The 70,116-nt window shown below is 41.6% G+C and overlaps 1 protein-coding gene across 1 annotated transcript; it reads left to right on the top strand.

Moving 5' to 3' along the window:
• The first annotated feature begins 9,421 nt into the window (after positions 1-9,421).
• Positions 9,422-41,882, top strand: NKAIN1 (sodium/potassium transporting ATPase interacting 1). Its single transcript, XM_056557312.1, has 7 exons — positions 9,422-9,776; positions 26,144-26,281; positions 33,275-33,355; positions 34,490-34,687; positions 36,034-36,094; positions 36,578-36,659; positions 39,011-41,882. The coding sequence occupies exons 1-7, from the start codon at positions 9,723-9,725 to the stop codon at positions 39,018-39,020; spliced, it is 624 nt and encodes a 207-aa protein (XP_056413287.1). The 5' UTR covers positions 9,422-9,722; the 3' UTR covers positions 39,021-41,882.
• Positions 41,883-70,116: the final 28,234 nt, after the last annotated feature.

Raw genomic sequence — 70,116 nt, 5'->3', positions numbered from 1 at the left:
GTACTGTTACGCCTAGCGCTCCGGGTCCCCGCTCCTCCCCGGAGCGCTCACGGCGTCTTTCTCCCTGCAGCTTCCCGGTCAGTCCCGCTGACCGGGAGCGCTGCTCTGTCATGGCCGTTGGGGATGCGATTCGCACAGCGGGACGCGCCCGCTCGCGAATCGCATCCCAGGTCACTTACCCGTTCCCGTCTCCTGCGGTCATGTGCTGGCGCGCGCGGCTCCGCTCTCTAGGGCGCGCGCGCGCCAGCTCCCTGAGACTTAAAGGGCCAGTGCACCAATGATTGGTGCCTGGCCCAATTAGCTTAATTGGTTCCCACCTGTTCCCTGGCTATATCTAGTCTCCTCCCTTGCACTCCCTTGCCGGATCTTGTTGCCCTTGAGCCTAGTGAAAGCGTTTTGTGTGTTTATACCCTGTGTACCAGAACTTCTGCTATCTCCCCTGACTACGAACCTTGCCGCCTGCCCCCGACCTTCTGCTACGTCCGACTTTGCTTCTGCCTACTCCCTTGTACCGCGCCTATCTTCAGCAGCCAGAGAGGTGAGCCGTTGCTAGTGGATACGACCTGGTCACTACCGCCGCAGCAAGACCATCCCGCTTTGCGGCGGGCTCTGGTGAAAACCAGTAGTGGCTTAGAACCGGTCCACTAGCACGGTCCACGCCAATCCCTCTCTGGCACAGAGGATCCACTACCTGCCAGCCGGCATCGTGACAACTCTCTGGCCACAAGAGCACCCTGTGCACGATGGACAGGAAAATAATAGACATTAAACATTTAAGACTTTTGATGACTATTGTGGACTGGATATATAAACTGCTTAGCTACAGTTCTGACTAGACATGTGACTATTTATATACATAAGATGCAATGTACATCACTGACTAACTGTACATGAAATGATATTAGAAGCAATTATTCTATACTAACTAGACATTAGTATACTTATTGACTGGATAACTTTTATATACACAGGTATGTTTATTCTCTATACCTTGCTGGTATTTGCATGGCAGTGAGGTAAGTAGATACGCTTCTCCTGACAAAGTCAGGATACCTCCTATGCAATTGCCATGGGTAGAAAGGGCATTAAACACTTTTGGCATTTTTGTATAAACACTTTATATACACTTACATTGTGACCCAAACAATATAGTTTCACGACAATAATGATAATTGCATTCACCTGTACAAAAGATTAAACAATGCATTACTCTGTAAGTAGTTTTAGAGTACCGCTCCACAGTTCTGGTACAGAAGAGTTTGTAGTAAAGGATCTCGGCTATAAGCTGGGCACATGAACTTACGCAAAATGGTTGCAAAGGGTTCTTGGTTAGTCCACCAGGCATTTTTCTTAAAAGTTGCATAACCTGAAAAACGACATGATGCTTCTACCGAAACAAAGTTAGTCTCACGAATCAATAGTAGACAGAAAAGTTATCACTCATAAGCTGTTCAGCCTGGGAATTTTCCATCCTAGCCTCACCTATCAGACTGCTTTCTAGGCTGTGACATATAATGGGGACCATGGGACTGTGCCCACTCCAAAGGACTAACTCGAGTGTTCCAATTCACTCTGGACAGGGTAGACTCAGTTATGGTGGGACTAATGGTAACCACCATTTGGACAACTTTTCAATATAATCAGACCACAGGTGTGCACAAAATGGGTGGCTTCCCTATGTCTATCCCAGGGCTCCGTATCCTGAGTGCAGTAAACCGTATATATAGAAACAGATATACAACTGGGAATTGCACTTAAAAAGTTCTTTATGTCGAAATTAATCCATGTACAAACCTGAAATGAGATATACAGAACATAATCACCCGGTGCTTCATGAACTGCTCAGAGGTAATTCCACTCGGTGTCCTCAGAACCTTCCATCACAGACTTGCTGCTTGTTGGAGGGTGTGTTCCTGGCCATGTGAACGCTAATTCTGAGGGGGTGTGGAAAGGCTCGCTGGCATGCGAGCTGCTGGACGTTTCAGGAGTCTCCTCCCTTTCTCAACATGTTGAGAAAGGGAGGAGACTCCTGAAACGTCCAGCAGCTCGCATGCCAGCAGGTACAGCCAGCAGTTTGTTACACAGCATAACTTCAGCCCATATTTTACACATAGCGGGCACAACTTTTCTACTGTTCACAATGGCAGATAGCAGACTTTTCTTCACCTCCCCCTCTATTTCGCCTCGCAATAAACAGATTTCGCTGACAAAGTCCTGTACACTTTCTGGCGCAATTTGTGTTGTGTGTTTTACTCTGCAATACTGGACACAGTTCAGACTGGTGGGGGGGGGGTACTTTTTGCATTCGGCGCACACCCGTATCCTCTTTGTGACACCAAAAGTTGTGGTGAGGGTGTGATGAGGGCATATGGCATTAACCCCTTGTATTCATGATGTCAGGGCGTGGTTTAACCGCTTCATCACCAGAAGGTATACCCCTGGGCTAGGTCTAGGCACGGGGCAAATAATGACTCCGCGCCGAGTTACGGAACATCTGCAGCTTTACTGAGGGAGACAGGTGTAATAGTCTTCACAACTCAGTTAGTTCCAAGAAGGTGACCATTGACTTCAGAGACCTTAGGGCCCGCTGGGACTAGTAGTGAATTTGGACAATTTGCTGCAGGCCCACGCTGACTGTATACAGACTAATCTTGAGTGACTTGACTAGACTGACTTCACCCCGTATGTAGCTTACCAGGTTTTGACATTCACCTGTGGGGTACTGTATTTGTGGAAGCGTGGCTGCGGGGTAGGCTTTAGGCCTCCTCCGGACACCAGACACTCTCTCAGGACTTGACCTTACTGTTCCTCAGCAGCAACTACACAAGAGACAAGAGACTGAACTAGCTCCTCCCAGGGTTTATATGGTGGAGATTCTGTAGGGGTCCCATAGGTCACCTTATAAGTCACGTGATCACTGGTACCTTCCTTGACTGTAGAGACCCATTTAGCTCTTACCTGTAAAGCACCCTCCCCTGTTACCCCACCTTACCTAAATAAATAACTGAAACCACAACAATATTTAACTTTGTGTGGGTGAGGATCGGCAACAGCTTTTATTTATAAATATATAAATAACATAATAAATAACGGTAAACTGGAAACATCAAACTGGAAACAAAGGCATGTTGGCTTCTTGCCAACCCAGGAGGTACTGCCACACCGACCTGTGTGGAGGTCTACCCCGGGTTGACTCCGCTCTCTCCAACTTCTTCCGCCAAGCTGTGACTTCACAAACAGACAAACAAAGGGAGGGAGGGCAAAACTCTGGGTCCGAGGGCAGCAAAGTGGGGGAATTTAGGGAAACCTAACATTATATACCCCAGAGGAGGAGCTACAAAACCCGGGAAAAACTCTCTCAATGATAGGATGCTCCTTTTCTCTAGCCCCCACCCTTGGAACCTACCATCCCCAGTTGCTGGGCAGACTAAACAGCAAGGGGGAGGGTGACTACTGACCTAAATTAACCCCTACCGCTCTCCAGTCAGAGGGCAATGCTGTTATTCACAGCTTGCCCCACCAGACTGTAGAGACCCATTTAGCTCTTACCTGTAAAGCACCCTCCCCTGTTACCCCACCTTACCTAAATAAATAACTGAAACCACAACATTATTTAACTTTGTGTGGGTGAGGATCGGCCACAGCTTTTATTTATAAATATATAAATAACATAATAAATAACGGTAAACTGTAAACCTCAAACAGGAAACAAAGGCACATTGGCTTCTTGTCAACCCAGGAGGTACTGCCACACCGACCTGTGTGGAGGTCTACCCCGGGTTGACTCCGCTCTCTCCAACTTCTTCCGCCACGGAGGAGACCAGTTATACCTACACTGGGCTCTGACCCCCACCCAACGCAATGTATAATCAACCATTTGTATGACATACATTAAAGAGGGACTCAGGGGACACTGAAATAGAGTCTGCCTGACAGGACAGCAAGCGTACAGGGGTGCAACTCCTGTACTGGGCCACAACATATAGGAGTACAAATGTGGTGTTTTACAGGTCAAACGGCCTACATCCCTATACTATTCTTCTTCCCTATAGATGTGATCATTTCCTGGTTACCTCTCTGAACTGTGACCCTTTTGTTGCCAAGCAACAGAGCACAGACTTTCCTACAATCGCCCTTGCTTGCATGCACAAAAGAGTTTAAGCGTGGCCATACATTTTTAATAACTGTCGGTCAAACGTTTATCTCTCTCGGCTTTCCTATACACATGAACGTTTGACACTGTTGCACCCGACATTTGTGTAGAGCATCGGTTGCAGCGCCAGAGGCTCGTGACTTCACGGCCATGCCCCTCAAAGCAAGTCTATGGGAAGAGGGCGTGACAACCCGCATCGCCAGTCATCTGGCACAGAGCGAAGTTCGCTCCGTGCACTGGATATCTGGGGTGCCACAGCCGAGATCGCGGGGGTCCCCAGCAGCGGGATAGGGGATGATGTCTAGAGCCTGAGTACCCCTTTAAGCCTCATAAAACAAGAGAGTTAGGAGCTAAAAATCCAGCACGCCTGACCCTTCTCTACACCAACATCATCTTAAGTCAGTGGATAGTCAGGAGGCAGCCATCCACTTTATTATAAGGTGCATGGCCACTTTAATGAGCAATATGCAGTTGAACTAAGCATATCAGACCATTTGAGTGGATGCCCTAAGACAGATGTAACAAAGCAGGTATGTGGGAAATTAGTAATATATATATATATATATATATACATATATATATATATATATATATATATATATATATATATATATATATGAACAAAGATGAGGTCCGGCACCAGGATGGTTGCAGGTAAAAGCTTGCGTTACTTTATTGAAGATATCGCAGTACAAGGCAGGACATCTAACGCGTTTCGCACATGAATGTGCTTAATCGTAGACATATATATCTCAAACAGTACATTTTCAGAAATACTAGTACATTAGAAATATGTTTATTTTCACATAATACATCAGTTTACACCTACTTGCTAGATGTTATTTACTGTGAAAAAAAACCTGAACAAGTTCCTCCAGCTTCACAATAATCATGAATGTTTTAGTCCTTCCAAACTTTTCTCAGCAGGGATGTTCAATCCGGACTTGACTGCTGGTATTCAAAATTGTAATAAAACAAAGAGAATATCATGCATGTACAGTCTTAATATTTTAGCTAAATATTATATATTAATATTAAAAAAAGGCATAGTAACCATTACATGTGAATTAGTTCATGCAGCATTAGAGGAGGAGAGAGAGAATCATGCCAGTGCAGCCTATGTGTAGTGACTATTACAGCACCTTGCCAGTAGATTGGGGCAAATTTATGAAGCTGTTTAAAAGAAAGAAAGACTTTCTCTGTTGCCCATAGCAACCAATCACAGAACATAATTTTGGGGGATGTTCTGCAACAGATTTTCTGCTGTGGATTATCTGCAACCGAAAATCTGCTGTACCTCTAGCAAAGTACGCACGTGTGAACATACTCTAAGGGTCTATTCACATATACAGTATCCTGTGTGTGGTGGCCCAGTACGGGAGTTGTGCCCCTGTACCCTTACTGCCCTGTCAGGCAGCCTCCTTACAGTGTCCCCTGGTCCCCCTTACACCTGTCCCCTTATGTATATATTGTTTGCCATGTGTTATACTGTATAATGCATATGGAAAGTGTTATTACTTTAAGAGAGAATAACATGTTATCACCGGTTGTCATGTGAGTGTAACCCAGGAGATATCAGTGACCATGTGACTTAAAGGAGTACTCCGCCCCTAGAGAACTTATCCAAAGGATAGGGGATAAGATGTCTGATCACGGGGGTCCTGCTGCTGGGGACCCCCGGGATCTCAGCTGCAGCACCCCGCTGTCATTACTGCACAGAGCAAACTCGCTTTGTGCGTAAAGACGGGTGATACAGGGGCTGGAGCATCGTGACGTCACGGCCGCCCCTTTAATGCAAGTCTATGGGAGGGGGCGTGATGGCCACCACGCCCCTCCCATAGACTTGTATCGAGGGGGCAGACCGTGACGTCACGAGGGGCAGAGCCAGTGTAGCAGCCACAATTCTACAAGTAAGCTTCAACCACAGCATTGTCAGTCTCAAGTCAAGTCAGTCACAGTCATCTATTGTCAAGTCAGAGTGACCTGCACTAAAATTGTTCCAAATCTACTGCAAGTCCCAGCAAGCCCTTAAGGTCTCTGACGTCACTGGTCACCTCCGTGGGCCTGGCTAAACTGTATAGACTGTACCATCTGTCACTCAATAAAGCTATCGTTGTCCGTAATTTGGAGTCGGAGTCATTATTGCCCCCCGTGTCTAGCCCAGGATCCAGTGTTATACCTTCGGGTAGTATGGAGGATAAACCACGCCCTGGTGTCACGAATATAAGGGGTTAATACCATCTGCCCCTAGGGTAATTCCATCTGCCCTGCATCACACCCTCTACCACATTTGCATATTTGATGCACAGAATTTGAAGCCGCAGATTTGATCCTGTGTTCAGTCATTTAGTTTACATTGAACTCTGCAGCTTCAAATATGTGCATTATACTGTATGTGTGAATACAACCAAAGGGGATGGTCACATGTGCCGTATTATGCTGCATATTTTCTGCAACCATTGACTTGAATGGGTAGGAAAATACGCAGCAGCAAAATACGGCACCCTAAACCCTAAACTAAGGGTACATGTCCATAAGCAAGAAAAAACGATGGCACTCACCAGGTACAGTGTGACTTCTTTAATTCTTATTGATGAACAGACAGGTAAAAAGTGGCAGCATGCCGCAGCATGTGTAAGACGCCAGTGCGCACAAATAGGTTACAGCTGTTTCTTTCCTTGCGGAACTTCAACAGACCAGATGGTCTGTTGAAGTTCCGCAAGGAAAGAAACAGCTGTAACCTATTTGAGCGCATTGTCGTCCTACACTCGCTGCGGCATGCTGCCACTTTTTACCTGTCTGTTCATCAATAAGAATTAAAGAAGTCACACTGTACCTGGTGAGTGCCATTGTTTTTTCTTTCTTATGGACATGTACACATTGCTGTTTTCTCTACGATAGAGCACCACTAAATTCGTACTTTGTGCATTGAAGTTTTCCGTTTTGACGTGTCTGCTTGCCCTTCAGTGACTGTCTTTGGTACAATAGCAGTGCCTGTGCTTTCTGTTCTACCTTGTTTGGATATTTCTAAACTAAGGGTACGTTTACATTTGCATATATTGCAGCAGATCTTCTGCAGATGTTGTTGCTATATATTGTTTTAAATGAGTAGCAAAATCCACAGCAAAGGGGTTTCAGGCTTTCCACAGTGAAAAATTCAGATTGCATGTTTTTTGATGTGGAATTCTGCAGCAGAAATATCTGCAAGCAGAATTTCCACTGCAGAAAACCCACAGCGGATTATGTACATATGAATGTACCCTTAAGAGCAAGAAAGAAAGCAGCACTGTGATTGGTTACCATGGGCAACAGAAAAAGTGTTTTTCATAAATCTTTCCATTTTACGAAGTTTACACACCGTTAAATCTACTGAGGTATTTTAGTTTCAGCATATTTTCATCAGTAATTGACAAAGAAAAGGGCTGCATATGCTTGTGCCTCATCCTTCTGTACCTCGTCTTGCCCAGTTACCTGTGTGGTCGAGTCGTATCGGTGGTAGCGACCTGGGTTTCGCTTGCGGCGGGCTCTGGTGAAGACCAGCGGCACCTTAGACTCTGCTTCCCGATACGGCCCGTGTCATCTGCCACACAGGTTGGAGGATCCACATCCAGCAACGCTACTTCTACTACCGTGAGCGTTACACTTTAAGGGTGTATGAATGTAGGCTTACTTCACATTTGCGTTGGTGCTCCATTCGGGGACCTGCGTTGCAGTTTTTTTTTTGTCCAGTCAAATCCTGCTAAATAAATAGACAACAGACGGAAACCCACTGACACTATTCAAGTCAATGGTAACTCTTAGGCTGGGTTCACAGAAAACTTCCATCCTGAGCTTCCAAGCGGATCAACGAATCAGTCGGCGCTAGGAGTGTGCCGTCCCCATCGACACCAATGTCTTTGGAGTGGAATTCACCTGAATATTGAGCAGGTTCAATGTTCTGGCAGAATTTTTAGAGTTGATTTTCCAGGTGGACTCTGGGACTCTTCTGCGCCGGAATTTATAAACGGAATTCCACACGGAAATTCTGTAGTGTGAACCCAGCCTCCATTGTGCAACAGACTGTCTGGCTCCATTTTGTGATGTTGAATGGAGTGTAGACTAACCTTTTAAAGCTACAGTCCATGCACTCACTGTAAGAATGAGGACAAAGGATTTTTCCATCTAAAACTTACATCACTTATCTGCATCAGAATTTGAGGGCATTTTTAACATGGATTTTCACTCTGTATGTTGTGGACATGGATTAACCCTGTACAATGGGGCTAAACTGTTCTCTGGCAACCCAATGCAGTGTCCATGCTGATTCCACATGATAACTGGGTGGAAATGCATCAGTTAGAGTCTATACACATGGCAGGAATTCAGAAGTGTGAATGGGAGTGTGGAATCCCATAGAAGTCTATGGGCTTTAATTTGAGGTGGAATTCCGCAAGCGGAAATTCTGCCGTGTGAATAGACCCTTTCTGACATGTCACTTATTTCTGTTTTACACATAAGGAATTTCAAACCACCTAGGAGAAATGTGCGCTATTAAACTACAACACATATTTGCATTGAAGATAATGGGACATAGTATTCAAGTGCCATTCATGTGGATTTCCCTTTGATCCCTTATATATATTATTGCATCTTAGGAGAAATTCAGTAGGGCATATAGGGGATATCTCCCTCTATACACAGCAGATGTGTATAAGAACTGGTTAAGGTCTGCAGCAGACACAGGGCTGGTAAAGGTGAAAAGGGCTACCAGAAAAGTCTCGGCTGGTTGTCTGGAAATAACTGTCCCTCCTTTGTGATATAAACCGAGGAAGGAGAATAATAGACTAAAGTGACCTTAATACATTACAGAAAGGCCTTGTGAAAAAAAAGGTCAGGGGTGACTGAGCCCCTTGTATTGTATAGAACAAAGCAATTCATGGATACATCATATGCTTAGAGCTCAGCGTATCAGATGTGATGCTGATGTGAATTTGGGATAGAGGAGAGGGGTGAAGGACCAACACTCATCTTCTGTATAACGCTGCACTCAATGCACTGAATGAATCTGCTTTTCTTCTGCAATATAACAAAAGAGCTTTTGCAGCTGGCACTCGTTCTCTGATGGGTATTAAAAAGGGAGGGTGGCAAATGGTGTTTTCTGGTGTGCGCCCCCCTCTCTGGCTGTCGTTTACCTCCTCCTCCTCTCTCCACACCCAGGGACTGGCCAGGAAGGAGTGAATAGCATGCTCCCTACTATCCAAGAGGAGGGGAGGGTGAATCCTTATAGGGTGGGTGGGTGTGTGGCTTGTCCTCTCTGCCTGCCACGCCTATCCTCCCCCCTCTTATACACAAAACACACAATAGACCAACACAAAGAGGACATAAGGTTGATTGCTCCTCCTCTCCTATATAGCATGTAGATTTCTAGGGTGGCATTGCTAAACATGGTCCTGTGAGCCATCAGGCCTTTTCTTTACAGGGAAAATGCAGAATATCCTAGGCTGATGAGCTGACATTTGTAGGATTACCTTATCAGATCAGGATTGTCTACACCAAAGCCTGCTGTTGGTAGGATCACAAGCTGTCCACTATGGGCAAATGCACTGGGAGATGTACCTTGGTTGGGATCTGCAGCCTGCAGCTGGTGAGTTAAAACAATAACTGGTTTGATGGGATTCTGGGAAGCATTAACAAGATTAACACATCATTCCTGAAGGATGCTATCCAAATGACTTCACCTCATCCCATTAGAGCCATATTCCCATTGTAAGACTTTTAATAATCCTGTACAGGCAAGGTCTCTCCGTCATACACATTTGCATTATAGACACCCAGACACTTATTAATATTGAGATGATTTTAAACATGTTGCAAAAATACTTATGTTCTGAATGCATATGAATTCCATTGTCACGTGTAATGCGATGCATCTGTAAATACAATATGTATGCCATAATATGCAAAGCTTCAGCATTGAACTGTAATTATTGTATACAATGAGATGTTTATATAAATATATGTAAGAAAGTCTTTGTATGTTACAATATGTGTATATATATTATATCAAAATAAGGATTACAGACTCCTTCTAATATTCGACCTCCAATATGGTAAATTTGGATAGTTATTCAGATTGTTGTAGACGGAGACATGAGTCATAAAGAAGAACCCCCTTTATTAATGGACACTGTACATACTGTAGATTATTTGTCTTATTACCCTGTATAAGGATGGATCTGCAGGTTAGAGATTTGAATCTTGAGAGATCTCCTGTTGACAGATAAGGGCAGACAATTTGGTTCTAGAGTTTAAATGGGATGCACGGAGTTTAGAACTTTATAATCCATGTGAGACGACCTACCTTGTTTTATCTACTAGTAGCCAAGTTTAGAACATCAGAGTCCGTCCCAAGTCAAGCTTTTGTCTGGGTCAGCCATTTACATATGAATAATATGTTCGCGTGTGAACAAAGTTATAAAAAGTTCTTCCACATGTAGAAAAATAAAACTCTTCTGCTGAGATTATGGTGACCAATAGCCATAGCAGATAAGATCTTCAAATGTGTTTTCGTGAATTAGGCATATTTTTATGAATTTATGAGATTTAAGCCACAGTTAAGCACATCAGGGGTTTGGAGATGCCCCCATGTATGGGACATGTTGATTAAAGTTAGTTCAGCTTCATAGATACATGCATTAAGTATTATATAAATGAGCCCCAGCACTAAATAATGGCTTTTGTGGAGCACAGACCTGCACATAAGTTAAGGTGGAGTCCACCCCTAAATGTTGTCACCATCGCTATATATATATATATATATATATATATATATATATATATATATATATGGAACTGTTTGAACTAGAATAGTTGCCTTAAAATGTTTGGCCAATGTATTCTTGGACCTAGCATCTCCATTAGTTGAGTATGTAATATTTCCTAGGGAAAATGAAGATGGTTCGACTAGAACCTCTAGTGCCTCCTTATAGAAAAAAAGGGAGGAGCATTCTGTTAGTTGACAATGGCAGGTTATGATATTGCACACCCTTGAAATGTAGCAAACCCTAAGAAATATCAGGACCCATCACCATCCATTAAATGTGTATAGATAGTTTTAATCCCAAAAACTTTGTGAGAATTTATTAAGACCAGCGTCTCACTCGCAGGTCTATTGTAAGCAAAAAAACTGGTGTAAAATGTGCCAAATGTATTCAGAGGCATTGCTTCTTAGTAAATTTGGCACATCTCTTGTACTTACCTAGCACTAAACTTAAAGGGGTTATCCACCAGAAGTTGATTTTGGTAAGTATCTGGCAGTCTTAGGGCTAAATGGCTATGTTGTGAGATTACCATAATACTGTGAACTGGTATTTCCTGCTTGAGTTTTCTTTTTTTTTACTACAAATCCCATAATTCCATTTTCCTCCCTCCCACACATCAGCCACCCTACCCATTGAAACATAAATGAGCTGCATCCATTCAGAAGACCTGTGGTTTTCAATCAGGGTGCCTACAGCTGTTAACGAAGAAAGCAGAAGCTGATCCAGCACTTGGGTAAAAAGTTGCAGCTTTATTTAGGTCCGAATCCGACATACAAACTTCACATGGTAAAACCGACACCCTCCCTTGTCATACGCGTTTCAAGCGCATGCGCGCTCTGCCTCAGTGACGTCACTGAGGAAGAGCGCGCATGCGCTTGAAACGCGTATGGCAAGGGAGGGTGTCGGTTTTACCGTGTGAAGTTTGTATGTCGGATTCGGACCTAAATAAAGCTGCAACTTTTTACCCAAGTGCTGGATCAGCTTCTGATTTCTTCGTTGACTATTACAGCACTGAGCCAAGTGCGGACCCGTGCACGGGAAGACTCGGAGGTGAGCTGTAAAATACATTTACTCTGCCTACAGCTGTTGCATTAGTTGTAGATTGATCTCTCTCCCACCAAGCGATCCCTCCACCCATTGAAGCAGACAGGCTCCCTGTCATCAGCTGACTTGTGAGTCAGGTCTCGGCCTCATTGCAAGCTGGGAAAAATCTGAGGCAACAGTTATTTTGTATGCTGGTAAAAATAAATATTGGAGTGAAATTCACAGAAGAATTGTGAGAAAACCATCACACTCAGGTACAGACACTATATAATGAACTACACTAACTTTACACCCCCTGTAACATAGTCAAATAAAAAAATTCCTGGAATACTCTTTTAAGGCTCCTTTAACACTACTGCCCGTCAGTAGCGGGTCCTTTATGCCTTCCGTTGGGCTCCATCACACTAATGGCAGTTAAAGCCCCCCAAAAAACAGAGCCTAAACCGCCATTTTTGGTGGGAACCCAGCGACAACGTGAAAGTAGCCTAATATGTATTCATGGTATGAGCTGGAGAAGATTTCTGGCAAAACATACAGCAGGGCACAGAGGCCAGGCTTCTTTCAGCTGAGCAGCACCTACTTTTATGAAAAGTATTGCAGACAGTGTACAAAGCTAAAAATTTACTAAAAACTTCTTGCATTATGTAGTCCATAGAAGGATAAAGTGTGGCGGCACAGAAATGTGGAGGTAAACTGTCCAGCTAATATGCATAATTTTGGATAGTTGTATTCACAGTTTTATGACGTAATTTGTCCTAATGTTGAATAGAAAAATGTAGTCAGGGCTTTTTAAAACAATGGCTGACGTACTCATCAATGGCTGACATACTGATGTTTGTATTCTTCCTCAGTACAGATAAATGTGTACGACAGATAGCAAAGCAGACAATTTTCACTTCAACAAATAAAATCAGATTGATCATATGGAATGAAACTTCAGGATATTTGTTTACCTTTTATTGGATCCTCCCAAACACGTTTTGCATACATTTGCATTGATTTTGCATATTAGATATATATTTTTAATGGTATATACCTGGAAAAAAACATAAATATCCTAATTTTTATTTTTATCATGTACATCTATGGTGGGAGATGTTAGTGCAGAGATCTCTATGATCACAGTGTTACGCCGAGCGCTCCGGGTCCCCGCTCCTCCCCGGAGCGCTCACAGCGTTCTCCTGTTCGCAGCGCCCTGGTCAGACCCGCTGACCGGGTGCACTGCGATAATGTCCCTAGCCGGGATGCGATGCGGGACGCACCCGCTCGCGGTGCGCATCCCGACCCGCTTACCAGACTCGCTTCCCGTCTGTGCTGCCCCGACGTGCGTGGCCCCGCTCCCTAGGGCGCGCGCGCGCCGGGTCTTTGCGATTTAAAGGGCCGGTGCGCCACTGATTGGCGCATGGGTTTTAATTAGTGTCTTCACCTGTGCACTTCCCTATATTACCTCACTTCCCCTGCACTTCCTTGCCAGATCTTGTTGCCATTGTGCCAGTGAAAGCGTTCCTTGTGTGTTCCTAGCCTGTGTTCCAGACCTCTTGCCGTTGCCCCTGACTACGATCCTTGCTGCCTGCCCTGACCTTCTGCTACGTCCGACCCTGCTCTTGTCTAATCCCTTGTACCGCGCCTATCTCAGCAGTCAGAGAGGTTGAGCCGTTGCCGGTGGATACGACCTGGTTGCTACCGCCGCTGCAAGTCCATCCCACTTTGCGGCGGGCTCTGGTGAAAACCAGTAGCAACTTAGAACCGGTCCACCGACACGGTCCACGCCAATCCCTCTCTGACACAGAGGATCCACCTCCAGCCTGCCGAATCCTGACACGACACACAGCTTAGCTGTTTGTCAGGAAATGCTGAGGTGCCAAGACACTTGCGTCTCATTAGCATATGGTGTGTGAGCCATTGAGACGTTTTTCAGCTACAATAGATGTATGATCAGTAAATTAGATATGTTTACATTTGTCTTTTCTTCACCTATATAGTGTTGGTTAGTAGTTTGGGGAGGGGGGGGGACAAAACGGTGGGATATTCACTTAAGCGAGGACATGAGTACAACCCTAAAAAAATATGAGATTTTAGTATCATTAAATAGCTGAGGGTACCAAGTTGCAGACCCTATTACCGCTTCTTAAAATGCCTCTCATTTCCCAGGATATGTGGATTTATGCTTTGCCTGATCATTAAGGGAATGGTCAGATGGGCATGAACTTAATTTTAATAATAGAAGTGAATATCAAGTGATGGGAGGAATTATACAGTCAGGTGTAGTGAATGTTTTTCATTGAGGGGCATGTTTTACGCATTTACACTACCTGACTGTATAATCCCATCCATCACCTGATATATACACAATTATTAAAATTCAAATAGAGTAAACAGACATGGTCACACATCCACAACACGCACAATGAGCTAATGCTTCTCAGAAACATTTATTAAACTAACAGGTCGTTAGTGTACTTTATGATCATGAAGTGCAAGCCCACTAGCCACATCATGGCCACCTGTAAGTAGTGAGTCCCTAGCATAAAATGGTGTAGCACCGGGAAGCGACCACCACCGCTGCAAAAGCAGTGCCAGCAGGGGGAACGACCCACTGGCAGAGCAGCCCCAATGCCACTCAAACTAGTCCCAGGGCCGCGCCTCCCCATAGACACGGTGCCACGGCAGCAATGGCAGCCGCACAGCACCACACCAATGTGAACAAGGTGTAAAAGCTCACTTACCATGTGCTCCCAGTGAGACTGGAAGGCTGCCAGAAAGGAAGGGGCCCTGTGTAGCTACCTGCTACTTTATATAGGGTTGGGCTGAGGGTAGGGGCAGAGTGCAGACCAAGTAAAAACAACAATAAAAAGAGAGGGGGATAGAAAACACAATGTGAATTCAAATGGAGAAAACAAACATGGTCGCACATCTACAACATGCACAATGATCTATTGCTTCCCAGCAACATTTATTAAACTAACAGGTTGTTAGTGTACTTTATGATCATGAAGTGCAAGCCCACTAGCCATGTCACGGCCACCTGTTAGTAGTGGGTCCCTAACGTCCCTAGAATAAAATGGCGTAGCAGTGGGCGGCGACCACCACCGCCGCAACACCAGCGCCCACAGGGTGAACGACCCACTGGCAGAGCGGCCCCAATGCCACTCAAACCAGTCCCAGAGCCGCGCCTTCCCATAGACATGGTGCCACGGCAGCAATGGACGCCGCACAGCACCACACTAGTGTAAACAAGGTGTAAAAGCTCACTTATCATGTACTCCCAGTCAGACTGAGAAGCTGCCAGAAAGGAAGGATTATTGCATTTAAGTTCACGACCATCTGACCATTCTCTGTACCGTGATAAGACAATAAACCCAATATCTTGGGAAAAGTAGGACAGATCAAGAAACTGTACCCTAAGCTATTTAATGATATAAAATCTCATTTTGGGGGGTTGGCCCAGGTCTTCTTTAAACAACTGGTCTTTTTCATGTAATTAGTACAGGGATTACACCTGTTATTTTCCAAGCTATTTTTGGAAGATAAATTTCAGAACTGGGTGTAACCAGATTAGTAATTCCCACTGTCAACCAAATTTATAAAAGGGGTTTTCCTGAACTTTTCCATTGATGGCGTGTCCTCAGGATAGGCTATAAATATCTTTTTGGTGGGATACTGATACCTGTGCCCTGAAAGGAGCCAAGAGTTATGGCTCGGCTCATCTTCGGGTACAGTGGTCTGGCCATACTGATAATATATTAATTCTGGCATATATTCAACTGTTCCTAAAGTGGCTAACGCCCCCCCCCCCCCCCCAAAAAAAAAAAAAAAATCAGATGTCACTAGATATCTGGAGGGCTAATAGTTAATCTGACAATTCAGGGAATCAGTCAGATGAGCGTGAATTTTATTTTAATAATGGGAGTAAATATAAGGGCATGTGTATTCATACTCTCTGACTGCATAATCCCCGCGCCCGCCCCTGCTTACCAGTATAAACTGCTGTTGAATTCTCAGCTTGCCCAGAACTAGTAAAAATGTCAACATGGGCTTGCTGGATTTATGTAGAGGCTTGATAAATGCCCCCCCCCCCCCCCCCCCCAAACGTTTTCGGCCATGCCTCCATTGTAAGCCACTTTACAACTTTCACTTCGATCCATGCATCGTATCATATTTGGAAATTGATATTCCTTTTCCACAGAAACAATCATCCTGATATTTGTAGAACTCTTTCAATGTGTATTTCTCTAAATATTAACATTACTTCAGCTACAAATATTGCAGCAGCAATCTTTAAACATGGCGACAACTTGACCTATGTCAAGATAAATGACAGCCAAACCTGCAGATTTCCATGGGATTATCTGACAAGTTAATGTGTCTGGGGGCAGACCCTTGGCATGTGAAAAAGAGAATGGGCATGTTAGAGATCACCATGTTCAAAGCTTTGTTCCTCTCAAAGATGACAGAGGTTTCTGACAGGGGCTCATCCTTTTGCTCCCTGATAAAATAAAAATGAATGCTAGGCCAATTCAAGTGCCCATAAGGCCTGTTATAGAGGTGTAGAAGAAGGATGACATGTGGCCTTCTTTATATTGTAGTGAGAAAATGCCCCACCTTGCCCGGTAATACTTACAAGTAGTAAGACACAATTACGAGGTTTATGCCTCTATTCTAAAGCAATTGCTATTTTCTGGCTTTATAACGCTGTGGTTTCATACTCTGTGGTTACTGCACTGGAAGTGTATGCTCTGCACCATATTATATTTATGGCCTTAATTTTATCTCAGGCTGAGTCTAGAAGAAATCTTTGTCCAGTAACACAGCTGTAGAAATGACACCCATATACGTCTGCAACCATCTGTAACCATACTACCCATCTAGATGAAAAAACATTTGTACATAGCCATTGACACTGATGACAGTGATATCCAGATGCACCACAATGCAATGTCTATAATTTGATAGAGGAGCCTTTAGACCCCCTCATAGGGTCAAATAATGTCCCTGTAGCCCGCTGCACCCCTGCCAAAAACATAACTAGATTACCGTATATACTCGAGTATAAGCCGAGTTTTTCAGCACGAAAAATCGTGCTGAAAACTCGGCTTATACTCGAGTATATATGGGGGTCTGGATGATTTTGATGACGAAGGCCGCAGTGGTCTTCAACCAGCGGACCTCCAGAGGTTTCAAAACTACAACTCCCAGCATGCCCGGACAGCCGATGGCTGTCCGGGCATGCTGGGAGTTGTAGTTTTGAAACATCTGGAGGTCTGCAGGTTGAAGACCACTGATGAAGGGATTGACAGTCGGTGATGATGAAGAGGGGGGGATGATGACGGGAGTCTGGATGATAACATGGGGGGATGATGTATTTCCCACCCTAGGCTTATAGTCGAGTCAATAACTTTTCCTGGGTTTTTGGGGTGAAATTAGGGGCCTCGGCTTATATTCGGGTCGGCTTATACTCGAGTATATACGGTAATCAAAGCTTGGCATTCAGTACCTAATTATTAACTATATATCTGTATAGCCCGAACATCATACATGAGATTGCAAATGATGTACAGATTATTAAGCATTATATTATAATAATGCTAAATACCTAAATACTTACAATGGACTCTTTAGTATCCCTGATGGATATGATAGTCATGCTTCACTGGATACTTATAAATAGTATCTTACATTTTTTGGTATCTGACAAGTGTTTTTGCAGACCTCCCCTTTTGACACCTATTAAAGTATGCAACCATCTGTAACCATACCACCCATCTAGATAAAAAAAAAAAGCATTTGTACATAGTCATAGATACTAATGATAGTGGTATCCAGATGGACCAAAATCTATAATTTGATAGAAGAGAATTTGGACTTCCTCAAAAGGTCAAATACTGTCCCTGTATCTTACATTTTTTTCAATTATTTTTGCAGACCTCCCCTTTAACAATTAGAAAAAAAAAGTATGAAATATTCATTGTTCAGGGTTGGTTGACTCATTCTGGGAATTCTCATGCTACTATATGTAATACTGACATCCCCAATCTGTCTCTGACCTTTAGCCTTTGCACTCTATTAAATTCCTTATCCATTGTTTGACTATAGAGAAAGGCAGTGGTCCTCACTTTATGCTAATTCAGCTTTCTCATATAAGTGAAGCCTACCCCCTTCTTGTAGACCCTGCTTTTAATAACCCATTATTCCTTTACAAACATTTACCCTCATGTAATATGGAGCCGCATGTGCGTAATGAGCTCCTCGCCATAATGCTCAGGCTTTGCAAGGAATTCCCAAGTCCTGAATAAAGGAGCAGCTGGCAGTTAACTCATGGATAGATGTACTGCTGAGTAAACCCCCCCATATTTGTTTACAGAAAGGTCTACGTCATCATAGGATGGTTCAATTTCAGAGTGAATGCCTTGTCCAATATCTAGTGAGTATTTCAAAGGATATATACAAACATCTGATCTCAACAAAATTTTATTTAAGGTCTTAAGTAATAATACATATGGACAGTAGCTAAATGTAAACAGTGGAATCAAAATACCACGTAAACAAAATTATCATGAAAAGGAAATATAGTGTGCATAATATAGAGATATAGGCCGACGTTTATCATTGTCTTTAGACAGTTTTTTGTGTCTTGAAAAGGCGCACACAGGGTTAATTTGCACCTTTTTTGCACCTTTTGGTTTTTGCTGATTTTAGTTGCAATACATATGATATGGAAGGGATTTATGAACTGCGCATTTCTGTGAAAAGGCGCAAAAAAGGCGCAAAGCCACTGAAATTTCTCTAAAACTACAACAGCCCAGACTTAGCTTTTTGGTGTATGTGAAGAGAGAAATTTCAGAAAATGTGACCTGTACAAAATGTATCAAATGCCCTGTGACCAGTTAATAAATTTGGTGCTCCTACACATTATCAGCACACAAAAAAAGGTGTAGAAAATGCATCACTTACACCTACAATGATAAATGCCGGCCATAGAGTGCAATCTCAAACAAAGTAAAATATAAAGCACTATATATGGCAACCACAAAGCAGTCAAAACCCCAACACATACTCCCAGCACCCTCTATAGCATGTATAAGCTCCAATCTCTGAAGTTATGTATATTTAGAAAGGAACCTCAAAAAAGAAGAGAGAGAGAGAGGGGGGCTAATCAAGCTGACAGACAACACACAAGAGGGAAGACAAGACAGACTGGGTAGAGCAATTCAAACACAATACAGATATTTAGCCACCCATGTTCTCATATTGTGTTATACATATAAGGCTGTATTCACATCACGTTTTTACGGGACCGCATACGGCTGGGGGGGAGCTAAAACCGGCTGCTCCCGTATCCCTGCCGTATGCCGCCCGTATGAAATCCATTTCAATGAGCCAGCCGAAGTGAAACACTGACTCCGGTCGGCTCATTTTTGCCCCGCATGAGGTTTTCCCACCACACCTAAAAACGTAGTCGACCACGATTTGAGGTGCGGTGGAAAACCACATATGGGGCAAAAATGAGCCGACCGGCGTCAGCGTTTCACTCCGGCCATTGAAATGAATTACATACGGGTGGCATATGGCAGGGATACGGGAACACAAGGTTTTAGCTCCCCCCTCAAACTGCAACTGGGATTTTTTTGCAATACTGGTCAATAACTATAATCTAGTAGTAAACTAATAGTTCATTTTATTAAGAACCAAAAGTGTGAATAGACTGCATCTTCAAGTGCCTATCAATGGCAGCTAAAAAGAAGTAAAGAAATTTCCCCATACTCTTCTGCACATGTGGGACAGGGCCGTTTAACAAAGCTTGTTCAGGGCACTTTTTCATATTGGCCATTGTCACAGACTAGATAAAGTAGTAGATTCTAATCTAGAATCGGGGAAAATGTGGCAATTCCCACCAATTGTGAAACACAGTACCCCTACCACCATACTTACGAAAGCAGGACTGCAAAGTTGAAGAAAACATTTTAGACAGCCTGTCCCATACCAATGGAGTAGTACTTTTTATCCGGCTTCACCAATGCAATATTGATCAAAAACTTATTGGTGGTTTCCACCATTTTAGCCATTCAGATAGCTTCAAAGACCACCCAAGTCCTGCTCCCATTTAGACATGTAAACTAGCTTTCCCGGCTTATACATCAGCTCTGTATAGATCCATGAAATAAAGCTTTTCCATCCCAAAGACACAATTAGTATTCTTAGTCTTATATTTAATTAACATCCCTTTGTTTTAGGGATCTACAGTACCACATCACATGTTATTGCTGTAAAAAATGTATCTACTCTCAACATACATCCAGCTTAAACTGTGATATTGTGTTCCTGGAGTCCACCTCAGCCCGGGAACACTCACTGACTGATATCAGCGTCTCAAATGCTACTTGTCCCTTGCTAACATGGGAGATCTAGCAAGCGGTTCTTTGTTAGTTGCTAAAAAAAGACAATGTATCCAGTCAGCTTTTGCAGTAGAAACAAACTATGTTGATTTTTATTCTTTGGCTATAATGGAAAGAACCAGGAAGTTCCAGGAAAACCTTGTCCTGGAGGACATTCTATATCAAATATAATCTGTCATATGCTTGTTTGAGTTTATTATTGGCTGAGATTATTAAAATATAACAGGTTAAAATATAGCAGGTTATAAAGTACAGTATAGGTTATCTTGCTAGTTAGTATGTGGATAAGCAAGTGGATAATATTTAAACGTGGGAAGGGCCAGAGCTGCCCGATTCTGCTCAGAAAGCCAAACATGGTGTGTAAAAATTTAAAGAAAATCCTATAGACTTCCTATATATCTTTACTCCACTCACTCGGCTCTACAAGCAGAATTGTGTAGTGCCAAGCTGAAACAAAGTACTCACCTAAGTGTTCCTTCCCATTTGTTCTTGGAATCCTGTGGATCTTTTTGTACCAAGTCTTACCATCAGCATACATGACTGGCTGCCGTGGACACAGATGATTGAAAAAGGAGTATAGGCCATTGGTGAAAAAGTCTGGAAATTCATGAATAGAAATCCCTTAATACGATTCAAAAATTCACAACATTTTTTATTTAGTTGTCATTGGTCCAATAACAAAATATTGTCTGATGGGTAAACATGTGTGGTAAAGATGTGGAAAGCTTTAGTATTGTAGCTATAGCTGTTACAAGGGTAACAATTGCACGTGGAGCCAGGAACTTTGGGCCAATAGTCTGCAGGATTTAAACAAGAGAATGCAATTACTTTTTCTCTGAGTGGACAATAATGTTATCATGTAAGACATAGACATTTCAGGATAGATAGATATAGCTATGTATTTTATATTGTTTATAGATATAAGTTATAGATTGGGGGAAGGCAGAATCGCCTTTGTGTGGCAGGGCAGACAGCCCAGGAAGTGCAATGAATAAATTATGTTAACAGGACCAGATCCACTGTGAGAGCAGACAGTGTGGCCCACCGGGAATCTGCCTGGCATATCAGCTTTCCAGTTTGGGCCTTAGCGGGCCCCTCTCCCACCCCGGGACCCTGTGCAGCTGAACTGGCCATACCGGCAATACCTCCCTCCCTGATTCTGTTCCCTGTGTGTAGATCTTGTGTGGAAGAGTCCATGTAGTTTGATTATACAGGAACTGAAGTGTTGACCCAAATGAGAGTATTTTCCAGGGGGTGACCATGAGATAAAATGACCCAACTGAAGAAGAGGATTTCAGGACTTTTGGAAAGATAAATAAGGCAATACTCACAGGGCAACCGTCATTAACGCCAATAGGAGTTACACAAATTGCTCAACTTCACCTGTTTGGCTGTTTCTGGCTTAAGACCACCTCCAGCGGCCACAGACAGTCAGGAGCTGCCCAGAAAACTGAAACACGTGGGACAACCCCTTTTATCTGTTTAGGGCAGTTGCTATGCAACTGTCTCATAGCTTATCCATTGCTATTGATCAGTTAATAATAATTGTCACAGTTACCCCAGTCGGTTCTTGGTTTTCTCTTCTGTAGAGTTCTTTAGTATTTTAGGTTGTTATTATAAAACTCAGCCTGTTTGTTTAGTTATTGTGATTTAGTTTCTGCCCTTCCTTACTTTTGTCTCTTGGTCATAATGCCTGCTTGTAGTTTTTACAAGGTAAATTAGTAAATATTTTCCATATGGATAATTGCAGGAATACCTCCCAACTTTTGTTGAAAGCAAAGAGGGACAAACCACGCCCCTATCAACACCTCAGTCACGCCCCCTAGCCATGCCCCAGCCACATCATAACCACACCCAACCTTCTTCTTCAATATTATTCCACTGCGGTATATAACACACCGCACATACGAAATGGGAATTACTCTCTAACAGCAATAATGTTATCAGTCTGTCACCTGAGTTTAGGAGGATCTCTGCTAACCACCATTATTATTATGACAGGCCATAAAAGTGAGTACATACAGTTACATCTGGTGACTCACAGGTGATGTCTTTTCTGATCGCAGTCATTCATTTTTTTTCTTATCCATCCTTGCTCAGACAGTCATGGCAATTTCTTCCAGACATGACTTGTGTCTGCAGAACCCGAGGGAAAAAGCATATAAGGCTTTGCACTTTTCCAAGACCCAAAGTGCCACAAACAGTAATTTATGCAACCCTTGGTGTCCCACACAGTAGAGTTGGTAGATAAGTGGATTGAGGAAAAGTAGGTAGGTACCCCCATTAGATAGGTTGCTCCAGTAGGTAGTACAGTCCCTTCCTGTAGTTTTCCCCAAGAATCAAACATTTGCCAAGAAGTTTACACTCCCAGAAAACCCACACAGTCGTATAAATTATAACTTGTCCCAGAGACCATACACTGACCAAGGAACACACAAGGTCCCAAAACACCACTGGTGTCCCCTGGTCCCGTCCAGTTTGCCGGCAAATCCTATCAGCTTTATAGAGCTCTGCCGCATGTGCCCAATTCACAAAACTCAAAGTCAGTATGTTGTTTCTTATTTCTTTTTTCTTTAAGCTAACACCTGACTGCAGTGTTTTTGGCCCAAAAAACGCCATGCACTGAGTATGGTGTTCTTTTTTTCTGACATTTTCTTTTCTCTCTCTCTCAGTAATTTTCAGCTTTGTCCATTTTTCAGTTCAGTGAGTCTTTTACTCTTTTCCCAAGAACTACTTGTCTGCAATTTACAGCAAGGAGAACAGCAAGGAGATTGGAGAGTATGGAAGGGTCAGTGCTAAGATTGTAAAACCCTCAAGAATAAATTGCATATGCTTTTCTGTTAACAGAGTCAATGTGGATTACTCATTGTGAATGTTATTCAGGCTGATGCATTTCTGTTTTGTAACTCTTAGGTGACCCTATTCCTACTATGGTAGGTGTCCAACAGGGCCTGCCACCTTCCTTACACACAGTAGGTAGAAATATAGCTTCAAGCAGCAATACAGGTGGCCATGCAGCAGAGCCTGGTTATAGCACACAATTGCTTTGATCCCATATGGTGGAGAAAGTTATCGTGAACATGTGTGCTAACTTTCATATTGTTACGACCAGCAATTTTACAGGAAACTATGTATACAGAATATTGCGCAATCCATTACGGCTGCCAAACTATGTGATCAATTGTGGTACAGAAAGTGATCATGGACATGTGTGCTAATTTTCACATTGTTCCAACAAGCATGTATGCAGAATATTGCTGCCAAATATGGCTGCCAAACCATGTGATAATTTTACTCCTTAAAAAACAAAGTCTGAGTCAGCAGCATCTCATTGTAGACCTCTACAGCTGCAACTGATTTAAAGAATATTTGAAATTCAAAATTACCACTGACCTCCATGACATTTGCTAACGAATCTGGTTTAAACATACATTGTTGGTTTAGAGAAGAAGATATTTGTAGAATATTGTGCAATCCAGTATGGCAAATAAATAATGTGGACCATAGACTTGAAATGAACAAATAATAATCTTGATCATAGTGTAACCACATATAACAATTTATACATTACGCAAATGAAACAGCTTTAACAATCATAGACAAGCGTGCCAAATTGTGAATTATTCTAACAGTTTCAGAGAAGAGGATGTTTTTGGAATATTGTGTAATCCAATAAAGCTGCCGAAAAAGTGGTCAATAGACTTGTAATGAACAAAGATTTATCAAAACATGTGTAGAGGAAGAGTGGTGCAGTTGCCCATATCAACCAATCAGATCTCACGTCTTTTTTATGAGTTTTGGAAGTATATAGAGTATATACAAGCACTTGTTTAGCGGAATAAAAATTATAATAATAATCTGAACAAAAACATTAAAAGTATTTTGTAACTTTGTTGTCTGACCACCTTCTTATAACTACTAAGTCTAGGAGATGCATCTCTAATACACTATATGGGCTAAAAGTATTGGGGCGCTGTTCTTAGTCATTGAAATCAGTTATTTAATTTAGTCCCATCGCCACAGGTGTAAAATCCCAGCCCCTACCTACCAGTACAATCTGCCTTTCAAAACATTTGTGAAAGAATTGATCATTTTGAGGCTATGTTCAGACGTCAGAAATTCCGCATTGATGTGGAATTCCACATCCGGATCCGCATCTTTCCACTTCTATGCGGAATTTCTGTGTACTGTGTGCAAAATTCATGCAGAACTTCCACATGAATCCACAGTACACTGAAAAAATTGTGCTGTTTTTCCATTACAAGAGTAACATTTTGCACAGAATCCATGTGTTCCATACAAATTCTGCACGTAATTTGCACAATATCTTCATTTAGCGGAGAAAAGAAAGTCCCATTGACTTAAATGGGCTTCCGCAGCAAGAATTCTGCAAAAATTTAAGACATGACTTCAGCCACTTTTTTACATTTCTTCCCTCCTTGATCTTACCAGATTAGCTGTAAGAAGGGTTTAGAAACCACAGCACAGCCATAAGGTACATAAGGCATTAAAATCAGGACAAAAACTGTGTGCTGGGTGTTTCTAGGCATGGGTTTCTATGTCCAATCATCTGCATGAAAGCGCAATGCCAATGATAACTGCAGATGGGACCAACTCCATCAACGGTTGTGGACTCCGGGTAGGCTTGATATGTAAGTGTTGCAGTACTTTTATTCTTATAGTGTATGTGCAGTGGGATCCTTATGTCTGCAACTACTAGTTTCTGTTTTCTTGTAAACATCTGAATGGGGCTATTTATGCAGCATAGGCAAGATTTTTGCATGTGTGAAACGGTAACAGAACTTGATCAGCGGTTATTTCCATGGATAACTGCAAGCAACTATATAATATCATGCAGTACTCGGCTGAATTAAATCCTCCAGGCACCCTTCAGATGCGTGTTTGGTTTTGTCCATAAATGCCATGGACGATGCTTCAGTGCCAGCCCTTTTCTTCCTATTTGAGATGGCCACCAAAGCCTGGCAATGGGACACAAGAGGGTCCTCACTTAGCAGATAGGTATGGTAGATCCTGTGTGTATGCCACACATGTCTTTAGTTGGGATACCCTTTAGAAACAGAACTCCGACCATAACAACCATTTTTAAAGTCTATTGACCTTGATAGTATTTAGGAATTCAGAAAATACCGTAACATTATTGAGATATCAGAGTTCTGAGACCTGGAAGCTCTGAAAAGCAACCTATATTATCTACTGACAAGTCAAATTACAATCTTTTATTTTTCAACATGTTTTGTTTCCAATGTTATAACAATATTTCATAATGTATGATCATTGAGTAAAAGGAGAGAATGAAAGAATGACAAGGGTATGAATACTCTTAAAGTGCCCTGTATTCAGTTGGTCTGTGTGCAAATCTAAGAGTGCATTCTGCTGCGTGAATATTTTCTGTTCAATAATCCTATTAAAGCTGCGAGTTTCTGAGGTTAAAAGCTTTTTAATTACCCTACGCTTCTCTAGTGTTATTGATAGTATTGTTTTAACCCTCTTCTTCCCTGCACCCAGGCAATATATTCTACACACTCGTTATGTGCATGCTTGGATTTCCCTCATTCAATAGTATTTTTAAAGCCAGTGAAAAGGTCCCATAAATATTGAATGTAATACTAAGCTGTGAATCATTATTAGGTCACTTCGTTCCCTTCAAGCCATCAAATCATAAGGTTTGACCACTTTACTGCCTTGAGAGATTGACCATTTATCTCATGGATTTTTGTATTAAATTTTGACAGGCAGCTGCTCTACAGAGGCAAATATTTGACTTCCTTGGTTACCAGTGGGCTCCAATATTAGCCAATTTCCTTCACATTATGGCTGTCATCCTGGGGATATTCGGCACTTTACATTACAGATCTAGATATCTAATCTTGGTAAGTAATATTGTTGTTTATGAGATTTCTCATTTTTGTATTATGAACCTTTTTTTATTATGTAAAGTAAAGATAGAATTCAGGGTGGGGTAACAGGGAGTGGGGTGGCAAAAGAAGAGTGTTACAAAGTACATGCGACTGCAACAACAAATAAAGAAGTGAAAGGAGAGAAGACAGCACTGAAGTCCATCCACCATGCATGTGACCATCTAAATTACCAGTCGAGAACCAAGTGTAGATGACAGCACACATAGAGGCCAGAAGTAGTGTTCAAGCTGTGGTTTTTTTATTGCATTCCCCATAAGATTTTGGCAATTACCTTAAATAGAGAATGAGTAACTAAAAGTCTACATAAAAAATTCTGTCATCTAACAGTAAGGGTGGGTTCACACTATACTTTTCTTCACATTTCAATGTTTTCATTACAGTACATTTAATTTAGCTTTATGTAAAAACTACATGTCTACGCAAAAAAAGGACATGTTACAATCCTTTCAAAGGGAAATGGATTTGCTATGTTTCATTAAGCAGCATCCATTAACGTATACATTTTTTTTTGTATAAAACATATACATTAAATGGAAACAAAATGTAGTGTGAACCCACTAGTATACATTTTTATAGCTATACATAATATTTATTTTAACCTCTTAACGACCACGGACGTAAATGTACGTCCTGGTTTGGTGGGACTTCGCGCACCAGGACGTACATTTACGTCATGTGTATGACCGCAAGCATCGTAACGGTGCACGCGTCATGCACGGCAGGTTCCAGCTGCTATCAGCAGCCAGGGACCCGCCGGTAATAGCCGACATCCACGATCGCGTGGATGTCCGCCATTGACCCCTCAGATGCTGTGATCAATACAGATCATGGCATCTGCGGCAGTGCGGTACTTTGAATGGATGATCGGATTGCCCGCAGCGCTGCCGCGGCGATCCGATCATCCAGCATGGCGGCCGGAGGTCCCCTCACCTGGCTCCTGCTGTCTCCCAGGGTCTTCTGCTCTGGTCTGAGATCGAGCAGACCAGAGCAGAAGATCACCGATAATACTGATCAGTGCTGTGTCCTATACATAGCACTGAACAGTATTAGCAATCAAAGGATTGCTATAGATAGTCCCCTATGGGGACATAAAAAGTGTAAAATAAAAGTTGAAAAATGTAAAAATTAAAAATTAAAAAAGTGAAAAATCCCCTCCCCCAATAAAAATGAAAATTGTCAGTTTTTCCCATTTTACCCCCAAAAAGCGTAATTTTTTAAAATAAACATATTTGGTATCCCGCGTGCGTAAATGTCCGTACTATCAAAATATATTGTTAATGACCCTGTACGGTGAATGGCGTAAACGTAAAAAAATTAAAAAGTCCAAAAATGCAGCTTTTTTGTCACTTTTTATATAAAAAAAAATTAACAAAAAATTATCTAAAAGTTTTATATATGCAAATGTGGTATCGATAAAAAGTGCAGATGACGGCGCAAAAAATGAGCCCTCATACCCCCGTATATATGGAAAAATGAAAAAGTTATAGGTGGTCAAAATAGGGCAATTTTAGATTACTGATTTTGTACAAAAAGTTTTAGATTTTTTTTTAAGCAGTACAAAAATATAAAAGTATCTAGCCATGGGTAGCATTTTAATCATATTGACCCACAGAATAAAGAACAAATGTCATTTTTACCGTAAACTGTATAGTGGGAAAACAAAACCCTCCAAAATGCGCAAAATTGTGGTTTTCATTTCAATTTCCTCCCTAAAAATTCTTTTTTGGGGTTCGCCGTACATTTTATGGTAAAATGAGAGGTTTCATTACAGAGTACAACTGGTCAAGCAAAAAACAAGCCCTTATATGGGTCTGTAGATGGAAATATAAAGGAGTTATGGATTTTAGAAAACGAGGAGGAAAAAACGAAAACGCAAAAATAAAATTGGCCTGGTCCTTTAGGTGAAAATGGGCTTGGTCCTTAAGGGGTTAAACAGTGAGTATACTGATGGCTGCTTTTCTATAGACTTTTATAGAGCACATTATTACAGGCCGTTTTATTGCTGAATTCTTCATGTCATTTTACAATGTGTGAAACATCCCTACCCCCAACCTGTTTGCAAAATTTCCTACATCAGTAATATAATAAATTGATTTAAAGGAGATGTGCAAATTTACAGTGAACACAAATGTGGTTGTATCTAAACCTCTTTCTAATAATGGCTGCAGGGGCATACATATAAAGAACTAAATCATGGAGACAATAGTATAAAGAAATGACATCACATGCTTATTAGAATGCGAGGATAGAAAGAGTTTATCTTTGTGGAACTCTTACACATTTTTGTTTGCAATTTTCTTTGCATATTTGACCTTAGTAGTACTATATGTAAGGGGTAACCCTTGTTCCACCCTTAAAGGGGTACTCCACTGGAAAACATTATATATTTTGTTTTTAATCAACTGGTTGCAGAAAGTTACACAGATTTGTAAATTACTTCTATTAAAAAATCTTAATCCTTCCAGTACTTATCAGCTGCTGTATGGTCCACAGGAAGTTCTTTTCTTTTAGAATTTCCTTTCTGCCTGACCACAATGCTCTCTGCTGACACCTCTGTCCATTTTAGGAACTGTCCTAAAATGGACAGAGGTGTCAGCAGAGAGCACTGTGGTCAGGCAGAAAGAAAATTCAAAAAGAAAAGAACTTCATGTGGATCATAACAGCAACTCATAAGTACTGGAAGGATTACAATTTTTTAATAGAAGTAATTTACAAATCTGTTTAACTTTCTGGCACTAGTTGATAAAAAAAAAATGCTTTCCAGTGGAGTACCCCATTTCTGTGTTTCCCTTGTATACTTTATTGTTTCTAATAGTATACCCCCACTGCTGCCCTTACAGTGGGGATCAAAAGTTTGGTAAACATTTGTAGTAATGTGCATAAAGAAGCCAAGGAAAGATGGAAAAATCTCTAAAAGGCATCAAATTACAGATTAGACATTCTTATAATATGTCAACAAAAGTTAGATGTTATTTCCATCATTTACACTTTCAAAATAACAGAAAACAAAAAAAGGGTGTCTGCAAAAGTTTGGGCACCCTGCAGAATTTATAGCATGCACTGCCCCTTTTGCAAAGCTGAGACCTGCCAGTGTCATGGATTGTTCTCAATCATCATCTGGAAAGACCAGGTGATGTCAATCTCAAAGGTTTTAAATGCCCAGACTCTGACCTTGCCCCAACAATCAGCACCATGGGTTCTTCTAAGCAGTTGTCTAGAAATCTGAAACAGAAAATAGTTGACACTCACAAAGCTGGAGAAGGCTATAAGAAGATAGCACAACGTTTTCAGATGTCAATATCCTCTGTTCGGAATGTAATTAAGAAATGGCAGTCATCAGGAATAGTGGAAGTTAAAGCAAAATCTGGAAGACCAAGAAAAATATCAGAAAATAACAGATACCAGGATTGTGAGAAAAACAATTCAAAACCCACGTTTGACTGCACAATCCCTCCTGAAAGATCTGTCAGACACTGGAGTTGTGGTACACTATTCCACTATAAAGAGATACTTGTAAAAATATGTCTTCATGGAAGAGTCACCAGAAGAAAACCTCTTCTACATTCTCACCACAAAAATCAGTGTTTGAACTTTGCAAATGAACATATAGACAAGCCTGATGCATTTTGGAAACAAGTTCTGTGGACCGATGAGGTTAAAATTTAACTTTTTGGCCGGAATGAGCAAAAGTACATTTGGAGAAGAAGGGGAACAGAATTTAATGAAAAGAACCTCTGTCCAACTGTTAAGCATGGATGCTTTGGGGTTGTATTGCAGCCAGTGGCACAGGGAACATCTCACGAGTAGAAGGAAATGGATTCAATAAAATGTCAGCAAATTTTGGATGCTAACTTGATGCCATCTGTAAAAAAACTGAAGTTAAAGAGGGGATGGCTTCTACAAATGGATAATGATCCTAAACACACCTCGAAATCCATGGGGGATTACATCAAGAGGCGTAAACTGAAAGTTTTGCCATGGCCTTCACAATCTCCTGACCTCAACATAATTGAAAATCTATGGATAGACCTTAAAAGAGCAGTGCGTGACAGACAGCCCAGAAATCTAAAAGAACTGGAAGACTTTTGTGAGGAAGAATGGGCAAAGATACCTCAAACAAGAATTGAAAGACACTTGGCTGGCTACAAAAAGCATTTACAAGCTGTGATACTTGCCAAAGGGGGCAGTACAAGATATTAACTCTGCAGGGTGCCCAAACTTTTGCAGACGCCATTTTTTTTTCTGTTATTTTGAAAGTGTAAATGATGGAAATATAATTTGATGCCTTTTGGAGATTTTTCCATCTTTCCTTGGCTTCTTTATGCACATTAATACAAATTTTTACCTGGGGTGCCCAAACTTTTGATCCCCACTGTACATACAGTTCATACTGTACGGTGTGCCTGACTTGCTTTGTATGGATAGTGGACTCCGGGCTACTGTACACAGCAGCACTGCTGCTGAACCATTTTCTGGCTTCCAGCTCGCAGGAAATAGTCTGGAGTCAGAACAGGGCCACACAGAGCTCTGTTGTGCTCTTAAATATGAGGTGCTGAGATAAGGAAGCAGGAGAGGGAATGGAAGGGAGTTTGGTGCCAGAACAGGAAGTTCTCAATCTATTGCTTGTAATGACAGAGGGACATGCTGCGTGTACAGAGTAACAGACCCATAGACTGTACAGCCACCTGAGACAGCTGGTGGGTTAAATGAAAAATGACAGAAGATCTTTAGGAGCTGATGCCTGAGTAGGGGAGGAATAAAGAGACCACTTGCTTGAGCGAAAATGGCCAAAGGATAGGGCGGCTAGCAACCTTTTTTGTCTTCTGTAGGGTTAAACCTCTGGGCTGAACAGAGTGAGTGGACTTGTGGGGAAAAAAGTGACAGTTAACAGTGACATGGCATTTAAAAAAAGTTTAAGACGTTCGAAGTCAGCATCCTGTGTGAAACTTGTTGCAGTTTATGTTGAGTAGTTCTTTAAAAATATGGCACCCCTTTACAAAGGGGACTTGGCCTGAAACTATCTTTCTCACCATGTAGCTAGGGTTTATACTCCTATGTTGGGCACAGAATTATGCAAGGTGCACATTGCAGCTGATTACATTTGGATTCTGTGAAATGCATTGGTGGTGCAGAACATGTGAAGGTGTAAGGTGGCTCCCATGCACAGTTGCTCTTGCATCAGGCTCTGGTAGAAAGAATCCTCTCAGAGAGCAAGAATAGCACAGTAGAATGAGAGCCAAGTGTCACTGGAACCCGATTTGGTGGGACCTGTGACAGAGATTGAGATTCCCAGCCTTAGCTTAAAGGGGTACTCCGGTGGAATTTTTTTTTTTTTTTTTATCAATTGGTGTCAGAAAGTTCAACAGATTTGTAAATTATTTTTGTATAAAAATCGTAATCCTTCAAGTACTTATAAGCTGCTGTATGCTCCAGAGGAAGTTATTTTCTTTATGAATTTTTCTGTCTGACCACAGTGCTCTCTGCTGACGCTTCTGTCCAAAGTAGGACACATTCCCATAGCAAACCTATCCTGCTCTCCATTGCTCCTGAGAAATGGAGTAAAGCTTTTTTATTGCCCAAAAAAATGTCAATGCTACATATGTGGTAAACAATTCTTGGAAACTATATTTATAATTTACAGTCAGATTTCAGGGGTAATCTTAGATCCCTACCACAAATTGCCTTACTATTCTTTCTCCCTGGACTTATTTTACACGTAGGAATCTGTCAGCTGCAATTCACATTCCAAACTCCTAATATGGTTAGATAGCTATTAAAGCAAGGAGACACATGGTACCTTTCATATATCTGGCTGTGTTTTCATAACATAGAGAAATGCTATAGTCCGGTGGAAGTGTCAAAGAACACCTCATTGCTCCCAATCCCTTTCCTGGCTTAATAGACAGTCAGCTAGAAGCCGAGCCCTGTTTCCAAATCTCACACCTGAGCACAATTTGGATGCACAGTCCAGGAACAAGACTTGAAGGCTGAGCCCTGTCAGTCAAGCAGCGACATGGATGGAAGGCGCTGACAGGAGATGTTACAGCCCCCAGCACTTCAGGGGCTTAGGAACGCCTATTTAATGCTTTGCACCAGAGAATAAAAGCATTTTTCTATGTTATGTAATGTGAATTGTAGCTGACAGATTCCCTTTAAGAAGGGAGTCCTCCACCATGTTATTACAGTAGTAAGGACAGTTATCCTAAGAAATTGGAGTTCCTCAGTGGTTGTGATGTTAGCTGAGCGGATGACCAAGGTCAACTACCTACAGTATGCTGGAAGATTAAATGACTGACAACTATGGTGAGGTTGGCATGTTTTTCTTTAAACTCCTTGTTTAGCTTGGTTTACCAACCAGTTCCAGATATGACAGAGAAGATATAGGTTAACAGTTTAAATCTTTATTTGAATGTGCAAATTTAATACATATATTAATTTGTTAAAAATTGAGATTCATAGAAAACATGCTTTTCCATTGCTCATTCTTGTGAATTTTTCATTGATTTTCACAATAAAATTTACATTAAGGAAAAAGGAAAATATGTTCTGCATATTGGAAAAAATGTAAATGAGATTTTCATTATTTGCATTTATGCAGCATCTGGGTGCGGGTGCAAAGCAGAAGCACTGCAATAAAATATAACGTGAACTTAGCCTAATGCACTTCAATAAGGTTTCCACTTTTGGATGATGCATTATATTAAAATATCCCCATATTATTTATTGCCTTTTAGAGGCCATACACATTACAGATTTTGACTGGCCATTCCAACAATATTAATGATAGTAGCCAACAGTCTAGACTGTCTAATTTCCAAGCAGCGGCAAACAGTGCCAGACGTGTTGGAGCTACACAAGCATGATTATAGGGAAACCTAGCATGTTAACCTGTTCTGATAATATGAGGTATCTAATCATAAAATATTTATTCTGGTTTTTTTGCAGTATTCTGTGTGGTTGGCATTATGGGTTGCATGGAATGCCTTTATAATCTGTTTCTACCTGGAAGTGGGGCATTTATCACAGGTAAGACATTTTGTTTCCTTCTGTCCCTACCTATTGTTAATCTATCCCTAACCCCCTCCCTGCCTTTAAAAAAATCTTTTTTTCAACTAACAAATTCGTTATCTTCATCTTCTTTCTTGCTGCGATGTCCTCTCCCGAAAGCCGGCTTCCCCACCTGATGCCTGTCGGGAGCACGCATAGATGATCAGCGAATCGCAGGCTGCTCCGGGGGCTCCTCCTCCCTGTTTAGCAGTGCATGTGCCACCCAGGGAGGAGGAGTATAGGAGTAGCCTGCCTATAAATAACATATATACACCTGCCGAGACCCTGTAAAGTTGTAGTGGAGCTTCAGCGCGGCACTGACAACTAGAATCTAAGCAGCCAATGCGCGCAGCCCCCGCGTTCACTGCGCTCACTCCCAGGGAGCGAGCGCAGCCTGAATGAATTAGGACTGATTGCCCGGCCGGCATTGGTCCGAATTCAGGTGTGACGTCACGCCAGGCTGCAGCCGGCCACTAGGAGGGAGACCCCTAGTGGCCGGTTTTCAAATGTAAAATACACCATAATAATAATAAAAAAAATAATGAAACTATATTAGATATATGTTGTAGTACATAAGTACTACAAAGAAGGTAGGATCCAGCTCAAATGCAAATAAAATCCGTTTATTGTGGACAAAGCAGGAACAAGAAGGTAGTACCTTCTTGTTCCTGCTTTGTGCATAATAAACGGATTTTATTCGCATTTGAGCTGGATCCTACCTTCTTTGCTTTTCTCCATTGTTTGGTGTTGTCCAGCACTGGGCTCCGGGCTCCATCTGTTCCGGGCGGGGTGAGCTGTCTGGAGTTCTCTCCTTCTACTTCCTTTACTATAAGTACTACAACATATAATTTAAAAAAAAAATGTTGGTGACAGTGCCCATTTAAGTTTTGTTATCCCCGTGTTCTACTGTATTTAATGTCACCTATATGGCTACTACTGGATTTACCACCTTCCATTAATGTAGTATTGAAGTTAAGGACATGATTGCAGGAGCCTCTCCAAACTGTTTTAAAAGCCTTCTTTATGAAAGGATTTTATAATATAGTTTTTTTTTGAACAGAAACATAATACTGTTTGAAACTAGAGAACTTCATGTTATTGATATGTTTCCAGCACAGGGACCTGATAATGAATTTTAACACTTCCTTGCATCGGTCGTGGTGGATGGAGAATGGACCAGGCTGCCTTGTGACACCTGTTCGATCACCACCTCTGTCACTAGCGGATCACCACATGGTCACAGTGACTGGCTGTCTTCTTGACTATCCCTACATTGAAGCTCTGAGCAGTGCACTACAGATCTTTCTGGCGGTAAGTATAAATGAAAACATAAGAGTTGCTCTTGCTGTAAGAGTCAACATTATTAACTGTGGACCCTGCTGATTTCCCAACTCTCATAATTCTACTTCTGTACTGTCCAAAAGGGATGTAAACAAGAGAAAATGTTGCCGATGCCTCACTACTTTTCACTTCTAATGCTTTTTCAAGTGACAGTAAAAACAGACAATGGCTGTCAGCATGAACCCTTTCAAAGCTTTTATAGAAAAATCTAACTTTGAAGGACTCAATGGTCACAATTGTCTAACATAAGCCTTTAAAGATATTTCAATTTCAATTCATTTGATACTAATGATAAAATAATTATTATCTGGGGTGATGAGAATAGCTGACTCTGCAGGGGATCGATTTATCAAATGCAATCACCACATAGAATAATGACAACTACAAAAATATTATTATATTAGAACACTATATTGTCTGTAATTGACATGTGCCCTACACAGAATCTGGGTGCCATAAAGTAAATTGTAACCCTATGAAACTCCGATCACAGTTCATAAGTAGACAACAGTCTGTGTGAGGTCAGTAATAGAACACAAATATATCATTTACTGTTAGCGTCCATAAAATAATTACTGGTGTATAACATTTAACTTCTAAAATATGTAATAGCCATGATACAGAAATACTAGGGGCACCTGGTAGATGACCTTCATTTCTCCATGTAGTTGGAGATTATCAAATGCTGTTCCCCCAATCTCCACATTACGACTTCACAGACTACCTTATCATATGTAAGACTGGGTTCACATATATCAGTTGTTCGGCACAGTTTCCCTCTGGCGTGCATCGGAGGGAAACTGATGCTAGAACTGATCCCATTCATTTGAATGGAACAGTTCACAATCATCCAGCGTCTCAATTTTGACGCCAGATGGTTGGACACGCCAGAGAGCACTGGACAGGGGAACGCAGCTTGCTGGGTTCCCCTATCCGTTGCTCAGAAACAATGGATGCCGGATGCCATACAACTGATGACAATTATGGCGTCAGTTGCGTCGAGATTTAGGCTGCGTTCACCTATGCCGGATGCTGGACGTATGCGAACCCAACCTTAGTGAGTCTGCCAAGACAGTGCTAAAGTTGGTTAAGAATCTTCTCAGGACAAAGGCAATTGTGCTTCCAGGACCTAAGGTTTAATATATGGGTTACTTTGCCAATAAACCGAACCCAGAGTACTTTATAATGAGCTCTAAGTTCCCACATCCAACTTTTCAGTTCACCTATTGCACATCCAATAGACGATTAAATGTATGAAAATATTTTCTTCTTTTCATATTCCTTTATTTTTCTTTTCTTTTTCTGCCTGCTCTCAGCTCTTCGGCTTTGTGTATGCCTGTTATGTCAGCAAAGTCTTCATGGATGAAGAAGACAGCTGTGAGTATTTTTTGTAAAGTTCCTCTATAATATATAAGAGGAGATGTTAATATTTGGAACTATGTAGTGTGAATATTGGGGGAGATTTATCAAAACCTGTGCAGAGGAAAACTTGCCCAGTTGCCCATAGCAACCAATCAGATTGCTTCTTTCATTTTTAGGAAGGCCTGTGAAAAATGAAAGAAGCAATCTGATTGGTTGCTATGGGCAACTGGGCAAGTTTTCCTCTGCACAGGTTTTGATAAATCTCCCCCATTGTTAGGAAAGAGATGGGATTCCTCCAAAATATGAACATAGACTAGGATAAATAATATCTAATTTATGCTCAAATACCATATTTTTCATAAATAAAGTCATAGAATGCATAAATTATTTTGCACAAAAGCCATATTATGCTGCGGCACTGTCTAATAAAAATAATGAAAACTGTGTGCTAGCCTAAAAGTTTATCGTTCACTACATTTATTTTCTATTTATGCACAGTTGATTTCATTGGCTCTTACGATTCCTATGGATATCAGGCTCCCATGAAGACATCACACCTCCAGTTGCAGCCACTGTACAAGTACGTTTGTCTCTGACGAATGTGTCATCAGAAGATTACCTATTTAAATCAAGTTTTTATGTTAAACTTTTTTATAAACACATTCTTTTTCAAATTGTTACCATATCTGAACCTATATAATGATAGCTATCTTTTACTTTAACTCATGTTACCATTCTCTCTTAATATTTGAGTCAATTGTCTGCCCATGTAAATGGAGCCTTAAAACAAAACTTTAAAGCATACCTGTCATAATGCCAAAGAAAAAAAAAAAGTGATGTTACTCAGTACCTAATTCTGATCATGTACATATCATTTTTATGTGTCTCGGACCTACAGTCATGGCCGCAAATGTGGGCACCCCTGAAATTTTTCAAGAAAATGAAGTATTTCTCACAGAAAAGGATTGCAGTAACATATGTTTTGCTATACACATGTTTATTCCCCTTGTGTGTATTGGAACTAAAACAAAAAAGGCAGGAAAAAAAGCTAATTGGACATAATGTCACACCAAACTTCAAAAATGGGATGGACAAAATATTGGCACCCTTAACTTAATATTTGGTTGCACACCCTTGGGAAAAAATAACTGGAATACGTCACTTCCTATAACCATCAATAAGCTTCTTACACCTCTCAGCCGGAATGTTGGACCACTCTTCCTTTGCAAACTGCTCCAGGTCTCTCTTATTGGAAGGGTGCCTTTTCCCAACAGCAATTTTAAGATCTCCACAGGTGTTCAATGGGATTTAGATCTGGACTCATTGCTGGCCACTTCAGAACTCTCCAGCGCTTTGTTGCCATCCATTTCTGGGTGCTTTTTGACATATGTTTGGGGTCATTGTCCTGCTGGAAGACCCAAGATCTCGGATGCAAACCACAGCTTTCTGACACTGGGATGTACAGTGCCACCCGTAATCCGTTGGTAACTCAGATTTCATGATGCCTTGCACATATTCAAGGCCCCCGGTGCCAGGGGCAGCAAAAACGACCCCAAAACATAATTGAACCTCCGCTATATTTCACTGTAGGTACTATGTTCTTTTCTTTGTAGGCCTCATTCCGTTTTCGGTAAACAGTAGAATGTTGTGCTTTACCAAAAAGCTCTATCTTGGTCTTATCTGTCCACAAGACGTTTTCCCAGAAGGATTTTGGCTTACTCAAGTTGATTTTGGCAAAATGTAGTCTTGCTTTTTAATGTCTCTGTGTCAGCAGTGGGGTCCTCCTGGGTCTCCTGCCATAGCATTTAATTTAATTTTAATTTTGATGGATAGTTCTCGCTGACACTGATGCTCCCTGAGTCTGCAGGACAGCTTGAATATCTTTGGAATTTGTTTGGGGCTGCTTATCCACCATCCGGACTATCCTGCGTTGACACCTTTCATCAATTTTTCTCTTCTGTCCACGCCCAGGGAGATTAGCTACTGTGCCATGGGTTGCAAACTTCTTGATAATGTTGTGCACTGTGGACAAAGGCAAATCTAGATCTCTGGAGATGGATTGTAACCTTGAGATTGTTGATATTTTCCCACAATTTTGGTTCTCAAGTCCTCAGACAATAATTTTGTCCAGCCCATTTTTGGAGTTTGGTGTGACATTATGTCCAGTTTGCTTTTTTTCCTCCCTTTTTTTGGTTTAGTTTCAAAAAAAGGGAATAAACATGTGTATAGCAAAACATGTGTTATTGCAATCCTTTTATGTGAGAAATACTTCATTTTCTTGAAAAATTTCAGGGGTGCCAACATTTACGGACATGACTGTAGCTCTCACTATGTGTGTCATTCAGCTTTCACAAACTCCTGAATGTCTGATCAGCTTCTTTGTAATACAGAAGTCAGAGAAAGCTATGGCTGTTCAAGCATGCTGGAAGTTGTAGTTTTACAACAGCTGGTGTTGCAATGTTTGTAAAGCACTGTGTTGCCTTTAGCTGTTGCAAAACTACAACTTCCAGCATGCCCACACATCCTGGAGGCACACAGCTGGAGAATACACAGCTCTAAAACAGAGTTTTACAAAGATTGTATCCCCAGCTGTTGCAAAACTACAACTCCCATCATGGGAGTTGTAGTTTAGGAACGCCTGAGGGCTCTAGTGGCAGCTATTTTCATTTTAAATTTTTTAGTAAAATTAATTTTTTTTTAAATAAATGTATATTGAAAAAAGTCATCTTATCAGTAGTACTACAAAATATAAAAAGGTTTTTCATAATGACAGTGCTATTTTAATATTATTAGTTTTAAGTTATTAATATTTACAGTGTTATATCATTTTTGTAATCATAATTGTATATATTTTATCTTTGGCAAATACAGTGTTTTCACCAAATTATAAATATATAATATATATATATATATATTTTTTTTTTTTTGCAGGCCTGGCTAGACCTACTCTACAAGCCTTCAGTACTACACGTCTTACCTTGTCGAAACCCTTCCTGTATCTCTTCACATCTCATTTAAGTTCCCCACTTATATTCCTGATCAGTGGTCGAAATGCCTTAAACACCAGAACACAGCAGTAGTAATGTTCAGAGATGTCTGTACTGATTGCGCACATTTAACATTGCAACTAAGTATAGATGGCATAAACTGCTAGTTGAATGGTATGCCTTGGCTGGTTCGGTCAAGACTGGCTACGTGTCAAACACTGATCATTGGAGAGTAAAGGCCAGCCCCAGAGGTTAGGTACATAATACAAGATTATTTGTCAGTATAAATCCACGTCTAATAGACCACTCTTAGACTAGTATGAAGATGGTATTGGAAGTTTTTGTTTGCGTTTTCAATTTTTTTTTCCATTCAGGAGGAACAATATACCTTGCCAAACAAGACCACATTAAGGGATTGTCATATTTTAAGTATCCAGCTGTTACCCATCAGCCCATTAAGATCATCTGAATATACTGTCACTTAAATTTAGAAAATGTGTAATATTGTATAGTACTTTAGTTGAAAACATACGTAGTCATAGCACTTATCTGGGAATAGCAAGAAGCCCCAAACTGGAAATGTTGCTGAAGCCCTAATAATGAATCAAAATGGCTAATATCTGGCTGTGCCCTTACATAAACTGGCTTAGCACCTTTTGTTTTTTACTGTATATGTGTTCAATCTGTATCATTACATCTATTGCACCAAGGTATGTTGTAGAAGTGTAAGAATTTTTTAAAGCATAAACTGTTGAGCCTTTTTGTAATTGATCAGATGAATCTAAAATAGAAAAAAATTAAGCAAATCTGCAGATATCAGAAGAGTAATCGGAAACTGTAGTAGCAAATTACATATTTGTAGAATGTAACCATGGAAACAAATAGGTCTATGTAGAATCTGTATACACAAAATAGTAGAATTCGTTATTTTAGGCTATGTTTCAATTAATCTTTTTTTACTTGAATTTTACTCCTCATTTTGGTTAGTATTTTTTATCAAAACCAGAAGTGGAACAGACACAGATTTGGAAATATTTGCACCTTTTACTTCCGGACCCATTTCTGGTATTGGTAAATATACTGATTCATAACTGAGTGGGGACATAGACTGAATTTTGCAACTATTTGCAACTATTTGCAAAATTGCTTTTCTCTTTATTTTAGAAGTAATGGAGTTGTAAAAAATATGTACAAAACTGCATATAGCCTATCAGTATTACACAAATGTAGATGGGATTACATAAGACTTGGTTGTAGATGACTATTTCAGATTGTAATGTCCATAATAACTACATGAAATAGCTGTGAATGTATGCCTTTATGGCTGTCCTATACAAACCACTGTATTCAGATAGAGATATTCTGAAGTTCTGCAATGTTGGCAGTTTGTACAGAACGGGGTTGGTTTTAGGTATTGGAAGAGGTGGAATACTACATTTAGACCTACTTCTACAATATATGTTAAATAGGTGCTCGGTGCTGACTCGTTTTTCTACTATACATTTATATATATAACACCAAGGAATAAAGAATTCTTGATCAAAGAAATAGAACCCTTTTAAGACATTATTAACATTGGCAAGGAAATGTCATGGCCAGTTCGGATGAGGATCTACGATTCTGAATGGAAAATAAATAAGAGGATGCACTTAACATGACCAGGATAAAGTCAAAAGTATTTTAAACAGGTCATTGTTAATAAGAGATGTGTTAAAGCCCTTATTTTACATGGGGGGTGGGGGGGGGATTCATCAAACTCAGGTGATAGTGAGGCAACACAGACAACGAAATAAACTTGGCAATACCCTTGGAGGGCACATTGTCCGACACTGGGAGGAAATTAGTGGAAATATTTTAAGTAGTTCCTGTCTTTTTATTTGTTTGATAGATAAAATGTGCAAACCTACTACTGTACAATTAGAATAAAAAAAGTCATTTTTAGCCTTAATGGTACTTAATGGTCTGTATGTGACTCCACTGTCACACTTTGAACATTTCAGGAAAGTAACAATTTTAATGTTAACTACGAGCAGTTTGTATAGATGTCTTCAAGAGAGCAATAGCACATATTCAGTTTACAAATACAATGTGTTTATTTCTACCCATGTATTGTTATTTTGTTACCATTGTATGAAGAGAAATTTAGCATGGCGCACAATGCCACCAAGATGTCATAATGTAATAGTGTGTGCACTGTCGATGAAACAGGGGTGGAATTAAGGAATGACAAGAAGGGAAAAATCATCAGTTATGCTGGTCTGTAAAGTCATGACAAATAGCAGAGCACAATGGTTGAGCTTCCTTAACATTTAAGATTGGGAATACTGGCACTGGTGTTGCACCTGCACTGTGAATGCAATAGGATTGCAATAGTATGTGATGGCTGTAGTGGCCATGACATTGTAGGAACACTATAACATACATTCATAAGCACAATATGGACATCCAATGGTATCAATGTCAGTACAGTGCTCATGTATGCATGTTATGTGTACATGTATGAAGATGTTTGTGTTCATTTTAGTATATGTGAAGTCTAAGCACTCTCGCATGTCATATTCATTATGAGTGTAGAGTTTGATGGTGTGCTATAAAACCATAGGCCTTGGTTCGTAGGATCATAGAGTTATCATCTGAAAAAGATCATAGCGATGTTACTTTATAAAACACTTACAGGTCCTTCTGATTCCCAGGAATGAGAGAATGCACCCTGGTCTAATTTAATGTATGTATGGGATTTCTTTTATAATGTACCTCAGATTATGTCCATTTTTGTATATTTGAATTAAACAGTGTTTTGATTCTTTCTCTCTTTGTATTGTGTTATGGGTTATAACATATATGCCAAATAGAGAGAAAAGTAGGTAGCTCAACTGAAAAGACAAATATAGGAATGTTGCCAGACGAGTACTGGTGTAGAAAAAGGTTGTGTACCTCTTACAACCATATTGATAATATTGATATACAGAAAACGAAAAATGGACACTGTCCTCTAATCTGGTCTTTTGTATGGATGGATTAATAAGGAGGATTCTATTTGTATGGAATAGGTAAAGTATTAGTATAGGATAAAGTAGGCAGGATATATATATATATATATATATATATATATATATATATAATATACCAGATGTAATATAGCACAAAACATGTGTGTAGAAAATACCAATATATTTATTATTTAAAAATAAAATATATATAATCTGTTAGCACTAAAATACTGTGTACTTGCAGCACAGATTAAAGGGGTATTCTGGGATCCTCTGGATAGGGGATACAATGTCTGATCGTGGGGGGCCCGCTGCTGGGACCCCCCACGATCTCCCTGCAGCACCCGCATTGTATGCTGGGCTGTGTCTCCAATGTCGGAAACTTCAGGTTTCCGAGACTGGAGACATGACGTAACGTCATGCCCTGCCCCCCCCCCCCCCCCCTACAGGGAGATCGCGGGGGGTCCCAGCGGCGGGCCCCCCCGCAATCTGACATTGTATCCCCTATTTTCTGGATAGGGGATAAAAGCTTAGATCCCAGAAGACCCCTTTAAAATAAAATAAATTCAAATAAAATACTGTATCACTTTAACCCCTTAAGGACCCAGCCATTTTACACCTTAGGACCCGGCCATTTTTTGCACATCTGACCACTGTCATTTTAAACATTAATAACTCTGGAATGCTTTTAGTTATCATTCTGATTCCGAGATAGTTTTTTCGGGACATATTCTACTTTAACATAGTGGTAATATTTTTTGGTAACTTGCATCCTTTCTTGGTGAAAAATCCCCAAATTTGATGAAAAATTTGAAAATTTAGCATTTTTCTAATTTTGAAGCTCTCTGCTTGTAAGGAAAATGGATATTCCCCCAAAAAAAAATGTTTTTATTCACATATACAATATGTCCACTTTATGTTTGCATCATAAAATTGACAAGTTTTTACTTTTGGAAGACACCAGAGGGCTTCAAAGTTCAGCAGCAATTTTCCAATTTTTCACCAAATTTCCAAAATCACAATTTTTCAGGGACCAGTTCAGGTTTGAAGTGGATTTGAAGGGTCTTCATCTTAGAAATACCCCACAAATGACCCCATTATAAAAACTGCACCCCCCAAAGTATTCAAAATGACATTCAGTCAGCATTTTAACCCTTTAGGTGTTTCACAGGAATAGCAGCAAAGTGAAGGAGAAAATTCACAATCTTCATTTTTTACACTCGCATGTTCTTGTAGACCCAATTTTTTAATTTTTACAAGGGGTAAAAGGAGAAAATGTATACTTCTATTTGTAGCCCAATTTCTCTCGAGTAAGCACATACCTCATATGTCTATGTAAAGTGTTCGGCGGGCGCAGTAGAGGGCTCAGAAGCGAAGGAGCGACAAGGGGATTTTGGAGAGTACGTTTTTCTGAAATGGTTTTTGGGGGGCATGTTGCATTTAGGAAGCCCTTATGGTGCCAAAACAGCAAAAAAAAAAAACACATAGCGTACCATTTTGGAAACTAGACCCCTTGAGGAACGTAACAAGGAATAAAGTGAGCCTTAATACCCCACAGATGTTTCACGACTTTTGCATATGTAAAAAAATGTTAAAAAAATTTCAATAAAATGTGTGTTTTCCCCCAAATTTCACATTTTTGCAAGGGTTAATAGCAGAAAATACCCCCCAAAATTTGTAACTCCATCTCATCTGAGTATGGAGGTACCCCATAAGTTGACCTGAAGCGCACTACGGGCGAACTACAATGCTCAGAAGAGAAGGAGTCATATTTGGCTTTTTGAGAGCAAATTTTGCTCGGGGGGCATGTCGCATTTAGGAAGCCCCTATGGTGCCAGAACAGCAAAATAACCCCTTGAGGAACGTAACAAGGGGTACAGTGAGCATTTACCCCCACTGGTGTCTGTCAGATCTTTGGAACAGTGGGCTGTACAAAATTTTTTATTTGCACAGCCCACTGTTCCAAAGATCTGTCAGACACCAGTGGGGGGTAAATTCTCCCTGCACCCCTCATTACATTCCGTGAGGGGTGTAGTTTTTGAAATGGGGTCACATGTGGGGTTTTGTTTTTTTTGCGTTTGTCAAAACCGCTGTAACAATCAGCCACCCCTGTGCAAATCACCTCAAATGTACATGGCACACTCTCCCTTCTGGGCCTTATTGTGCGCCCCCAGAGCACTTTGCGCCCACATATGGGGTATCTCAGTAGTCGGGAGAAATTGCATTACAAATTTTGGGGGGCTTTTTTCCCTTTTACCTCTTGTCAAAATGAAAAGTATAGGGCAACACCAGCATGTTAGTGTAAAAAATTAATTTTTTTACACTAATATGCTGGTGTAGACCCCAACTTCACCTTTTCATAAGGGGTGAAAGGAGAAAAAGCCCCCCAAAATTTGTAAGGCAATTTCTCCAGAGTACGGCGATACCCCATATGTGGCCCTAAACTGTTGCCTTGAAATACGACAGGGCTCCAAAGTGAGAGCGCCATGTGCATTTGAGGCCTGAATTAGGGATTTGCATTGTGGTGGACATAGGGGTATTCTACGCCAGTGATTTCCAAACAGGGTGTCTCCAGCTGTTGCAAAACTCCCAGCATGCTTGGACAGTCAACGGCTGTCCGGCAATACTGGGAGTTGTTGTTTGACAACAGCTAGAGGCTCCATTTTGAAAACAGTGGCGTACCAGACGTTTTTCAATTTTATTGGGGAGGGGAGGGGGGCTGTGTAGGGGTATATGTATATGTAGTGTTTTTTACTTTTTATTTTATTTTGTGTTCGTGTAGTGTAGTGTTTTTAGGGGACAGTCACACGGGCGGGGGATTACAGCGAGTTTCCCGCTGCGAGTTTGAGCTGCCGCGCAAAATTTGCTGCATCGCAAACTTGCAGCCTGATACTCACTGTAAGCCCCTGCCCATGTGAATGTACCCTGAACATTCACAGGGGGGGGGGGGGGGGACCTCCAGCTGTTGCAAAACTACAACTCCCAGCATGCACAATCTATCAGTGCATGCTGGTAGTTATAGTTTTGCAACAGCTGGAGGCACACGGGTTGGGAAACACTGAGTTAGGAAACAGACAATGTTTCCCAACCAGTGTGCCTCCAATTGTTGCAAAACCACTACTCCCAAACATTCTCAGGCGTGCTGGAAGTAGTAGTTCGGCAACATCTTTAGAGCCAGATGTTGCCGAACTACAACTCCCAGCATGCTTGGAGTTGTAGTTTGCAACATCTGGAGGACTACAGTTTGCAGACCACTAATACAGTGGTTCCCAATCTGTGCCCTTCCAGATGTTGCAAAACTACAACTCCCTGTATGCCAAAACTGTCCAGGCATGCTGGGAGTTGTAGTTCTGCAACATCTGAAGGGCCAGATGTTACAGAACTACAACTCCCAGCATGCCTGGACAGTAAGGGCATGCTGAGGATGTGTAGTTTTGCAACATCTGGAAGGGCACAGTGGTCCCAAAACTGCGGACCTCCAGATGTTGCAAAACTGCAACTCCCAGCATGCCCAGATGCCAAGGGCTGTCTGGGCATGCTGGGAGTTGTAGTATACAGGGTCCCAATACAGCAATGCATGTCGCTTTACGGCGACGTGCATTGCTGTAAAGGGCCCGACCGCGGCTGAAGATCCACTCACCTGTCGCCGCCGGCGCCGCCGTCTTCATCGCCGGGATCCGGGTCTTCAGGGACAAGGTAAGTACCGGGGCTGGGCCCTAGCACTCCCCCGTCCCCTGCCACGTCCTCCGGTCTTCCTTCCGTCCTCTCTGGACTTCCAGGGGCCGGGCAGGGCGGGAGGAAGTAACCCCCCCCCCCCCCCCCTGCGATTGGTCGTTTAACTAACCGACAGATCGCAGGGTATAGGAGGAGGTGGCAGGCTTGCCACCTCGCTCCTATACTTTAGCATGGTCCTGGCTGTCTGTGACAACTGGGATCATGCAAAATTATCGGGCGGTCAGGTCCCAGAGACCCGATCAGCCCGGTATCGCCGCAGATCGCAAGGGCGATTTCCCTCGGCGTTTGCCCTGGATCCCTGCTGAAGGATTTCAGCAGGGATCCGCTTCCGATCTCCGCCGGGTGAGCGGCGGAGATCAGGAAAAGACCATGACATATGCATACGTCATGGGTCCTTAAGACCCAGGGTGTGATGACGTATGCATACGTCATGGGTCCTTAAGGGGTTAAAGGGGTACTAATGCCAGAAAGTTAAATATATTTGTAAATTACTTCTATTAACAAATCTTAATCCTTGTAGTACTTATTAGCTGCTGAATACTACAGAGTAGATTATTTTCTTCTTATAAATAGCAGCGTTCGTATTCTGTGGTCGTGGTGCTGGTTATTGCTTGTGCTCAATAAATGTACCGTATTCAATACACTAATAGGCACTATGTGCCATCCTTATGTAGATCTTCTCTGAGATGCAGTCTATTCCTGTGGGATAGACTGCAGTTAACTCTGAGTATATGCTAACAGATTTTATATATATATATATATATATATATATATATATATTTAATTTTGAACTGAATAAATATATTGCTATTTTTACACACAAGTTTAATGCTATATTACATCTGGTATATTATATATATAAAGTCATGGCACCATGGCAAGTAAATGTTGGCACCCCTAAAATTTTTCAAGAAAATTAAGTATTTCTCACAGAAAAGGATTGCAGTAACACATGTATACTATAAACATGTTTATTCCCTTTGTGTGTATTGGAACTAAACCAAAAAAAGGGAGGAAACAAGAAAATTGGACATAATATCACATCAAACTCCAAAAAGGGGCTGGACAAAATTATTGCCACCCTTTCAAAATTGTCAAAAAATAAAATTGTTTCAAGCATGTGATGCTCCTTTAAACTCACCTGGGGCAAGTAACAGGTGTGGGCAATATAAAAATCACACCTGAAAGCAGATAACAAGGAGAGAAGTTCACTTAGTCTTTGCATTATGTGTCTTTGTGTGGACAATAGAAAGAGGAGAAGAGAACTGTCTGAGGATTTGCGAACCAAAAATGTGGAAAAATATCAACAATCACAAGGTTACAAGTCCATCTCCAGAGATCTAGATTTTCCTTTGTCCACAGTGCGCAACATTATCAAGTAGTTTGCAACCCATCTTTAGCTAAACTCCCTGGGCGTGGACGGAAGAGAAAAATTGATGAAAGATTTCAACACTGGATAGTCCGGATGGTGGACAAGAAGCCACAAACAAGTTCCAAAGATATTCAAGCTGTCCTGCAGGCTCAGGGAGCATCAGTGTCAGCGTGAACTATCCGTCAACATTTAAATGAAATGAAACGCTATGGCAGGAGACCCAGGAGGACCCCACTGCTGACACAGAGACATAAAAAAGCAAGACTACATTTTGCAAAAAATGAACTGCGTAAGTTAAATTCCTTCTGGGAAAACATTTTGTGAACAGATGAGACCAAGATAGAGCTTTTTGGGAAAGCACATCATTCTACTGTTTACCAAAAACAGAATGAGGCCTACAAAGAAAGGAACACAGTACCTATAGTGAAATATGGTGGAGGTTCAATGATGTTTTGGGGTTGTTTTGCTACCTCTGGCACTGGGTGCCTTGAATGTGTGCAAGGAATCATGAAATCTGAGGATTACCAACAGATTTTGGGTCGCACTGTTCAGCCCAGTGTCAGAAAGGTGGGTTTGCGTCCGAGATCTTGGGTCTTCCAGCAGGACAATGACCCCAAACATACGTCAAAAAGCACCCAGAAATGGATGGCAACAAAGCACTGGAGAGTTCTAAAGTGGCCATCAATGAGTCCAGATCTAAATCCCAGTGAGGTGTCTGTGGAGAGATCTTAAAATTGCTGTTGGGAAAAGGCGCCCTTCCAATAAGAGAGACCTGGAGCAGTTTGCAAAGGAAAAGTGGTCCAACATTCCGGCTGAGAGGTGTAAGAAGCTTATTGGTGGTTATAGGAAGCGACTGATTTCAGTTATTTTTTCCAAAGGGTGTGCAACCGAATATTAAGTTAAGGGTGCCAATAATTTTGTCCAGCCCATTTTTGGAGTTTGGTGTGACATTATGTCCAATTTGCTTTTTTTTCCTCCTTTTTTTGATTTAGTTCCAATACACACAAAGGGAATAAACGTGTGTTACTGCAATCCTTTTCTGTGAGAAATACTTAATTTTCTTGAAAAATTTCAGGGATGCCAACATTTACGGCCATGACTGTACATCCTGCTTACCTTCTCCTATACTAATACTTTACCTGTTCCATAAAAATAGATTTCTCCTTATTAATCAATCCATACAGAAGACCAGACTAGAGGACAGTGTCCATATATGGCAAATACATGGCTAGGTAAAAATAATGCATTCCTCAGCACTGAAATTGCAAAATCAATAAGCCATAAGGTTTTGCAATTCAAGAAAGTAGCAGGTATTGTTAATGAGGGACATTTATCAATGTTTGCTCATGTATTCTTTTTTTAGTAATTTTTTCCTTACTTTTTTTTTTTTTTTTTGCTTATGTGTGACTTATTTATCAACTGCTTTCAGCCTGTTGATAATTTTCTTTCACGTAAGCAATTTTTCGTTTTTTACTTTGGTAGTAGCTTTTTCTGCTCCATGTTTGAGCTGGAGTATATTTCGTCAATTTTTAACCCTGTTGCAACTTTCTTTTCGCAGTTGCGACTGTCGCAGTTAATAAATACCTGACTACCTGTAGTCCATTTTACTATGTAGTTAATTTTTGGAAAACTTGCTTTTCTCGCTTTCCAGTCAAAATGACGCACGAAAAATTGTGTAGTCGCGAAAAATTTTCGACAATTATAGTAAAGAAAACCTGACTAAACCCGTTGATAAATGTCCATAAAAATCTCCAAATGATCAAATTTCCAAGCACCTACATCCAACCAGTGGCATATAGGAGGGTCTTTTATGGTATGAAATCCAGATCCAAAGCACATTTTTTCAGCCACAATGTCTCTTGCTTGTCCAAGTGCTAGTTATCGCCACTTGTCACAAACTAATAGGGACAGAATCCTTGAACTGAGAGACCTTGGTTTATCACTCTGGCAAATCACTACAATCTCTGCACAGATGGATCGTCAGATTAGAAGAATGGCATGTAGTGATCCATTCTGTGATGCTAGGCAAATTGGAAGTCACATACCAAGATTGGGATAGAACAGTGCCTACACAAACCATCAAAAGGCACTGCTCTCAGGCTATTATGGTGCAGAGCAAAATGGCACTTCAGACTGAAAGAGAGGTCTATCCTCACGATCAGTGAATAACTTTTTTGTCTTTAATGCAATAATAGCCAGAGATCGTTCTGCAGACAATTTGGAAAACACCATGAAGAGGCCTACACATAGAAATGTCACACCGTTTCTACTTCCTGGATTATTGTATGGTGTGAGGTGTCTAGTCTTCATTGCAGTAGGTTAACAGCTTGTTGTTACATTTACTTGGTTGTGGATTCATTTTTATGGGCATTTCTTTAACCCCTTAAGGACCGGGGGTTTTTCCGTTTGTGCATTTTCGTTTTTTGCTCCTTGCCTTTAAAAAATCATAACTCTTTCAATTTTGCACCTAAAAATCCATATGATGGCTTATTTTTTGCGCCACCAATTCTACTTTGTAATGACGTCAGTCATTTTGCCCAAAAATCTACGGTGAAACGGGAAAAAAAATCATTGTGCGACAAAATTGAAAAAAAAAACGCTGTTTTGTAACTTTTGGGGGCTTCCGTTTCTACGTAGTACATTTTTCAGTAAAAATGACACCTGATATTTATTCTGTAGGTCCATACAATTAAAATGATACCCTACTTATATAGGTTTGATTTTGTCGAACTTCTGGAAAAAATCATAACTACATGCAGGAAAATTAATACGTTTAAAATTGTCATCTTCTGACCCCTATAACTTTTTTATTTTTCCGTGTATGGGGCGGTATGAGGGCTCATTTTTGCGCCGCGATCTGAAGTTTTAACTGTACCATTTTTGCATTGATAGGACTTATTGATCGCTTTTTATTCATTTTTAAATGATATAAAAAGTGACCAAAAATGCACTATTTTGGACTTTGGAATTTTTTTGCGCGCACGCCATTGACCGAGCGGTTTAATTAATGATATATTTTTATAATTCGCACATTTCCGCACGCGGTGATACCATATATGTTTATTTTTATTTACACTGCGGTTTTTTTTTTATTGGAAAAGGGGGGTGATTCAAACTTTTAATAGGGGAGGAGTTAAATGATCTTTATTCACTTTTTTTTTCACTTTTTTTTTGCAGTGTTATAGGTCCCATAGGGACCTATAACACTGCACACACTGATCTCCTATGCTGATCACTGGTTTCTCATTAGAAACCAGTGATCAACGATTCTGCCGCATGACTGCTCATGCCTGGATCTCAGGCACTGAGCAGTCATTCGGCGATCGGACAGCGAGGAGGCAGGAAGGGGCCCTCCCGCTGTCCTGTCAGCTGTTCGGGATGCCGCGATTAGCCGCGGCTATCCCGAACAGCCCGACTGAACTAGCCTGGAACTTTCACTTTCACTTTTAGCCGCGCGGCTCAGCTCTGAGCGCGCGGCTAAAGGGTTAATAGCGCGCGGCGCCGCGATCGGCGCTGCGCGCTATTAGAGGCGGGTCCCGGCTTCACTATGACGCTGGGCCCGCCGTGATATGACGCGGGGTTACTGTGTAACCCCGCGTTATATCAGAAGAGCAGGACCAAGGACGTACCGGTACGTCCTTGGTCCTTAAGGGGTTAAAGTATCTCAGGAGGTGTTTTTCTATATACCAGGCCACATGATGCTTATTCTGTGTGGCCTAAACGTACTCCTAAGGCCTGCAGTGTCTCTAGGCTTGTCTCCCATGAAGCACATCTGGGACTTAATTGATTAGCAATTGCAAAGAGAGCTGCCAGCAGCAGATCTTGAAGATCTATGTGCCCATTTGCATTCAGAACATTTCTCAGGCAACCATTAATAACCTCACTGATAGCATGCCAAGGTTTGTAAGTGCGTCTATTTCTGCAGTACTGAACAAATGTTTTAAATATTTTGTTTCCATTTAGTTTATCATTTGTATATGTCTATAAATCCTGTGATTTCCCTAATTTCATAACTTTTCCATATAGGTGTTGCAATTTCAATGTTCATGAGTGCAGTAATATATCAATAATAATATTTGTTTATATTGCTCATACATATTCCGCAGCACTACAATTTGGAGGGTACATTCAAAACTCAAACAAAAATCTGACATAACAAAATAACATACTAATTATTCAAACAAGAGAAGTGAGGGCTCCATCCACGAGTGCTTACATTCTATGAGGGATGGGGTTCAGAGGTGTTACTTGTAGCTTCTGGGTCCTGATGCAAAATCTACAGCAGGGCCCCATGTGCCAATTTAAACACTGATCTCTCAATGGGGTTGACTTTCTGCAGAATTTGTGTGGAATTCGGGCAGACTGCATGCGGAACGCATGCAGATTCCGTGCAGAATCCACACAAACTATCAAAAATTAAATCTATCCAGGGATCGCGGCGCAATGCCCCCCGCTTCCCCGGCAGGAGCATCTCTCCTACTACAGCTCCCATCATGGCCAGTATCTGATCCATCATGGGAGCTGTAGTAGGAGAGATGGCTCCTGCCAGGGAAGCAGGCGGCATTGCACCGTGATCCTTGGCCTCCCATCTATATTAAAAAACATGAATGCATTGTACAATTTTAAAAACCCCACTAGGAGCCCTGAATGGCCACTTGGTGCCGGCCATTCAGAGCTCCCGGCGGGGTATTTAAATATACATCACAGGGGAGCAGAGCATGCCTAAGGCTAAGTTCACACGGCGGAAATTCCGCCTATCTACATGAATTCTGCATCTGCATTGGTTCGATGCAGAATTCTGCAGTTTTAAAACACATACAGAATCTGCGCAGAAATTTCCACACAAGTTCCGCATGATTCCGAATCTCAGTAAAAAGATAGATTCTGTTTAATTGAACAGTGATAGTTTGTGAAGATTCCGTGTTGGAATCTGCATGCATTCTGCATGCATTCCGCACGAATTCGGCAGAAATCAATAAAAAAATTTACTCAGAAAAATATAAAACCTGACATATTTTTCTAGGCCGCGGAAAAAAGAATTTCAGCAGCGGAATTCCACATGCGGAAATTCTGCTGTGTGAATGACATTGTGAAATCCCATTAAAGTTAATGGCCAATAAATTTTTTGCCTAAGGGCAAACTCACATATGCATATTTTCTGCTGCAGATCTGCTGCTGCAGATTCTGCTGCCAATTGTCTTTAACCCCTTAAGGACACATGACATACTGGAACGTCATATGTCCGCTCCCGATCTATAACGCGGGGCCACGGCCGGGACCCGTGGCTAATAGCGCGGCATGGATCGTCGGTGCCGCGTGCTATTAACCCTTTAGACGCGGCGTTCAAAGTTGAACGCCGCGTCTAAAGTGAAAGTGAAACCATGCCGGTTAGCTCAGGGAGCTGTTCGGGGTAGCCTCGGTGAAATCGGGGCATCCCGAACAGCTTACAGGACAGCTGGAGGATCCCTACCTGCCTCCTCGCTGTCCAATCGCCGAATGACTGCTCAGAGCCTGAGATCCAGGCATGAGCAGTCAAGCGGCAGAATCATCGATCACTGGTTTCTTATGAGAAAAGAGTGATCAATGTAACAGATCAGTGTGTGCAGTGTTATAGGTCCCTATGGGTGCAAAAAAAAAAAAGTGGAAAAAAAAGTGAATAAAGATTATTTAACCCCTCCCCTATTAAAAGTTTGAATCACCCCCCCCCCCCCTTTTCCCATAAAAAAAAACACAGTATAAATAAAAATACAAATAAACATATATGGTATCGTTGCGTGCGGAAATGTCCGAATTATAAAAATATATCATTAATTAAACCGCACGGTCAATGGCGTACACAGAAAAAAATTCCAAAGTCCAAAATAGTGCATTTTTGGTCACTTTTTATATCATGAAAAAATGAATAAAAAGCGATCAATAAGTCCTATCAATGCAAAAATGGTACCGCTAAAAACTTCAGATCATGGCGCAAAAAATGAGCCCTCATACCATCCCATACGTGGAAAAATAAAAAAATTATAGGGGGTCAGAAGATGACAATATTAAAAGTATTAATTTTCCTGCATGAAGCTATGATTTTTTCCAGAAGTACGACAAAATCAAACCTACCGTATTTATCGGCGTATAACACGCACTTTTTAGGCTAAAATTTTTAGCCTAAAGTCTATGTGCGTGTTATACGCCGATACACCCCCAGGAAAGGCAGGGGGAGAGAGGCCGTCGCTGCCAGCTTCTCTCCCCCTGCCTTTCCTGGGGTCTAGAGCCCTTCTGCCGGCCCTTCTCTCCCCCTGGCTATCAGCGCCGCTGCCCGTTCTGTCCACCTGACAATCGGTACCGGCGCCCCATAGCCGGGGATGGGGTGAGGCAACGGGGCACCGGCTGCCCCTTCTCTCCCCCTGGCTGTCGGTGCCGCTTCTCTCCCCATGGCTATCGGCGTCGGCAATGGGGCGCCGGTACCGATAGTCAGGGGGACAGAACGGGCAGAGGTGCCGATAGCCAGGGGGAGAGAAGGGCCAGCAGCAGGGCTCTAGACCCCAGGAAAGGCAGGGGGAGAGAAGCGGGCAGCGACGGCCTCTCTCCCCCTGCCTTTCCTGGGGGTGTATCTGGGTATACACGCGCACACGCGCACCCTCATTTTACCATGGATATTTGGGTAAAAAACTTTTTTTACCCAAATATCCTTGGTAAAATGAGGGTGCGTGTTATAGGCCGGTGCGTGGTATACCCCGATAAATACGGTATATAAGTAGGATATCATTTTAATCGTATGAACCTACAGAATAAAGATAAGGTGTCATTTTTACCGAAAAATGTACTACCTAGAAACGGAAGCCCCCAAAAGTTACAAAACAGCGTTTTTTTTAAAATTTTGTCTCACAATGATTTTTTTTTCCGTTTCACCGTAGATTTTTGGGCAAAATGACTGACGTCATTACAAAGTAGAATTGGTGGCGCAAAAAATAAGCCATCATATGGATTTTTAGGTGCAAAATTGAAAGAGTTCCAGATTGGGCCTGGTCAAATCTGTGGCGGATGAATTTTCCAGCCAAGTCAATGTGTTTTTACTTTTGGCTGTTCACACACAGCATGTTTTGTGGCGTAAAATACGCAGCTGATTTGTCTGTTGCGTATTTTCAAACGCTGTTGCATTTTTTCCGTCCAGTTTGCTGCATGCTTCCTGCGTTTTTACTGCGGATTTTCCCAATTCTTTTCTATGGGCCTTGAACTTTTATTTGCATGGTTTCTCATGCGGATTTTCTGCTGTGTAATTTCTGTAATGTTCAAATAAAGTTTATTGCATGCGCTGGGGCAGGAAGTGTTTTTTTTTACATTTATTCACAGACGAGATCGCAGCGTGTGTGGAGAAGTTTACCTCACAACTTGTTGTTAAGAAGATGGCGGGTTACTGTCGGATGAGCCTGAATGTCCCCAAATGAATCTTGTTGGTGAGTGTTTTAAATGTGTATAAGAGCTTTCTATGTTATATTAGGAGTGTAACACTCACGTTTCTGAAGACAGGAACCCCGGTGGATGTGGATCCGCTGGACCTGTGTGGCAGAAGACTCGGACCATACCATGGAGCGGAGTCTAAGGTGCCCTAAGGTGCCGCTGGTTTTCACCAGAGCCCGCCGCAAAGCGGGATTGATTTGCTGCGGCATGCAGCACCCAGGTCGCTACTCCTGGCACGGCTCGACCACACAGGCGGCTGAGGAGATGCGCAGGAGGGATAAGGCAACTAGTAGTCTGGATAGCAGAAGGTCAGGGCAGGCGGCACATCAGCATAGTCAAAGCAAATTAGGAGTTCAGTAGGCAGGCAGCAGAAGAGCAAGGTCTAGTCACAAGAGCAAGAGATCTGATACACGGTAAGGCAATACAGAGGAACGCTTTCTCAAAGACACAAGGCAACAAAGATCCGACAGAGAACTGAGGAGGGTGGAGGAATTTATAAATGAGCCACAGGTGGATTACACTACTGGTCCTTAAAATTTTAAAGCTCCCCGTCCCCTAGGGCACGCACGCCGGAGCAGAGAGGCAGAGGCAGGAGAAACACCCAGAGAGTGACGGACTGGGGATCGCATGTGGGCGCATATCGCGATGCGAGTCTCAGCTCTGTCAGCAGCAGAAGGTAAGGGGACCATGTGCTCACGGCCAGCGTGTGTGGCCAGAGCGCATAATGTAACAAGGAGTATCTTTGGGACATATTTGTGTATTGTTTTTTTCTGTTAGGGTTGCCATTGAAGCTTGTTTGTAATTATCCTTTTTTTTTTTTGTTAATTAGCCTATTTATCTTAATTTCTTTTTTTTTTTTTACTGTTTATTTGATCCCAGTATTAATGTATACTGTATTATTTATGGTCATATTTACTGTTGTCTCGTGTATTTAGCTTCAAATACTTTGGAGTACTATGCTTATTTTTTAACATATTCTTTGTTTTTGGGCATTTTTTCTCTTCTTAACCCCCTTAAGGACACAGAGTTTTTCCGTTTTTGCATTTTCATTTTTTCCTTATCACCTTCTAAAAATCATAACACTTTCAATTTTACACATAAAATTCCATATGATGGTTTATTTTTTGAGCCACCAATTCTACTTTGCAGTGACATTAGTCATTTTACCAAAAAATCCACGGAGAAACGGCAAAAAAATTCATTGTGCGACAAAATTGAAGAAAAAATTTCATTTTGTAACTTTTGGGGGCTTCCGTTTCTACGCAGTGCATTCTTTGGTAAAAATGACACCTTATCATTATTCTGTAGGTCCATACAGTTAAAATGATACCCTACTTATATAGGTTTGATTTTGTTGCACTTCTGAAAAAAATCATAACTACACGCAGGAAAATTTATATGTTTAAAATTGTCATCTTCTGACCCCTATAACTTTTTTATTTTTCTGCGTACGGGCTGGTATGAGGGCTCATTTTTTGCACTGGGTTCTGAAGTACCATTTTTGCATTGATCTGACTTTTTGATCGCTTTTTATTCATTTTTTTTATCATATAAAAAGTGACCAAAAATACGCTATGTTGGACTTTGGAATTTCTTTGCGCGTATGCCATTGACCGTGCGGTTTAACCCCTTCCCGACCTATGACATACCTGTACGTCATGAGTGGCAAGGTGTTCCCGACCCATGACATACAGGTACGTCATGAACATTTTTGCCGCTACTCGCGGCATCCCACAGCACCCGGTAAGATGGTGGCTATCACTGATAGCCAGCCATCTTACCATCCGACCACGGGGGGTTTCATCCTCCACCCCCCCCCCCCAGCGATCGCTGCTATCAGCTAGTCAAATCTGACTAGCTTATAGGAGCGTTTCGTTAAGAGAATACTTAGCAGCGCGGTGTGTGAGTCCCGATCACGGGGATCGGGACACACACCGCTCTGCTAAGTGTCCCTGACCCGTCCCCCGGCGTCACTTACCCGGCCATGCGGTGTCCCGAGCAGTCCCGGCGTCCTCCAGGCGGTCCCGGCGGTGGTGCGTCCCAGCGGTGAGTTTGCAGCAGCAGGGCGGCATCTTCATTGGCAGCAGTGAGATCGCCATAAAGCGATCTCACCGCTGCCTCTGGGAGTTTCAAAATTGCAACTCCCAGCATGCCCAGACAGCCTTTGGCTTTCTGTGCATGCTGGGAGTTGCAGTTTTGCAACATCTGGAGGTCCACAGTTTGGAGACCACTGTAAAACTACAAAACTACAAATCTCAGCATGCTCAGTCTGTCCAGGCATGCTGGGAGTTGTAGTTCTGCAACATCTGGAAGAGCACAGATTGGAGACCATTATACAGTGGTCTCCAAACTGTGGACCTCCAGATGTTGCAAAACTACAACTCCCAGCATACCAGACTGCCCAAGCATGCTGGAAGTTGTAGTTCGGCAACATCTGATCCTTCAGATATTGCCGAACTACAACTTCCAGCATGCCTGGGCATGCTGGGAGTTTTAGTTTTGCAACAACTGGAGGCACACTGGTTTGGAAACACTAAGTTAAGTAATAAACTTTCAAGTGTTTTGCAACCAGCGTGCCTTCAGCTGTTAGATAACTACAACCCCCAGCATTCACGGACAGCCAAAGGGCATGCTGGGATTTGTAGCAGTATGCCTCTAGCTGTTGCATAACTACAAGTCCCAGCATTCCCTTCTGCTGAGATTTGTAGTTTTTGCAACAGCTGAAGGCACACTGGTTGCGAAACACCAGTTTGTTATCTAACTCCGTGTTTTGCAACCAGTGTGCCTCCAGCTGTTGCAAAACTACAACTCCCAGCATGCACGGACAGCCAAAGGGCATGCTCGGAGTTGTAGTTTTGCAACAGCTGGATGTTTGCCCCCCCCCCCTTCCCCCAATGTGAATGTACAGGGTACACTCACATGGGCGGAGGTTTACAGTGAGTGCTGCAAGTTTGAGATGGCGCAAATTTTGCGCTGCAGCTCAAGCTCCCAACAGCAAACTTGCTGTGAACCTCTGCCCGTGTGACTGTACCCTAAAAACACTACACTACACTTACACTAACCTAAAATAAAAATACACTACATATACACATACACATACACTACAAAATACACTACATATACACATAACCCTACACAGCCCCCCTCCCTTCCCCCCAAAAAATGAAAAATGTCTGGTACGCTACTGTTTCCAAAACGGAGCCTCCAGCTGTTGCAAAACAACAACTCCCAGTATTGCCGGACAGCCATTGACTGTCCAGGCATGCTGGAAGTTTCGCAACAGCTGGAGGCACCCTGTTTGGGAATCACTGGCATAGAATACCCCTATGTCCACCCCTATGCAAATCCCTAATTTAGGCTTCAAATGCGCATGGAGCTCTCTCACTTTGGAGCCCCGTTGTATTTCAGAGCAACAGTTTTGGGACACATATGGGGTATCTCCGTACTCGGGAGAAATTGCCTTACAAATTTTGGGGGGCTTTTTCTTCTTTAACCCCTATGAAAAGGTGAAGTTGGGGTCTACACCAGCATGTTAGTGTATAAAAATTTATTTTTTTACACTGACATGCTGGTGTTGCCGCATACTTTTCATTTTCACAAGAGGTAAAAGGGAAAAAAGACCCTCAAAATTTGTAATGCAATTTCTGCCGAGTACGGAGATAACACATATTTGGGCGCAAAGTGCAGTCCACTGTTTCAAATATCTGTCAAACGCCAGTGGGGTGTAAATGCTTACTGTACCCCTTATTAAATTTCATGAGGGGTGTAGTTTCCAAAATGGGGTCACATGTGGGGGGTCCACTGTTCTGGCACCATAGGGGCTTCCTAAATGGGACATGCCCCCCAAAAACCCTTTCAGAAAAACTCACTCTCCAAAATCCCATTGTCGCTCCTTCCCTTCTGTGCCCTCTACTGCGCCCGCCGAACACTTTACATACACATATGAGGTGTTTACTTACTTGAGAGAAATTGGGTTACAAGTTTTAGTGTGATTTCTCTCCTTTTACCCCTTGTAAAAATTCAAAAATTGCGTCTACAAGAACATGCGAGTGTAAAAAATGAAGATTTTGAATTTTCTCCTTCACTTTGCTGCTATTAGTGTGAAACACCTAAAGGGTTAAAACACTTACTGAATGTCATTTTGAATACTTTGGGGGTTGCACTTTTTATAATGGGGTCATTTATGAGGTATTTCTAATATGAAGACCCTTTAAATCCACTTCCAACCTGAACTGGTCCCTGAAAAAGTACGATTTTGAAAATCTTGAGAAAAATTGGAAAATTGCTGCGGAACTTTGAAGCCCTCTGATATCTTCCAAAAGTAAAAACATGTCAAATTTTTGATGCAAACATAAAGTAGACATATTGTATATGTGAATCAATATGTAATTTATTTGGAATATCCATTTTCCTTACAAGCAGAGAGTTTCAAAGTTAGAAAAATGCAAAATTTTCATGAAATTTTTAGATTTTTTTTTACCAAGAAAGGATGCAAGTATCAGTGAAATTTTACCAATAACATAAAGTAGAATATGTCACGAAAAAACATTCTCGGAATCAGAATGATAAGTAAAAGCATCCCAGAGTTATTAATGTTTAAAGTAACAGTGGTCAGATGTTCAAAAAATGCCCAGGTCCTGAAGGTGAAAATGGGCTGGGTCATGAAGGGGTTAATTAATTATATATTTTTATAGTTTGGACATTTACACAAGCGGCGATACCACATATGTTTATTTTTATTTACACAGTTTTTTTATGGGAAAAGGGGGGTTATTCAAACTTTTATTAGGGAAGGAGTTAAATGACCTTTGTTAACTTTTATTTTTCACTTTTTTTTTTTGCAGTGCTATAGCTTCCATAGGGACCTATAACACTGCACACACTGATCTTTTACCCTGATCCCTGCAAAGCCATAGCTTTGCATGGATTAGCGAGATAGGGGCTCGATTGCTCAAGCCTGTAGCTCAGGCTTGGCGCAGTCAAACGCCGATCGGACGCGACGGAGAAAGGTAAGGGGGTCTCCGCTCACGTCCTAGCTGATCGGCCCGACTGAGCTGCCGGGAAGCGTTTACTTTCACTCGCGGAGGTCAACTTTCATCGACTCGTCTTAAGGGTTAATAGCGCGCGGCACAACGATCGTTGTGCCGCGCGCTATTAGCCCAGGACCGACCTGTTTTAAACACCGGGACCGGGCTCAGGGCGTACAGGTACGTCCTGCGTCCTTAAGAGGTTAATTACTTCTATAAACCTTTTTTTTTTTATACGGTAAAATTGTGGATATCTTTATTGTTATGTGTCCAGATTGAAGCCAATCCTGCATTGTGGGATCCAGTTGCTGATGGCTTCAGTAATCGTAAGGTAAAGGCTGAGATATGGACCTGGATCTGTCGCACCCTCTTACCAGAATGGGATGAAATTTCTGAAAAGTTACAGACTCAGATTAGTACATTTGTGATGTTTTGTGTATGTTGGTTCAATGTTTTATCTCTATGTGCATTTTGTAATCGTATTTTCAGTTATTTTATCTGCTTTACATTTTTTCTCTTGATGTTTTTTTTTCTTTCTCTTTTTTTTATATTTGTTTTGGTCTTGTTTCTTTCTTGTATATAGTTTGCTTATCTTGTACATAGTTTGCTTATCTGTTCTTGTATGTCCTTTTTTGCCTTTGCCCATAGTGAAAAATGTGAAAATTCGTTGGCGCTCGGAAAGGGACCAGTTTAGTAAGCAACAAAATGGTTCCTCTCCACCAAAAAGGAGAGTTGCTTACACAGACCAATTGAAATTCCTAAATACCAGTAGAGTGTTACGCGAGTAGTTTTTTTTTTTTTGGCTCATATATTTAAAAAGTTTTCACTTTTTGGATAAGGCTTTTTACTCCCTGACCACTCAATTAATGGTCAAGGTCGGGTGTGTTGAGTTCTTCACCAAGCCTTCATGTCCCCTGACCTAGATATGAACATAGTGGTTCTGTGTGATTTTTTAAAAATAATTTGGTTTAAACACTACGCTTACATGTTTGGGTGTTGTTGATTTTGTCATTGTTAGTGTCTCACACACCCACATTCAGACATGTTACCCTCTGTCCTTTGTCTATGGGTAAACCTGTCTAGGTGTTCATAACTTTTTTTAAATTAATGTGAGAAGACTAATGTGTATGTTATTTTACATATATACAGTGGGGATCAAAAGTTTGGGCACCCCAGATAAAAATTGTTATCAATGTGCATAATGTGCTCTTTTAAGGTCTATCCATAGATTTTCAATTGTGTTGAGGTCAGGAGATTGTGAAGGCCATAGCAAAACCTTCAGTTTACGCCTCTTGATGTCATCCCCCGTGGATTTCGAGATGTGTTTAGGATTATTATCCATTTGTAGAAGCCATCCTTTCTTTAACTTCAGCTTTTTCACAGATGGCATCAAGTTAGCATCCAAAATGTGCTGAAATTTTATTGAATCCATTTTTTCCTTCTACTCATGAGATGTTCTCTGTGCCACTGGCTGCAATACAACCCCAAAGCACGATTGATCCACCCCCATGCTTAACAATTGGATGGAGGTTCTTTTCATTAAATTCTGTTCCCCTTCTTCTCCAAACGTACCTTTGCTCATGCCGGCCAAAAAGTTCAATTTTAACCTCATCGGTTCACAGAACTTGTTTCCAAAACGCATCAGGCTTGTCAATATCTTCAGTTGCAAAGTTCAAACACTGATTTTTGTGGTGAGGACGTAGAAGAGGTTTTCTTCTGATGACTCTTCCATAAAGACCATATTTGTACAAGTATCTCTTTATAGTGGAATAGTGTACCACAACTCCAGTGTCTGCCAGATCTTTCTGGAGGGATTGTGCAGACAAACGTGGGGTTTGAATAGTTTTTCTCACAATCCTGCGAGCTGTTCTGTCTGATATTTTTCTTGGTTTTCCAGATCTTGCTTTAACTTCCACTGTTCCTGATGACTGCCATTTCTTAATTACATTCTGAACAGAGGATATTGACATCTGAAAAAGTTTTGCTATCTTCTTATGGCCTTCTCCAGCTTTGTGAGCGTCAACTATTTTCAGTTTGAGATTTCTAGACAACTGCTTAGAAGAACCCATGGTGCTGATTGTTGGGGCAAGGTCAGATGAGTCTGGGCATTTAAAACCTTTGAGATTGACATCACCTGGTCTTCCCAGATGATGATTGAGAACAATCCATGACACTGGCAGGTCTCAGCTTTGCAAAGGGGGCAGCACATGCTATAAATTCTGCAGGGTGCCCAAACTTTTGCAGATGCCATTTTTTTGTTTTCTGTTATTTTGAAAGTGTAAAAGATGGAAATAAAATCTAACTTTTGTTGACATATTATAAGAATATCTAATCTGTAATTTGATGCATTTTGGAGATTTTCCCATCTTTCCTTGGCTTCTTTGTGCACATTAATACAAATTTTTACCTGGGGTGCGCAAACTTTTGATCCCCACTGTAGGTGATTCTTTAAACCTTCACTGTGTGTTAACTCCCATGGACATGTTTATGTTTGTTACTTATTTTGGAGTCACAAAGTCTATGTCCATTTTCCTCCTTGCCAAGTTATTTGTCATGTATTTAATGTAAGGTCATCTGGGAACATCCCACAGCCAAGCCAAGAGGGAGCCAAGAAAGAAACTCTCAGAACACAACAGCATCTTCTGCAGACCTTGAACCATCCACACAATTTGGTCCAGGAAAGCTTGGAAATGAAATCATCCCCTGAACATCACGCCAGGAGATGGATGCCCCATCCAGTCTAAGTAACACACAGCGAAGAGGGTCAAGACGCCGTAATGTTGCCCCAGCTAGAGATAACACTGTAGAATCTAAAACCTTAGCTTTAATTCAGCGGGTGGATGGGGAAGACCATCGGGATCATCTGGCATATTCTTTTGCAGCACGTCTAAGAAATATGCCAGCTAATCGACATTGGTGCTGTGAGTCTGAAATTTTTCAAGTCATGGATTTATATGCATCCTCTGAGGTACCAGAGGTACCAAAATTTGACCAGGGAGTCTAGGAATCCTACAATTGTAGAACCCAATACCTATGATTTTCACACAAATTCAAATCCAAGACCTCATGGGGCTTGTGAAGGGACATATGGCTTGTCCTCTATGTCTTTTATAAACCTCCTAAATTAACCATTATCAAACTCAGAAATTCGTCAGAAAATGTCCAGTGAAAATGATGAGAATGAGAGGCCACCAAGTATTTGAATATATAAGTTGCACAATGTAACTATATCTGTTTGGTTGTTTTTTATTTAAAGGTATGTTTCCTTTTACCTTTACCCATGCTGACCCTTGTTTCAAGGCCTGAGAAACAACAAGGCTGGTTAATTTTGGGCCAATGCTGGAAGTAGTTTGGGCTGGAAGCTGTGACAGTGCCCTTACTTTTTCTATTATATTGCATAATCACCAGTGTTGCCATGGGTGAAGTGTGGCATGTCAGGCAATGTTTACTTTGTTCCACCAATTTTTGGGGTTGTGTGTTGCACCACAGTTTAACGTAATCTAAGCTCTGATTTATGATTTGAAGTTGGTCCCTTATTTAGAAAATATATCTTATATCCCAATATATGTTGTCAGCTCCAAATTTGGAAAAGTCATGGTCATTTGTGGATAATTTTTTTGTTGTTATAAAAAAAATAGGCATATTTGGAGGTGTTTGACGACTATGTGTCCATAATTTCTCATTCAAACAAACATTACTTGTGTGAAGAAACACAATGTCATGTGGCTTCTGGGACCCTAGCTTCCTTTTTTTTTTTATTAACAATTTTAATTTTTAAAAATTAGACTTTGTGCACAATGTATGTGCAAAAAGGTTTACCCATGTTTAGTAACCTTTGGATTTAAATAAACACAAAAAAAATTTTGTTTGTTTTTTCAAAATAAAGATTTTCTTTTTGAAAGTAAAGTGCATTTTTTTAACAAAATAAAATTAGAAAAGGCATAACATATACATGCGTTACGCTAAAATCAAAACACATTAAAAATCATATAAATTACAAATCTCAAACATAAAATATTGCCACAATTGAAAAAAATTTAAATAATTATTTACAATGAAACATAGGTATAGCAAATTTTGCTAAATAATTACCCTGGTATGAAAATGTAAACATAGAGACATAAGAACAAAAAGACACACACATGTAATGTAAAATTTGACAAAAACAAAAGATATACACAAACAGACAACACAAATTCATGAAGAAATATATGGATAAAAAAGTATGGGAAACACATTAAACAGTGGTAGGGAATACACACATGAGGGTGGACAATTGAGTCCACTGCATGTCTCCTGTTGCAAACATTTGCGGGGTGCAACTCTGACATCTTCTTTTGTGGTAACATAAAAGGTGTCTTCAGGGGCCTCACATTGGTCTACAGACCCTGCGGAAGGATGCTGTCAGGCCCAAGGCCTGATTATAGAAACATACATGTGTTTTATAATTGCATCTATGTATAAACTAAGACCTGGGGGGTGAGGGGTCATTCAGACGGTGTGTCCTTTTGTGTATTGCGTTTTATTGGGGGGGGTCTGGCTGTGTGTTTACATCTTCTTTGAAGTCATGCACCCTGGTCCCATCATAAAATCAACCAGATAAGAGGGCCAGGAAGAGAGAAGACCCCCTGGTGGGATCAGAGGGGAGGGGGGAATGGAGTCTCCCTCCAAAAAAGACAGATATATAATATTTAACAATGCTAGACTCGGGGAGTTCAATGCTGTGAAACAAGCTGACAAGACCATCCCAAGAACAGCTGGAACCTCACTCTCTCTCATGGACTGCTAATATCATCGTGCTGTAAGAACTTCATTTTTGCTTTCTGAACTTGTCTTGCTAAACTCTTATATATATTCTTATAACTGTATGTCATTTGTTTATTTTTATGCATAGCACTGTGATACCTTTTATCAGATTAAATGTTTAATTAATCAGATCTCTAAATATATGAGCTCACCTTTCTGAAGGCAGCTCGGGTGAAACACGTTTATCTAAGGGTTAATTTGGTGACTTGCTGGGACTAGTAGTGGATACCCAGAGGTCTGGCGGCTTTAACCCTTGCACCATCATACTCTCTCTAGCGATAGGGTGTGATCGTGACAGATGCTTATCACCAACACAGGAATATTGCTAGGGCCCGGCACCCTCTGCAGATATGAAGCCTCTTCGTCGGTATGGGCGCAGCAGGTTTGGGAGCAACAGGAAAGCCTCATCCGATATCATCACGAAGGGTATTGTAAGTGTGGATCCAGGAAGAGTTGGGGGGGGGGGGGGGGGCTGGTACTATCATGCAAGCTTGCCTACCAATTTGTGATGTTTGCAACACCCGAGAATCCCCCGTACTGCCATAGTTACCAACGTTGATGGCAATGAATCTGTGGTGTGCATCAGCCACCGCCATCAGGACCACGTAATTTTTTTTTTTATAATTATAAAAAAGTGATCCTACGTGCGGTGGCTGATGCACTCTCACATGCTTGCCATCGAGGGAACCTATGCAGTTGGGGAAATTGGCAACAGCCTGCTGCAACCTGCCATCAAGTGTCCTCAGTTGGGTAAGGCATCACCATGGGTTGCAACTTCTGCCAGATCACATGGCATGCACATGTCACAATTCCAGAGGTGGTAGACTTACCAACTCAGAATTGGAAATGTAGGGATGCAAAACTCCCTCCTGTGGCAAGAAACCTACAAGACAAAAGTAGAAAAAGATAATTAGCAAGTTAAAGTGGCAATGTCCAAACACATAAGTAAAAACATGCACAAAAAACATAAAACATTCTTTATAAAATCAAGTAAGGAAATAAGGCACACAAATCAAAAACCAACATACTAAAAAACACTATCATCTAAGTTATGTAATCCAAAGAAGAAAACAATAGCAAGACAATGTGTGTGAAAAAGATAAACCCCTAAAAAGGGTGGAATAATTGAGGCAAAAATGGCAAAAGCGGACCTGTGGCCGCAAGATATATTTGAAATTTGTAACAAATATCAATATTTTGTACTGATGGGAAAGCACAATTAAAAAAAATAGATGCCAAAAAACATAATGCATGTGTCAAACACCAGGTGCAAGATCAATCTTTAACCATGCTACCCAAAAAAAGGACAAACAAAGGGGATGTGTAAACAGACGCATAGTGTAGCAGCCACCATCCATGTCTGCCAATAGGACACATGAGGGGTAGTGTTTTTCTGTGCACATTGCGTGATTTGCAACATCATCTTCCTGAAGAACTACAGGAAAGAAAATGTTTGAGGAAACATTGCAAGGGCAACATCAAATGAAAAGATCATTAACTATTTCATTCAACAGGGGTTAAGTTAATAAAAAAAGGTAATCACTTTCACTGTAGCTGTAAAAACCATAACAAAATCTATGGTTAGATTACTGACAAACATATATTTCCAAACATTATGATCAATGGACGACAATGTACGTCCTGAAGCGCCGTTACTTGGCGCACAAGTTTGTACATTAACGTCATGTACATAAACACAAGCAACAGAGCACTGCAGGCGTCATGCACAGCACATTATGTCTGCTATCATCAGCCGGGAAGCAATCCATAATGTAGGACAGCAGCAATTGATGATGAACAAAATAAAAAAAGATCATATGGTGTCCGGTGCGGCGTCCGTTGCTGCCGTGGCGCCGTGTCTGCGGGGGGGGGGGGGGGTGCGGCCCATAGACTGGTTTGAGTGGCATTGGGGCCGCTCTGCCGGTGGGTCGTTCCCCCCTGTGGGCATTGGTGTCGTGGCGGTGGTGGTCGCCGCCCGGTGCTGCGCCATTTTATGCTAGGGACGTTAGGGACCCACTCTGGATAGGTGGCCTTGATGTGGCGAGTGGGCTTGTACTTTTTTATCAAAAATGTATACTAACAACCTGTTAGTTTTTGATATTATGCTGAGAAGCAATCAGAACATTATACAAGATTGTAGATGTGCACCATGTCTGTTTTTCTACCCGAATTCACATTAAAAATACATATCACAACACCAAAACAATACAGAGGAAAGCCCGGCCCGGAGGAAACACGCAAGTCGTGCGAAACAGAGCTCGGTCGTCTATCACTGTCCCCCCACCAACCTCTTCCGATGAATATGTGTATGTGAGTATGCTTCAATAAAGAAGATACTTTCTGCTGAAATCTGGTGAGTGGCCGATGTCTTCCTTACCTTCTTCTTATGAACATAATTAAAAATTTTACATTGAAGTCTATGGCAAACAGATGAGCATATAATGTCATCCGTTTGCACCCAGTTTTTAATAACCCTTTTTCAACTGTTATTACTTCTGAGCATGCTCAGAAGGAGTGAAATCAGCAAACTCTTGCTGTGCTGTGGGATTACTACTACTCCCATCATGGAACAGACTTGTTTCCTTGATGGGAGTAGTAGTTTCCAGGTTGCGGGAGTCTGTGGAGGCTAGATTAATGCTTGGACTACTACCCCCATCATGGAACAGAGTCTGTTCCATGCTGGGGGTAATAGTCCAGGGGCTGAGGGATTGATCGCACTGGGTCTCACATCTGAGACCCCATGCAATCAAAAGTTATTAACCAGGGGAGTGGGTGGCATGGTCCGCAACCCTGCGATGTATCGTGTGTGTTTTACTTTCATTTTCAAATACCCCGCGGGGAGCCCTGAATGGCCGCCACCGAGGGGCCCTTCAGGGCTCCCTGCAGGGTTTTTAAGGTCATTATTACAAGGATTGTAATGTTGCACTACACTGCACTGCGTTCCTCGGCTGCCCTGATGCACTGCAGGAGGGCAAGATCTATAGGTAGCGCAGAAGTTGGCAATATACATAGCTAGCGCAGTGGGTGGGCAGACATATAGCGCTATATGTATAATGCCCCCCGCTGCGCTAGCTATGTATAATGCCCCCCCCGCTGTGCTAGCTATGTATAATGCCCCCCGCTGCGCTAGCTATGTATAATGCCCCCTGCTGCTCTAGCTATGTTGTATAATACCCCCCGCTGCGCTAACTATGTATAATGCCCCCCGCTGCGCTTACATATGTCCCCCCAGCGAGCGCATACATAAATCCCTTTCAGCGCTATCTGTGAATAGTATACTATCTGCAGCACATCTGCTGGCCGGGAAGCGGGTGGCATTGCGCTGCTTTTCCCGGCCAGCAGCGCATCTGCTGTCCGGGAAGTGGACGGCATTGCGCTGCCTTTCCCGGCCAGCAGATATGCTGCAGATAGTATACTATTCACAGATAGCGCTGAAAGGGATTTATGTATGCGCTCGCTGGGGGGGGGGACATATGTAACATTATACATAGTTAGTGCAGCGGGGGGCATTATACAACATAGCTAGCACAGCGGGGGGCATTATACATAGCTAGCGCAGCAGGGGGGGGGCATAATACATATAGCGCTATATATTTGGCTCCCACTGCGCTAGCTATGTATATTGCCCACTGCTGTGCTACTTATAGATCTTGCCCTCCTGCAGCGCATAAGGGCAGACGGGGAATGCAGCGCAATGGTTCCCCGGCTGCCAGAGTAGTGTAACATTGCAATCCTCGCTAATGACTTTAAAAACACTGCTGAGAGCCCTGAATGGCCCCTCGGACATTCAGGGCCCCCAGCGGGGTATTTAAAAATGGAAGTAAAACATGCACGCGATCTCCATCGCAGGGTTGCGGAGCATACCACCCGCTCCCCTGGTTAATAACTTTTGATCACATTGGGTCTCAGAAGTGAGACTCAGTGCGATCGATCCCTCAGCCCCTGTACTACAACCCCCATCATGGAACAGACTTTGTTCCATGATGGGGGTAGTAGTACAAGCACTAATCTAGCCTCCCAGCCGCATGCAGACTCCTGCAGCCAGGGAACTACTACTCCCATCATGAAAAGAAGTTTGTTCCATGATGGGAGTAGTAGTAGTCCTGGCTGCAGGAGTCTGTAGACAGCTAATACTAACAGATGAAAAACTGATGCAAACGGATGCCACCAAATAGCATCCCTTTGCATCAGTTTGCTACCGTTAATAGAATGGTCCGTTTAGGAGGCAATAACGGACAAAATCTAGACAGGGGATAACGGCTGTGTGAACCTAGCCTAAGGACAGACAATATTTGTATAACATCTTCTCTTTTGAGAAGGGAAAACACACAGTTTATTGGGTAAAGTCTCCAATACAACAGCTATACAACAGACAAATCTGGCTCTCTCTTCTCTGGGGGCAGGTGGCATTACACAGAGACCATGGTCTATTTATGTTTAACCCTGAATATACAAATTACCATGTCAAAATTGAGAAACGGAAATGAAAATAAAGGTATCCCATTAATTCCTATGGGATTTTAAAAAAAAAAATGTAAAAAAAAATTATTTCTGTTGTATTTTTATATCCGTTGTTAATGGAGAAAAATACTGGGCATGCAGTATTTTTTTTCATCATAAATAAAGGATATTCTAACATTGTTAGTCATTTAACATTGAAGTGATGGAAATAACCTCTGTTAACCTTTGGATTTTTATATTTGTTATTGCTACTGAGTATGCTCAGAAAACAGAAATAACTGGATAAAAAATAACAGACAATAACAGAGATAAATGGATGATTTCACGGCTAATAACGAATGTTAATGGTCCGTTACTTTAGATGTAAGTTTTATGAAATCTTTTACTATTTTACTTCCGTTAACATCTATTTATATTCATTATGAATGACCTCCATTAGTGTCAATAATAGACATTTCATAACGGATTTGAACAACGCTGATGTGAACATAGCCTAACGAAAAGATGAGTCCCGTATGGCTGAAAACGTGATGTGAACCCAGGCTTAGCTTGGAAATTCTGTGGTGTGTACGTGGCCTTGAAGTTACCCATTACGCTGCTGCAACACTCTTTGGTTTACACTGCACACATAACATCACAGGCCTTCTACAAACTACCAGCCAGGACATCATGACTAGGAAATGCCTCAGGGGATAGTAACTTTATGGAATACACTCAGGCTCTAAATGCCCACTCTAGGCACCTGTGACATCTGTGACCCTTCTGCTGCTGTGGGAAGGGAACCCCTTTTAGACAGCATCCCACATTGTAGACAGTGCCCCCCCCCCCTTGTAGGCAGCAAGACAGCAGCAGCCCCCCCCCCCCCTTATAGACAGTGCCCCTCTCTCACAGGCTGGATTAGGGTAAAGGTGACACAGGGTTACAGAGCTGTAGCTAGCTCCTTTTGCGTCCGAGGCAAGCCCAGAAAGTTGCGACCCTCAATCCTCCCACCCCTTTGTTTCAACACCTATCCCCTATTCTTTGGATAGGGGATACATTTTTCTAACCTGAAGTATAGTGAATCATAAATTGACGGGACAATACTGCCATACTAATACTGAATAAAACCACTATACACAGACCAATATCACCATTAACATCACTATACACATACCAATATCACCATTAACACCACTGTACACAGACCAGTATGACCATTAACACCACTGTA

This window comes from Hyla sarda, chromosome 2, assembly GCF_029499605.1.
Source record: "Hyla sarda isolate aHylSar1 chromosome 2, aHylSar1.hap1, whole genome shotgun sequence".
Classification (NCBI taxonomy): domain Eukaryota; kingdom Metazoa; phylum Chordata; class Amphibia; order Anura; family Hylidae; genus Hyla; species Hyla sarda.
Note: the sequence above shows the minus strand (reverse complement) of the source record. Positions and strands in the feature narration are given on the sequence as shown.

Excerpts from the sequence above, each read along its gene's own strand:
- NKAIN1 (XM_056557312.1), top strand. The coding sequence starts at position 9,723 with ATGGGCAAATGCACTGGGAGATGTACCTTGGTTGGGATCTGCAGCCTG. Across the intron at positions 26,282-33,274 it reads GATCTAGATATCTAATCTTG|TATTCTGTGTGGTTGGCATT; the intron begins GTAAGTAATATT and ends GTTTTTTTGCAG. Across the intron at positions 36,095-36,577 it reads CATGGATGAAGAAGACAGCT|TTGATTTCATTGGCTCTTAC; the intron begins GTGAGTATTTTT and ends ATTTATGCACAG.